At 51.6% G+C, this 54868-nt stretch overlaps 1 protein-coding gene across 8 annotated transcripts; it reads right to left on the minus strand.

Annotated features, from left to right (window-relative positions):
* Positions 1-11264: 11264 nt before the first annotated feature.
* ZC3H4 (zinc finger CCCH-type containing 4) lies at positions 11265-53831 on the minus strand. 8 transcript variants are annotated; one of them, XM_068527705.1, is made up of 16 exons: positions 53469-53831; positions 53179-53344; positions 36652-36871; positions 36254-36364; positions 33799-34021; positions 32301-32482; positions 31513-31609; positions 31263-31402; positions 30604-30711; positions 28908-29019; positions 28012-28121; positions 20039-20403; positions 19470-19813; positions 16350-16601; positions 13692-15137; positions 11265-13023 (listed from the first exon to the last, which is right to left on the minus strand). In XM_068527705.1, exons 2-16 carry the CDS (start codon positions 53337-53339, stop codon positions 13010-13012), a joined length of 3885 nt encoding a protein of 1294 aa, XP_068383806.1. In that variant the 5' UTR covers positions 53340-53344; positions 53469-53831; the 3' UTR covers positions 11265-13009. The 8 variants fall into 8 exon arrangements, with proteins under 8 accessions (XP_068383806.1, XP_068383805.1, XP_068383802.1 ...); XM_068527704.1 differs by having other exon boundaries at positions 11265-13161; XM_068527701.1 differs by having other exon boundaries at positions 11265-15137.
* Positions 53832-54868: the final 1037 nt, after the last annotated feature.

Raw genomic sequence — 54868 nt, forward strand, 5'->3', positions numbered from 1 at the left:
TCTTTTCAGTGTGTGTTGAGAACATTTAAGATCTGTTTTTCTGTGCTTTCACTGCCGAGGGCGCGTGTTCAGTCCCTGGTGGGGGAACTAAGGTCCTGCCAGCCGCGTGGCACGGTAAAGAAAAAAAATTAAAAGATCTACTGTCTTAGCAACTTTCAAGTATACAAGAGAGTACTGTTACCTGTACTCATTAGATCCCCACAATGCACTCATCTTCTAACCGGAAGTTTGTATCCTTTGCCCACCTTCACCTATTTCCCAAGAAACGTCATTCTGAAAGCAGAAATGTCAGGGCAGGCCAAGCCGCAGGGAGTGGCTGGGGCCCTTCCCATTGCCCCCTGAGCTGTTCTATTCCCTATGGCTTCCTAGATGTTTGCCTCGGCTTCAGGGTCCTATCCATCTCTGGACCTGGATATCCCTCTGGTGGACACAGACTTTCCGCCCACTTGTGGTAAGGAAGAGACATGAGGAGATGAAACGGAGGGGTTTGAAGGCTCTGGATGGGAGCCTTGTTCTCCCTGCCCCTCAGATCCCACCTAACCCTGAACTGCTCATCCATCTCTCTGCTAAAAGCAACTCCCCTTTCTGATCTCACGACTTCGCCCCCCAGGCTGCCAGACCTTCCCTCCCTCCACCTTTGTGTCTCCCTCTGGGATTCTTGGGGGTCCCCTCACACAGTCCCTTCCCTTCCCTCCCACTTCCTTGGCCCCCAGCCCATCCAAGGATCAAGACTCTCCTTTAGTGTCTCCACTTACCTGAAAATTATCCTACTACACTGGTTTGGTTAGAACAAGAGAATTTTCTGCAAAATGTTAGTAAATTGTCATCATCAGTCTACAAATCTATGATTTCCATGTGAATGATGTCCTTTCAGGTGCGATGTCCTTGCTCAGTGTTAAACCTGCACAACTGTACAAGGCGATCATATGTCCTATACACCTGGCAGATGCCCAGAGAGCTGGGTCTTTCCTGGACGCCCATGCATCCATCCACTCCCTCTCCAGGCTTTCCTGAGTTCCTCTCCCACAAGATGTGGTCTGTGTGTTTAGCTCTTAGATGACCACTGGCTTGGAGCACTGGCTATTTGTCTTAACTAAGTCCTTCATGAAGACACATCAGATCATCCATGAGGTGTAGCAGAAGCAACAGACAGAAGGCTGGATAAAGTGAGCTGTGTGGGGAAGAGAAAGGTGAAGTTGAGCCCTGTCAGGGAAGATGCAGAGCTTGCTCTTCCAATTTCTGGGACACACTGGGGAGAAAGGGAGGTGCCCAGGGTAAAGCAGGGCTTAGTGGGAAGGGGTCATCTCCCCCCTCCCCTCTTCCTCCACCAGCTTGTCCCATCTCCTCCTCACTGCAGACCCTCCTCTATAGTTGTGCTGTGACTCTGAGGACACCACAGGGTGACGGCTGGGTCCCCTACAAGAGTAACAGCTCACGCAGCAGAAGGTTTCACATGCCCCTCAAAGACAGCAGATGCCTGGGGCACGAAAAAGAGAGTCAGTATGTTAGATCCACACTCGCTGCCCTCCTATACCTTCCTCTCTACAACAGGGGCCAGAAGCCTGCAAACTACATTTCTCCATCTCCTTTGCCAGCTGGTTTCCTGTTAGTTTCTGGCGGTTGGAAGGCATAAAAAGCAAGAAGTTTTTTCTCCCCCTGGCTTCTGGTGACGCCCTGAGGGATGGTTGCCAAGCTCAAGCTCCAGGAGCCCTGCTCAGGCAGCCTGGTTCCTACTTCAGCAACATAACAGTCTCTGGGTGACACCATCATTTTCTTGTTACACTGACCCTGGGGATCCTAGCAGCTTCCTGCAGCTACTAATCGGTGGTAACCCGATTATGCCTCTTTTACTCCTCCAGCCCTTCCAGCCTCTTGGTGTCCAATTCCCTGTATTACATTCCCTTTGGTTTAAATGCCTGGAGTGGTTTCAGTTTTCCTGATCAGATACTGATCAAGAGGGAAGGAAGGGCATCGCTCTGGATTCCTCTGACAACCGCAAGCCCTGGGGCATGGCATCTCTTCCTTGGAGCTGCTCTCTCTACCCAAGAGTAAGATGACTCTGGAGCCAGACTGTCTGTATTTGGAGACTGACTTTGCCACTCAGTAGCTGTTGATCTAGGACAAGTTGCTTAGTCTCTCTGGGCCTCAATTTCTTCATTTGTGAAATGGGAACATAATAAGACCTACTTCATGGAGTTCTGAAAATTATTCAATACATGCAAACACCCAGACCAGGGCCAGCACCATCTCACGTACTGTGTGTGTATGTGTTAGCGGTTATTGTTTTAGTACATGTGATAGCATATGAGGCCTTAAAATGGTTCTGGCTGTCTGTTGTATACCGACTCAGGTGACCCCAGGTAAGTTAGTTCCCTGTCTGTTTTTTTCCATTCCCTGTAAAGTGAGGATTTAGCATGGAATGGTAGAACAGAGTTACGCAGTTTTCTGTGTATACAATCTAATCTTCTTAGGAGCTACGTTTTTCTTTTGTTTTGTTTTGTTTGTTTGTTTGTTGGCTGCCCAGCTTGCGGGATCTTAGTTCCCTGACCAGGGAGTAAACCTAGTGTTCCCTGCAGTGGAAGCACCAGGGAAGCCCTGGAATTTCTTATTTAACTTTTTATTAAAGCATCACACACATCCAGAAAAGTACAAAGATCACGGCACATAACTCGATGAATTTTTTTAAAATCACACCCCATATCACCAGCTCCCCGATTGAGAAATAAACATGATCAGTGCCCCCAGGGGACCCCTCGAGCCCCTTCTTAGTCACTGTAGCCACTGCCAAGGGTAAGCCCCTGAATGACTTTAATACCACAGGTTGGTTTAGTCTGTGTATTTGTTTCCCATGGCTGATGTTATAAATTACCACGAAGTTAGTGGCCGAAAGCAATGCAAATTAATTTCTTTGTTAACAATTCTAGAGATCAGACATCTAAAATCAAGGTGTTGGGACTTCCCTGGTGGCGCAGTGGTTAAGAATCCGCCTGCTAGGGCTTCCCTGGTGGCGCAGTGGTTGGGAATCTGCCTGCCGGTGCATGGGACACGGGTTCGGGCCCTGGTCCGGGAGGATCCCGCATGCTGCGGAGCGGCTGGGCCCGTGCGCCACGGCTGCTGAGCCTGCGGGTCTGGAGCCTGTGCTCCGCAACCAGAGGGGCCGCGAGAGTGGGAGGCCCGCGCACCGCGATGAGGAGTGGCCCCCGCTTGCCGCAACTGGGGAAGGCCCTCGCACAGAGGCGAAGACCCAACACAGCCAAAAATAAATAAATAAATAAATAAATAAATAAATAAATAAATAAATAAATAAATAAAGGAGCTCACAGCCCAGCGGAAAAGAGAGATAAAATGTAACAAATAAAATAAAGTATAAAAAAAAAAAAAAAAAAAAAGAATCCGCCTGCTAATGCAGGGGACACGGGTTCAAGCCCTGGTCCAGGAAGATCCCCCATGCCGCAGAGCAACTCAGCCCACGTGCCACAGCTACTGAGCCTGTGCTCTAGAACCCGCGAGCCACAACTACTGAGCCCGCGTGCTGCAACTACTAAACCCTGCGCGCCTAGAGCCCGTGCTCCGCAACAAGAGAAGCCACCGCAATGGGAAGCCTGTGCACCGCAACGAAGAGTAGCCCCCGTTCGCTGAAACTAGAGAAAGCCCGCGTGCAGCAACGAAGACCCAATGCAGCCAAAAATAAATAAATAAAATAAATAAACATTTAAAAAATAAATAAAATAAAATCAAGGTGTCAGCAGGGCTGCTCTCCTTCTAAAGGCTTCAGGGGAGAATCTGTTTCCTTGCCTTTTCCAGCTTCAGGAAGCTACTTTCACTCCTTGGCTCGTGGCCCCTTCCTGGAATCACTCCAACCTCTGCTTCCATTGCTACATCGACTACTCTGATCTCCTGCTTCTCTCTTATAAGGACCCTTGTGATTACACTGGGCCCGCCCAGATAATGCAGGCTCATCTCCCCATCTCAAGATCCTTAACTCAGTCACATCAGCAAAGCTTCTTTGCCATGGAATGTAGCATTCACAGGTTCCAGGAATTAGGACGCGGACGGAAGTGTTCTTATAAGAGGGAGGCAGGAGGATCAGTTAACAGAAGAAGACGTGACAACAGAAGCAAGAGTTCAATTCTCCCCTGCGCGCTCCAGAAAGAACACAGCCCTGCCAACACTTTTATTTTATTTTATTTTATTTTTTTGGTCACGCCGCGTGGCTTGTGGGATCTTAGTTCCCCGGCCAGCAATTGAACCTGGGCCCTGGCAGTGCAAGTGCGGAGTCCTAACCACTGGACCACCAGGGGATTCCCCCAACGCCTTGATTTTAGACTTCTGGTCTTCAGAACTATAAGAGAATAAATTTGCATTGTTTTTAAGCCACTGAGTTTGTCGTAATTTGTTACAGTTACAACAGTGAACAAATACAGTTATCAAGCTTGACAATGAATACAGTTGCCAGAAAGTGGGAGGTCTGGAGAGGAAAGTAAATGGAATGATTTGTAATTTTTAAAAAATATTTATTTATTTATTTATTTATTTATTTATTTTAGTTCCGCTGATTCTTAGTTGCGGGACACAGCATCTTCATCGCGGCACGTGAGCTTTTTATAGTTGTGGCATGCGGACTCTTAGTCGCAGCGGGCAGACTTAGTTGCAGCGTGCATGTGGGATCTAGTTCCTCGACCAGGGATCGAACCCAGGCCCCCAGCATTGGGAGAGCAGGAGACTTACCCACTGGACCACCAGGGAAGTCCCATGATTTGTAATTGTAATCATTCTAACAAGGAGCCCCAGCTAGGGTTTAGAGCTGTGCCGTCCAACGTGGCAGGCGCTGGGCACATGTGGCTCTTTAAATTTAAACTTAAAAACAAGAAGTCAGTGTCTCAGTTGCACTGGCCACACTTCAAGTGCTCAGTGGCCACACGTGCCCAGTGGCTGTCATATTGGACAGCACCGGAGAGAGAACATTTTCATCATTGTGGAACATTCTAGTGGGCACTGCTGGTTGAGAGAATCAGACACAGAGAATGAGCTGTCATAGTATTTAGAAGAGCAGCCTGAAAGTAAGGGGGGAGGGAAGGGAGCAGGAAGTTGGCAGGAAATACCTAAAGTTGACATATTTCGAGAGAAACAGAGTAACCACCAGAAGAAATAAGAAAGAATGTGAAAGCTTTTGCTTTTCAGGTGGGCTACTGGGGATATGGTGGAATGGACCGGGTGGGCGCTAAGGACTGAACTGTGTCTTCCCAAAATTCCTATGTTGAAGCTCTAACCCTCAATGTGACTGTATTTGGAGATGGGGCCTTTAAGGAGGTAATTAAGGTTACATGACGTCATAGGTTTGGGCCCTGATCCAATAGGATTAGGGTCCTTAGAGGAGACACCAGTTTTCTCCCTCTCCCGGCCCAACAAACCCTCATCCCTGGGTCCCACCCCAGCCCACCCCCAGCTCAATCATTGGCTAGAACAGGCTTAGGGGCGTGGCCTCCACACAAACCTGGTGGTGAATCTCTGGGTGCAGCAACCGAGGCCTTAAGGTAATGACGCTCCCTGCGGTGAGAGATCCAAGCCACCACACCTCCTCCGCTGGCAGTGTAGCCCGTGGCATGGCACCTGCAGACAATGAGGGATGCCTGGAGAGAAATGGGGAGGGCTGATGTGGAAAACATTAGTCCTGGTCTCCAAATATTTCCAGCTCTCTGCCTCCTGGCCACTTGGTAGAATTGCACCTCCCCATCCCCTTGAAGTTAGGCTGGCCCCCTTATTCGCTTTAGCTAATGAAACGTAGCCAAAGCAAAGTCCTTGGCTTTGGGGAGGAAGCATTTAAGAGCTGGTGGCCTCTTCTCCACCTCCCTCGCTGCTGCCAAGTTGTTCCAGGGGTAGTGCTTCAGCCAACCTGGGTGCCTCGGTGACTGCAATGAGCAGAGCCTCCTGCTGACCTGTGGATGAGCCACTGAGGTTTGGGAGTCTGTGTTTCTGCAGCATAAACTCGCCCGTCCTTACCAATACAACTGATACGCTCCAAATCTTAAAAAAAAAAAAAAAAAAAAAATTGTTGGGCTTCCCTGGTGGCACAGTGGTGGTTAAGAATCCGCCTGCCAAAGCAGGGGACACGGGTTTGAGCCCTGGTCCGGGGAGATCCCACATGCCACGGAGCTACTAAGCCCGTGCACCACAACTACTGAGCCTGCGCTCTGGAGCCCACGAGACATAACTACTGAGCACACGTGCCACAACTACTGAAGCCCGCACACCTAGAGCCTGTGCTCCGCGACAAGAGAAGCCACTGCAATGAGAAGCCTGCACACCGCAACGATAAGTAGCCCCCGCTCGCTGCAACTAGAGAAAGCCCGCGCGCAGCAACGAAGGCCCAACGCAGACAAAAATAAATAAATAAAATAAATAACTTTATTTAAAAAAAAAAAATTTGTTTCCGAGTATCGTTAAGAAATGCTCACCAGGGCTTCCCTGGTGGCGCAGTGGTTGAGAGTCTGCCTGCCAGTGCAGGCGACACGGGTTCGAGTCCTGGTCTGGGAAGATCCCACATGCTGCGGAGCAACTAGGCCCGTGAGCCACACCTACTGAGCCTGCGCGTCTGGAGCCTGTGCTCCACAACAAGAGAGGCCGCGATAGTGAGAGGCCCGCGCACCGCGATGAAGAGTGGCCCCCGCTTGCCGCAACTAGAGAAGGCCCTCGCACAGAAACGAAGACCCAATGCAGCCATAAATAAATAAATAAATAAATAAATTTTTTAAAAAAATTGGCACTTAAAAAAAAAAGAAATGCTCACCAGGCTCACACCATGGACAACGCTGTTGGGAGAAAAAGCAGCTAGCTCATTTTCCCCTAGGTGGGTCTTTTGCAAATACCCAGTAAAGTGTTCCTAGGGATCTTATTGAATGATCATATCTCATCCAAAAGGTTTTATTGCTAGGTGAGAAATACTCTAGTAGCAGCAAGCATGGCACACGCATCCCAGGACAGATGTCAGAGGGAGTTGGTAAGGTCCTGCAGGACCATCAGACCCTTCTCTGCCCGCATCCTTGGAACCAGCTGAAAGAGTAGTGTAGGGGGTTAAAGTGTGGCCCCCCCCAAATATATGTTCACATCCTAAGCCTCTGAAACTATGAATATGACCTTTTTTTGGAAAAAGGATCTTTTCAGATGTAATGCTTAATAATGAGTTTTCTTTTGGGGTGGTGAAAACATTTTGGAGCTAAAAAAATGGTGATGGCTGTACAACATTGTGAATGTACTAAGTGCTACTGAATTGTTCATTGTAAAATGGTTAATTTTATGTGAATTTCACCTCAATTAAAAATAGTAATATTAAATACATTACAAAATAAAGTGCTGGCAAAGATGTAGAGCAAGTGGAAGTCTCATTCACTGTGCTGGGAATTGTAACATGGTATGACCAGTTTGGAAGACAGTTTGGCAGTCTCATAAAACTCAGTGTTCACCTGCTCTATGACCCAGCAATCTCCGTCCTAGGTATTTACCCAAGAGAAATGAACAGCTATGGTCACACAGAGACCTGTACACAAATGTTTACAGCAGCTTTATTTATAACAGCCCCAAAGTAGAAATGGCCAAATATCCCTCAGCAGGTGAGGGAGTGATTGTGGTCCACCGTCCAAGGGGGCACTACACTGCTATGAAAGCAATGAGCTGCCGATATAGGCACCGACCATCCAAGATTACTTGGATGCAGAAGTAATCTAAGAAGGAAAGAAACCAGAAGAGTGGTTGTCCGTGGGAGGGTAAGAGCAGGGAATTACCAGGAAGGGGCATGAGGGAACTTTGTTCTCTAGATTCACAGGGGTTTGGGGTACCTAGATGGATGCATTTCTCAAAACTCCACGAGTGTATATGTAAGATTTGTGCATTTCACGATATGGAAATTCCACCTTAAAAAAAAAAGGGAACGTAAATAAATATTGAACTCTGGTTAATGATACACATGCTGCAGGATTTAGGGTGTTCTGATGTCTGGAACTTATTTTGAAATGCATCCAAAAATATGGGACTTGCCTGGAGGTCCGGTGATTAAGACCCCGCGCTTCCACTGCAGGGAGCACGGGTTCGATCCCTGGTCAGGGAACTAAGGTCCCACATGCAAAGCAAACAAAACAAAACAAAGAAAACAAAAAAATGATGTATGGGTGGATGGAGGGATGGACAGTTGGCTAAATGTATGATGAAGCAAGTACAGTAAATGTTCACATCTGTAGAATCTAGGTGGTGGGGCAGGGCAGGCACCCGAGGAACACCTGGCATTCTTTGCTGTTCCCAACGTCCCATCCATTGGAAGGCTCTCAGCCCCACTCACCAGCCGATGCTTGATGGCCACTCCTGTCCCGTTTCAGTTTCCATTTCCTCCTCCAACAGCGTTGCTGCTCAGAGAGCCACGTGCTTCCCGAGTGACGTCATCCGTTCCCGCAGCTTTGATGACCAGCTCTGTGGAGGGGCCTCTCACAGCCTGCAGCGCAGAGCTCCAGGTCCAAAGCTGCACTCAGCCCCTTCCGAGACCACCTCCTCCTCGCATGTGCCACCTCAGTAAGGAAACTGCCCTCCTCTGGGCTGCCTCAGACATCCTGTCCTGACCCCTCATCTCTGTCACCTGCCACATCTGACCCAGATACAACTCCTATGTGCGCTACTCTCTGAGTCTCAAATCCATCTGATGCCCAGCCCCTTGATCCTCCTGCTTTGTCATCCCACCAGGCTCCCCACTCGCCCTACCCCCACCCCATCTTGCCCTGGCCAACCCATGTCCTACACCTCCGCCAGATGGAACATTCTGACTCCAGTCGTTACTTGAATACAAGCTCTTCCCTGCCCATGTCTGTAACACAGCCTTCAAGGCTCTCCAGGACCTGCCAACTTCCCAAGCCCCAGGTGCCACCTTCCTTCTCCTTGCACACCTCACCCCAGATAGTGGGTCATTCCTGCTGGAGCCCGGTGCCAAGCACAGGCTCTGGTGCAGAGAAGGTCCATGCTCCAAACACTTGAATGATGCCTGTACCGCCGCTGCAGCTTCCAACTCCTGCACTGCCTTCTTCCTGCACGAGCCCCACGGGTGTTTGCATGTTCACCTTCCAAGCAGCCATGTGCTGGGCCCCAGGACGCTGGATCTTTGCTTAGTCTAAGAACCGGATGTCAGACCTCTATTTCCCCTCTTGCCATGGACCAACGTAGGGAGGGGCACACCATCTAATCCAGCCAATGAGACCTGAAAAGAAGACTGAGGGACTTCCAGGAAGCGTTTCCTTGTTCATAGACACATAGAAAGTTTCTTTTCTGCTTCTGCACTTGGCTGGGTGAGGAGGTGAAGGCTGGAAGATGCTCTAGCCATCTTGCCATCACGAGGGGTACTGCTGCCCCAGACCGGCAGTGTGGAAAGATGGGCTGAACCTGAGTGAATTTGGAGTTAACTCTGACTTTACCAACCCTGAAACCACCCTACCTTCTTACCTAAGATGATGGACTCCTGCCTGTTTAAGGCAGCTGAGTTGGAGTTTTTTGGGTTTTTAAAAAAATATTTACTTTTGGCTGCGTCGGGTCTTAGTTGCGGCACACGGGAACTTTCTTTGCGGCACGTGGGCTTCTCTCTAGTTGTGGCACGTGGGCTCCAGAGTGTGCCGGCTCAGTATTCGTGGCGCGCGGGGCTTAGTTGCCCCGCAGCATGTGGGATCTTTGTTCCCTAACCAGGGATCAAACCTGAGTCCCCTGCATTGGAAGGCGGATTCTTAACCACTGAACCACCAGGGAAGTCCCCAAATTGGAGTTTTGAGTTACCGGTGAAATCATCCTTACTCGATGTGGATGAATTAGAAGAAATTCAAAGGCTGAACCCTGAATTTTTGACCAAGACCTAGAGCTTACCTGCTTAGACCAGCAATCAGTGTAAGGGCTGTGAGAACCCTTCTCTTGAGAAATACCCAGGATCCCAATTAAAGGGCAGGACGGCTCCCTAAAGATGTCCATGTTTTTATCCCAGAACCCATGAATATGTAATTTACATGGCAAAAGTGACTCGGCATATGTGATGAAGGATCTTGAGATGGGGAGATGATCTGGATTACCCAATCTAATCACATGGGTCTTTAAAAGCAGAGAACCTTTCCCAGCTGTGGTCAGAGAAAGATGTGACAATGGAAGAAGGGCCAGAGACATGTGGTGTTGCTGGCTTTGCAGACAGAAGAGGGCCACGAGGCAAGGTGGGTGGGTGGCCTCCAGAAGCTGAAAAAAAGCACGTAAACAGAATCTCCCTGTTCTTCCAGAAAGGCAGGCAGCCCTGGCAACCGTTACATTTTAGCCGAGTGAGACGTGTCACGCTTCTGACTTCCAGGACTGTAATGTAACAAGTTCCTGTTTTTGTTTTTTGTTCCCCCACCTCCCCGAGTTCCTGTTCTAAACCACTTGGCTTCTATAATTTATATGGCAGCCATGGAAAATTAATAGAAGCCCATTGAAACACAGAAACCAAAGCAATTCCAAAGAAGACATGGCTACTCTCCAGGCCAAGTCCTGCCCCCTTCTCACCCTCGCCGAGTGCGGCTTCCCCCGAGAAGACCCCTGGTTAACAAGTGGGTAATGTCTGAGTCCGCTGGGGCTGCTATAACAAAATACCACAATTCTGGAGACTGGAAGTCCAAGATCAAGTGCCAGCAGATTGTGTCTGGTGAAGAGCCTCTTCCTGGTTCCCAGATGGCTGTCTTCTTGCCACATCTTCACACGGTGGAAGGGGCGAAGATACTCTGTGGGGTCTCTTTTATAAGGGCACTAACCCCATTCGTAAGGGTTTCATCCTCCTGACCTCATCACTTCCCAAAGGCCCCACCTCCAAACGCCACTGCATTGGGCAACTAGGTTTCAACATATAAATTTTGAGGCGACACAAACAGTCTACAGCAGTTAGAGAGCTCCCGTTTCTCATCCCTAGAAGCCAGCCCAGTTGTCCTGAGTTCATCACTGGCCTCTTCTGTGATCTGTGCGGGGGCAGGACCATGCCTGTGTGGGCCATCTGTGTCCTTAAAGGCCGAGACTGGCCCGGAGCCAGAGCTCAGGCACTGTGGAATGCAGTCGTCAGCCGCTAAGGGAAGCTGAGGCGGTTGGGAGGCACCATTCCCACAGTGTCATCATGAATGTCACCCTGGGACTGGCCACCGAGAAGAGACCCTGGTTTCAAGGTTTCACCCCCACCCCGTCATTTCTGGGGCAAGGGATGGTGGGGGCAGCACGGAGAAACAAGACCCACAGGCTTTTTAAAATAACTGCATCCTTTAATGGCAGTAATACAATTATTGGATTAAGAGACCACAGGAGAAAGGGCAGGTGACATTTCTGGAAGACAGATATGGAGTACAAAAAGGGGGTGGAATAGAGTCATGCGACGATCATTGTAAAAATACAGTACGTTATATACATATTTGCACCATCAACTTTCAACTCTGAAATAGTATTTACACTTTTGTTACAATCCTGGTTAGAGAACAATTTTTCTTTAAAAGCTCGGCCTGATGGCAAATGAAAATTTCGGGTGAATTCATAGTCCCATGAGGTTCTTAGGCTGAATATTCCAACAGGAGGGTTCCAGCTTCTATTTCATCCACAGATTTCAGTTTTAAAAAAGTATTTAATTTTGCTTTTATAAAAAAAATTCTCAAAGGAGGGGAAAAAAAACCCAACCACAGCCACACTGTGTATTCTTTCTTATTTTACAAACACTAAGGGCTGCAGCCCTCTGCTTCAAGGCCAACACTGGTGGCTGAAGAGAAATCTCACTGATGATTGTTTAAAACAAAACAAAAAGACACAAAGACAAACCAAACCAACCTGATCATGGCGCACTGCCTCTCCCGCCCTTGCTTCTGGCCCCAAACTCAATGGCTATTTCTCTTCTGGGGCAGGGCGTTTGGTATTGAACCCTCTTTAACCTCCTACCCCAAGGAGATGGGAGGGGGAACCCTTTGGCTGGGACACCATGTTTCCTCATTATTAGTAAGAGTCAGGGCCCTTAAGCGAGGTGGTTGAGATGGTGGGATGAGGAGGAAAAAGGCAGGAGACAGCCGGCAAGTACTGACACACAGGCGGGAAGGAGCCCTGGCCGCACAGGCCTTGCCCAGTTCCCCTCAGGCCACGTCCACGGGGTGGGCCTCCTCTGGGGTTCTGTGGACAGGATGGGACCTCAGCCAGGGTCTTGGGGGAGGTGGGGGGAGCCTGGGCAGGCATCTATGCTCCCTTCCCGGCTCAGCCGGATGAGGAGAGTAGGATACAGGCTTTGGGTCCCATGGCCCCTGCCCACAGTGGGGGTCCCAGTCCCTCTCTTGGAGAGGGCCCAGCAGCCCACACCCTGCCCTGGCTAGTCTCCCACCGTGTCCTCAGGCCCCCTCCTGGAAGTAGCCACAAATCCAACTCTGTACACGCCTTGAACCCATGCACCTGTTGGCTTGGAAGAAAACCAAACACACCAAAACCACGGGCCCTAAAAATATGGTGCAAGGAGGTGTGAAGAAAGCGGAGAAAGCAAAACACTTTGCCGAGAACCACCCAGGGATCCCTCCATCAGGAGCCTGGTGGCGTGGCCATGCCACGGATCCTTGAGCTGTCCCCAGAGGGCCGGGGCCGGCTCACTGGGAGCTTTGCCTTCTGAGCCCAGGACAGAGCCCAGCACAAGGGGGAAAGGCATGGCCGGGACAAGACAGGACGGGACGGGCTAAGCTGATGGAAAGCGCGCGCTCTGCCTCTCGCAGGCAGCTCCTGGCCACACCAGCCTTGCCGACTCCAGGTCCATTTCTCACCCGGAGTCTTCTGTCGCAGGCTGGAGGGCGCTGGTTTGCTCTGGGATGAACTCTGGACGGAGGATGGCAAGGAGGCCGGTGTGTGAATCCAGATGAGACAGCAGTGGAAAAGGACTTTGTTTCTCCCCGCCCAGGCAGCTTCCAAAGGCTCTCTTTTCCTTCTGTCTTGACACTTTCTCACTTCCGCTGGCCCCTGAAGCGGGTCATCATGGCCTGCACACTGCAGAGGAGACGCAGAAATGCCTAGACCTGCTTCCATGCGGGTCCTGCCCACCATCTCGGCTCCGTCTCTTCTTGCTCATGCACCACAGGGTGAGCAGCGCTCAGTGCCTTCTCGACGCCTGCTGTTCCCTTTGTCCTGGGGGCGGGGGGGGGGGGTAGGATAGGGGGGGAAGGGCCAAGCTTTGCCCAGAAAACCCACCAGACTCCCAGCCACCAAACTGGGGCCCCAGCCTTTAAGGAGTGCCTGAAAATCAGGCCTGGCCAGGCCAGGTGGAGTGCCAGCTGGGGCTGAGGCCCAGGGGACTCGCAACTGTACACATGCCCATGTAGGTTTTCTCGGCAGGAGCCTAGGAGCCCCGCAGCACTGACCAGAAGTTAAAGATGGTTATATACAATTTATATGTTTCAAAGAAAGTACTACTTTAAAAAAAAAAGGGGGGGGGGGAAGAAAAGAAAAAAGAATAGGAAAAAAGAAAAGAAAGAACACCCAGACCCCCTCCCCCCTCCCCCCAAGTCCCCAACTCTGGTTGCTGCCCTTAAATATTGCCCTGGGAAGGGTTGGGTGCAGGGAGCACTCGACTCCGGCTTAACACTACTGGCAAAAGGGGGAGGCAGTGGGGTCAAAGCCTTTAAAAACATCTTTCAGGGACCCAGCGTCCTGCTCACCCTCTTGGGCCGGGCTGTTGCCAGCAAATGGGCTTCCGGAGCCCGTCTTGGGTGCCTGTTTCACGGTCCCGAAGAGGGTGGGCACCGGGAGGTTGTGCACGCCGGGCTGGGGCGGAGCGCCCTCTGCTGGCGGGGCGCCAGTGGTGGCGGCGGGGGCCGCAGCGGCCTTGGGCCGGGGCCGGTTGTAACTGTTGTACCTGTCTGTGGCCGTGGCTGCGGCCCCATCTGCCCCGGACTTCCCCGATTCAGGCTGTTCCAGGGCGGACTTGCGGACAAATGGGGGCTCCTTGGCCTTGGTGGCGGAGCTCTTGCCGTTGCCCTCAGGGCCCTTGGGCTGGGTGCCTGCATCAGCGGCCGGCTCTGCAGCTTTGCCACCCGCATTGGGAGTCCTGGGGTCGTAGAGGCTGATGCCGCTCAGCACGCTGCTCTGCCCACTCCCGCTGCCCTGGCCCAGGCCTCCGGCTGCCAGCACGCGGGGGTCATAGGGGGCGGTGGCTGGCGGGGAGGACTCCCCACTGGGGCTGGCAGCTGGAGAGGGCGCTTCGGTGGGGCCAGGCTTGGCCGCCCGGGAGGAGGCAGCAGAGTCTGCTGGTTTCTGCAGCCGGGGGTCGGTGGGTGTCTTCCGCACTCGGGGGTCACTGGGCTTGTCACCGGGGCCAGGGGCTGCCGAGGGGCCAGTGGCATTGACAGTCTTGAGGATGCGAGAGAGGAGCTCAAAGTCAGGCAGGTTGGAGCCAGATGTGCTGGGATCTGTAGAGGTGCCTGGGCGCTGCCGGGGGTTGGGGGGGCCCGAGGTGGCGGTGCGGTGCAGCCTGGGATCCAGGGCAGGCATGGACTGCAGGGCCGCAGGGACGGGGGGCACTGCATCCTGCTTGGGGATGGGCAGGGGGATCAGGTCCTCAGGGTTCCAGAGCACAGTGCGGGCAAAGCTCGGCTTGCTCAGGGTCACGTCCTTCTTGATGTGGCTGAACTGCTGCAGCTGCGACCGCGGGTCCCGCAGTGGGTGCCCAGGGAGGGGATCCAGGGGAATGTTCACAGCCTTCTCCCGAAGGGCCCGTTCCCCTTCCTCCTCTTCTGCAGGGGGTGGCCCAGACCCCTTGGAGCCACTGGGGCCTGCGGGGCTGGAATGAAGGCCGCCTTCGGGCTTGGGGGTGGACAGGGAGCGAGCCAGTCGAGGGTCAGAGGGTCCTGTGTCACCTGGGCCTGAACTGCTGGAAGCCTCGGCGTGGCGGGTAAGTCTGGGGTCCCGGCTGAGGCGGGGGTCAGCCAGCCGCCCTCCTGTGGGGTGTCCCTTCTGGAGGCGGGGGTCCCCCAGCCCACTGCTGCTCAGCTCCCCGACGGAAGCCTGGGGTCGGCTAGACGTCTGCTGCCTCAGGGTCTTCAGGATGGAGGTGACGCTGCTTCCACCCTCATCCTCATCACTTGAGTACCAGTTTCCAGTGTCACCTGAGAAAAAGCAGAAAGGAGCAGGGAGAGGGTGAGCGGCCACCACATCCGCCACGAGCCCTCGTGGACCCCATGGCAGCCCACTCCCCTGCCTCTTACCTCTCAGAACCTGTTTCTCCTCTCTTAAAACACCCCACCCCCACCACAGGACGCCACGAAGAGCCAGTGAGCTCAGGCAGGCCAAGCACCGAGCTTGGCAGGTCTCTGGCTATCGTTTATGGACCTTTCCCCGCGTACTGGCACCATTCTAAGTGCTTTGTCTTATTTGTCACAAACACCCAGGATATAGCGTTATCATCATGCCCATTTGACAGATGAGAAAAACAGAGGCACAGACAGTGCCATAAGATAGGGGGCGGAGCCAGGGTTGAGCTCAGACTCCGAGCCCAGGGCTCTGCCGCCACCTCCTCACCTCCTGGGCAGGTTCAGGCCCCAACATGGCAGGCCTGGCTCTGAGTGCCTGTGAACAGCTACTGCTGCCTTGGCTCTCACTGCGCTTGGGGCTCACAGACACGTGCCTCCCAGGCCCCTCAAAACGTTCCCGCGACCCAGGGCAGGGCAGTCACCAGCTGACAAGAGGCGGGGCCAGGTGGGCAGACTCAGAAGCTAGCCCACGTCCAACTTTCTAGGCAGGTGCAACCAGAGCCCCTAGGGGAGGGGGCTGTCCCCTGTTCTCACTGTCCCACTTGCCCCTCGGCTCTGGTCAGGGCCACCCATGGCCTTTGGCTTCAGGTTCTAGATACCGTTTTTGTCCGCCCCCTTTCACCCCGGGGTGGATACCATCAGGTCACTGCACGGCACCATGAGACTTGGCAGCTGTGCCTGTGATTATTACTGGTTTATGTCGATGACTAGCTCTCATGGTCTGGGGAAAGGGGGACTGAGAATCTCCCTACAGCCTCCTCTGTAAGGGTGCAGGGGGTGAATCCTATTGCCTGCTGTCTCCTCCAGGGACCAGCCCACCTCCCTCCTCGATGCGATCAGGGTCTCTCCCGAACCCCACGACACAGAAGGGCAGCCCCGACGTCTAATTTTCTCAGGGACATGCAGCAGCCCCAGCAGCTCCACAGACCTGGGCAGGGGTCCTCCCCGGCCACAGGTCCCTTTCTGACACAAAACCCGAACTAGGTGCTCCCCACCTCTCCCCTGCACGGCGGCCCGGGGGGCCTGCGCCCGTCGGGGAAGGCCCCTGTCCCTTGGGGGGACACATGCCTTCCTCATTCTCCCGGTCCTGCTTGCTGCTCTCAGCCAGCCTCCTCGCTCTCTCCTCCTCCTCCTGCTGCTTCTGCTGGATCCTCAGGTACAGGGCCCTCTGGGCCGAGGGCAGGAAGTCGGGGACACCGGCGCCCGGCTTCGGCCGGCCTGGGGGCCCTCCCTCAGGGAAGCTGTCAGGCTCCAGAGGGTGCTCGGGGAAGAGGCGCTCCCCAGGCTCCCCCGGCAGCTCTTCGTAGTGCCCGTAGTCCTCTGTGGCAGGGGAGAACCGAGGGTTCATGTCGGGAAGGGCCTCACGGCACCGACTCCGACCCACCCGTGCCCTCAACTGGAAAACCACCCCCGGATGGCGATGGGTGAGAATGTGTAGCCCGTCCCTTCCTACCCTCCCCAGGAGGGGCCCCACGGAAAGCCCAGCAGCGGAGGACGGAGCAGCCAATGGGGGGCGGGGGGAGGGTCCCACCTAGGATGCAGCCACTGAGAATCGGGTTCACGGTGAGGTTTAGTGACATGGGCAAATGCTCATGAGGTGAAAACAGGACGGAACGTCGTACGGATGTTTGTAAAACACAAAGAAAAGGCTTTGAAAAGACAGACAGAAAACAGTCCCTCTGGGGATGAGAACAGGAGAGAGGGGCTGAGGGCTCTTTCACTTTTTACTCCACATATTTCTGATCTGTCTTCATTACTCTTGATGAGCATTAATTTTATGATTTCTTTAAATAAATAATCAATAAAGAAAAACACACCCTAATCTCTCAGTGAGCTCAGAATATGAGTTCAACCATGGTAAACAAAGACTAGTAAGGAAGAGAAGAAAATACACCACAATGTTGCTATGGCTACATGTCAACCCAGAGGCTGATGGCTGATTCCTCCTCCTCCTCCCTTTATGGGCTCCTAACTCCACAAACGTTTATGAGCGTGCTGCTGCATTTAAAGGGACGGGGCGGGGGGGGTGTTTCTCCCATACAGCATCTAGGAAGCACACGGCGGAAGGGCTTGCCTTCATTCTCGAAGGGCAGGCAGGCACCCGGCACTAGCCACCTCCCTTCACAAACGCTACCCTACCCAAGTCAGAGCCAAAGACGAGGGGAGCACCGTGGGCAGACCTTCAACGACACGCCTGGAGACCCGTGTGTGCGCGCGCGCGTGTGTGGGTCGGAGACAAAGTCCAGTTAGCACTGTCCCATAGAACGTTCTGCAACGATGAAATATCCCCTATCTGCACCGTGAGATGTGGCTCCCCTACTGAGCAGCCAAAATGTGGCCAGCACTACCAAGAAAGTGAATCTGTAACTTAAACTAAACTTTCAGGATTAAAGTAATCAAATCTGTAAACACGTCATACACGAAATGTATAAAGCATAAAGTGAAAGGTCACTTTCTTCTAGCCCCTGAACTTCATAACATGTGAACCTGATGGGCGAGTCTGCTCTGAGCCACACCCTGGCTCAGAGGTGAGGACACTCCTTAAACAACGGTCCCACCCAGTCCCCCCTGCACGGAATTCAAGAGTGAATTTCTTGATGGTTCTGCTCTTTTCAATATATTAAAAACAACTGAATAGTACTAAAAAGGCAGATTTCATGATATGGGCATTAGAGTGAATTACTCCAGAGATATCAACTGTTACCAGCTTGACAGACTTTCGGGTTTTCTTCCCCACCCAGACCTTTTCCATGCACATTTCATACACGTTGTTTAAAGGGGGAGGAAGCCCCCTCAGGTCACCTGCTTTTCTCACTTGAGAACATGTCACTCACCTGGCTCCCTGCCCCAAACACCTGCTCTCATGCCTCTGAACACAACTGAGATGCCAAAGCCTCCCACACTGACCTCCAGCCTGGTCAGCTCCCTGACGTCTGCATGGCTGTCAAACGGGCACCTTATGCTTAACGTGGCCAAAGCAGAAGTGCTGCCCTGCCCCAACCTGGCTCGGCCTGGACACCCAGAGCGGCTTGCCGGCATCCGCCCCTGCCGCCTGGCCACGCTGGCCCGATGGCTCCACCTCCACACGTAGCCCTGCGGCTCCCTGTCCTCTCCCGGCTGCCACCCACCTCACCTCTACCCAGGGCGACTCAAGAGCAGCCCACAAGCTCCCAAGATTCCCCTCCGGCCCCTACTCGCATCCATCGCCCTTGGGCTCCTCCACTATCCCCGTCACTCTTCCGCCGAGTCCACCTCGCCATGGCCCGCAGGGTCCTGTGTGCTGGGACTTCTCTCCCCCGTCCTCCCTTTCCAAGCCACATGGACACCTTTGTTTTCCACAAACAAGGTGACTGGCTGAGGCCTCCGCACCTGCTGCAGCTGCCACGTAAGCCAAGCCCACGACTCCCTCCCCGCCTTCACCTCTCAGACAGGCCTCCGCTGGCTGTGACGCACCCCGCCGGTCCGGCCCCCACCCGTCACCCTCACACGGTGCCCCATTTCACCGCCAGCAATGACCAATGCCGAAATGAGCTGACGCCCTTGTTTACACATTTCCTGTCGGTCTCCCTCCACTCAGATGAAGTTAAGGCAAGGACTACGTGCTTTGCTCGCTCTGACCCCACGCCTAGAAGCACGCCTGGCCCCTGGCGACAATGACACATCTCGTCCTTCTGAGGGCTGCACACCACCTCCTACTGTCTTCCAAGCACCCGAGTGTCGGACGTTTAGTTTGTTACCAACACGTGTTCTCGTTTTGTAAGAAAGGAAGGAAAGGAGGAAGGAAGATGGTCAGTTGTGGGGACAGAACAAGCAGAGTCGCAAGGCAGCTCCAAGCCAAGAACCACCCCAGAAGGAGGCCGCTTTGGTTGGGGGCACCTCAGCCTGGAAGTTCAACACCATTCCACACCCGTCCCTCTAACTTCCCAAGCTCCCACTCCACACACACCAAGCAAAACTTACAGAAATTAAATAAGTTATAGTGATGGCAATCATAACACTCCTCCTAGACTCAACAGGGTAGTGAATCCCACGTCACTGAAAACGTTCAACCACTCACGGGACAGAGATGGAGTTGGATTCATGTTTTCAAAGACTCAGACCGAGGAAGAAAAACCAGATCTTCCTGACTACATTCCACTGTGCAGACCCCAGCAGCCCCAGCTGGCCCCCACCCTGAGCCCTGCATACCTGCGTCCCCAATGAGTCCTGGTTCCATCTCCATGCCCTCTTGCTGCTGGTAAAAGTTTTCATAGAAGTTCTGGGCTGGTGGGATGGGGGGCATCATTCCAGAATGTGGGGAGTCTCCAGGACCATAGGGCATCATTGGAGGGCCACCAGGTCCCATGGGCGGGCCAGGATTCATGCCAGGGCCCATTGGCATGTCGGGGTGCATGTCCGGATGCATATCAGGGTGCATGTCCGGGTGCATGTCGGGATGCATGTCAGGATGCATCGGGGCCCCCATTGGCCCCGGGGGTCCCATATTGGGCCCGGGGCCCATCGGCCCTGGGGGTCCTCCGGGTCCAGGGAACCTGGAAGGAGAAAATGGTGCCCGTGAGAGGGGCTGCAGAGGAAGGGTGGCAGCCACATCCCTGAGGAGACACAGAGGCCTGCTCATGGTTGAGCAGCAGAGGGCTACAGACCAGGCCTCTGAGGGCTTTGGAGAGAGGCAGGATGCTGCCTGGTTTAGGTTCCAGGCCACAGGGCCCTGGCACAGAGGAGCCTGGCTGAGGCCAGAAAAGCCCCCAGGCACTCACCTCACACCCAGTTTCTCAGCCAGCTGTCCTGTGGGCCGCACCACAATCTCAAACAAGGAGGGGATCTTCTTGTTGTACATGTCCTGCTGCTGCTGCAGCTGCTGTGGGGACAGCGGCTCGTGCACGGGCATGGGCAGCTGAGGGGGGCCGGGGGGCGGAGGCGGGGGTGGGGGCGGGGGCGGGGGGCCACCCTGCATGGGCCGGCCATTCGGAGAGGTCGGGGCCGGGGGGCCAGGTGGGCGGGGCGGGGTGGGCAGGAGGCCCACGCCAGGGGGTGGTTTGGGCAGGGGGTTGATGCCCTGCTTCTTCAGCTCCTCAACTTCCTTCTCATCCTCGGCGCCTGCCTCTGCGTCATCAGCCAACATCTGCGGGCCAGAAGGACAAAACAGTGAGAGTCAGGACAGGGGAGGAGGCGGGTTGGAATGCACTCCTCCAGGGCTGAGAGCCAAATTTGCAGAGGATAACTCTTCAATACCCTGAGGCCCTTACAGCAGGGGTCCCCAACCCCCGGGCCACGGACTGGTGCTGGTCTGTGGCCTGTTAGGAACCGGGCCGCACGGCAGGAAGTGAGCGGCAGACAAGGAAGCAAAGCTTCGTCCTGTTGCTCGCATTCCTGCCAGAGCTCAGCCTCCTGTCAGATCAGCGGGGGCGTTAGATTCTCATAGGAGCTCGAACCCTACTGTGAACTGCGCATGCGAGGGGCCTAGGCTGCACGCTCCTTATGAGACTCTAACGCCTGATGATCTGAGGTGGACGTGAGGCGGTGATGCTGGGCTGGGGAGCGGTTGCAGATACAGATTATCATTAGCAGAGAGGTCTGACTGCACAGAGACCATAATAAATCGGTTGTTTACAGGCTCATATCAAAACCCTATCAGTGAGTGGCAAGTGACAATTCAGCTGCATCTCACGGAGTAGACTGGACATAAGCAACACACTTCGGGTGTCACTGTCTCCCATCACCCCCAGATGGGACCATCTAGTTGCAGGAAAACAAGCTCAGGGCTCCCACTGATTCTGCATTATGGTGAGTTGTATAATTATTTCATTATATATTACAATGTAATAATAACAGAACAAAAGTGCACAATAAATGCAACGCGCTTGAATCACCCTGAAACCATCCCCCATCCCCAACCGGGTCCGTGGAAAAATTGTCTTCCACAACACCGGTCCCTGGTGCCAAAAAGGTTGGGGACTGCTGCCTTACAGCATCAGGCCAACGACCACAAAGCCTCTCTGGCACAAAAGTCATCACCCCATACCACTGCCACATCCCTTCTCGGTGAACAGCTGACAGGGGAGCCATTCTTATTTGGCAGCAAAATACATGCAACATACTATGTACTATTTCACCATTTTCAGGTGGACAATTCAAGGACATTAAGTACATTCGCGATGTTGTATAACCACCATCTCTATCTAGTTCTAACACCACCGAAGAAGACTCCATACCCATTAAGCAGTCACTCCCCATGCCCTGCTCCCTCCCAGCCCCTGGCAACCACCAATCTACTTTCTGTCTCTATGGATTTGTCTATTCTGGACATTTCATAGAAACGAAATCCTATAAATATTGTGGCCTTTTGTGACTGGCTTCTTTCACTTAGCATGACATTTTCAAGGTTCATCCATGTTGTAGCTGTATCATCTATTTTATCTATTTCATGGCTGATTAATAGTTCATTGTTCTGGGCTTTCCTGATGGTGCAGTGGTTGAGAATCTGCCTGCCAATGCAGGGGACACGGGTTCAAGCCCTGGTCTGGGAATATCCCACACGCCGTGGAACAACTAATAAGCCCATACGCCAGAACTACTGAGCCTGTGCTCTAGAGCCCGCGCACCACAACTACTGAGCCCACGCACCACAACTACTGAAGCCCTCACGCCTAGAGCCTGTGCTCCACAACAAGAGAAGCCACCGCAATGAGAAGCCCGCGCACTACGACAAAGAGTAGCCCCCGCTCACCACAACTAGAGAAAGCCCACGTGCAGCAACAAAGAACCAACGCAGCCAAAAATAAATAAAAATAAAATAAATTTATATAAAAAAAAGAAAGTTCATTGTTCTGTTTGAATTTTAAGGGCCCCTCACCGCACTTGCAATCAAAACCCAATCACTTACGAGGACCCACAGGGCCTGACAGCAGGGCTGGGTGTCTGGGGAGGACTTCACAGCACCCTGGAAGCTTCATTTCCTTCTATGGTGTGCGGACTCCTCCACCCTAAGCACCCAGCTCTGTTTCAGTTCTGCGGACAGCTAAGCTCTTTCCCCAGCAGGGTCCTGGCCTGGACCAGGCCTCTCCCCAGGCATTTGTTTTCCCCTCCATTCTTAATGTATGGCTCCATATCCCCCAATTGCTGGGGTCTCTTATTAAAGGTCAACTCAGAGTGACTGGCCAGGTCTCCTGTATTTACTACTGGAACAGCATTAGCTCCCTTGAAAGCACTGCTAAGCTTTGTAAGATTTTACATTTAGTTGTATCTTTGTTTATTCCTGGCCCAACGACTACCAACTCCACAAGGGCAAGACCCGCAGGGCCCACCATAAGGGCTGTTACAGGGTAGGTGGACAATTCCAAAGTCTGGATTCAAGCAGAACGTCTCACCAATTAGGATCCTGGGCAGAAGTTAACACTGCAGGCCTGCCTGCTTCTCTTGGAAGGCCAGCTTGCAATGTTGGCCTTTGGCTGGTGCCTGAGAACCTGGATTTCGAGAGGGTTCCCAGGATTCCCTGACTGCTAAGAGGGGCTCACTGTGTCTAAACCGTTCGTACAAACAGCATGCTTTCTGCGGAACATCCCTTTTCCTTCTGGGAGTCTGGGATTTTGGTACGTGCCAGGCAGAGGCTGCCCTCAATAAAAACCCTGGGCACTGACTGAGTCTCTACTGCACGCCCATGGTGGACAGCGTTCTACACGTTCTGTCACAACCTGAGGAGTTATACACGTCCCATGTGACTCCAGGGGGCGAGGACTCTTGGAAGCTGGTACCTGGTTTCAGCCTTTACCGCCTGCCTTTTCTCTTTGTGCATTCTGCTTTGTGTGCTTTCGCTGGAGTTAAATCTCAGGCAGCTCGGCCCTGGGAGTGTCCCCAGCAAATTGTCCAACCTGGGCCCAGGTGGCCTTGGGGACCTCGGCACACACGCCTGAGTGGATCCTAACGCGGGGCTCTGAGATGCCCCGGCACCTCAGCCTCAGCACTGCTCAAGGCAACTCCTCCTCCTGCTCCTCCGCCCAGGGACGGTGGTGGCGGCGTGGGTGGCGGAGGCAGGACTTCCTGGCGGGTGTCAGGCAGTTCCCAGCTTTTCTCTCTCCTAACCATCAGCAACGGTATGTGGACCCAGGGACGCAGGGTCCAAGAAGAATTTGGCTTCAAGGGGGATGGAAAACTTGGAAGTCTGATCAGTGGAAAACATCTGTCCCTTAGAGCCCTGCTACTCAAGGTGTGGTCAGAGCAGCCTCCGGTCACAGAGCCAAAGCCCTGCACTGCTAGATCCTCTCAATGGCAACGAAATGCCCTCAGGTGTAGGCAAAACCTAAGGAGGAGGTTATACCTCATTAAACAGGAACAAACTTGACCACAACTTCCTCCCCGCCCAGGGAGGGGATGCCAGTGGTCCAGCCACCAAATGCGCCACACTCCCCTCGCCCCCGAGATAGGGTCACACATCTCTGTACCGCTCCGCACTCGGGAACACCCAGCCAATGGCCCCTGCGCGGGGGACAGAGGCTGAGGTGATCCTTCCACTGCCACCCCCGGCCTGGCACGGTGCTCAGCACATGGGGCCACGCAATGAACTCAATGACCAAACGAACTGAAGCACTGGCCCACAGGACAGCCCCTACGAGTGTATCGCCGGTCCCCAGGCAAGGCGGGCCCCCTCTCTCTCACACTCACCTCCCTGGGTCCCGTCACTTCCGCTTCCCCACTGTGCCCTGCAATCGGGGCTTCCACACCCATTCCACGCTGGGGAGAAGTCTCACCTCACGGCGGGCTCCCGCTCCAGGACTTCACCCCCCTCACCCCTCGCGCAGACCCCACGACACCCCGACGAGGACTCCAGCACGGGACACAGCCAGCTCCCTGCACTTATCTCTTTACCCGCCACCGCCACTGGGCCGCAAGTGCTGCCTCAAAAGCAGGGGCTGAATCGCATCAGAGCCCAGAACACTGATGCATAAGATACATAGGAGATGTCAACACCCCACCCCCACCCTGAAAAGCTGAACCCAAACCATCCAGGCAGTCCTTCAGCACATCTATCCCTAGAGAGTCCCTCCCGCCCCTTCCTGGGCCTCTCTGCAGCAAGGAGCTCCCTCACACCACACAACCAGGGCCTTGCTGGGTCCCACAACCTCCCCCGCCAGGACTGATTCTGAATGATTCCCGGGTTTCCAAAAGTCAAAGGCATCCTCTCAATGGAAAAGGACGGCCACACCTGCGGATGCACATAGACATGTGGGCCAAGGTTCATTGGGCCAAGGAAATAAGCTCATGTCCATTTGTTAAACATTCTAAGCTTTGGGAATTCCCTGGTGGTCCTGTGGTTAAGACTCTGGGCGTCCACTGCAGGGGGCGTGGGTTCGATCCCTGGTCGGGGAACTAAGATCCTACAGGCGAACTAAGATCCTGTACGGCACGGACAAAAAAAAAAAAAAAAAACTAAGCTTTTGCCCCAAACTGCTAACAAATCAAATGTTCTTCAACTGGTGACTAGATAAACAATCTCAGATCATCCACACGGTGGAGTACTACTCAAGAACAAACAGTGATGAACTACCAATACTTGCAACAATGTGGATGAATTTCAAACACCTCATGCAGAATGAAAGACGGCGGATTCAAAGGCTATTACAGGGCTTTCCTGGTGGCGCAGCAGTTAAGAATCCGCCTGCCAATGCAGGGGACACAGGTTCGAGACCTGGTCCGGGAAGATCCCACATGCCGTGGAGCAACTAAACCCGTGCGCCACAACTACTGAGCCTGCGCTCTAGAGCCCGCGAGCCACAACTACTGAAGCTCACATGCCACAACTACTGAAGCCCGCGTTCACAACAAGAGAAGTCACCGCAATGAGAAGCCCACGCACCGCAACGAAGACCCAACACAGTGAACAAATAAATTAAAAAAATATATAAATTTATAAAAAAACAAAAAACAAAAGGCTATATAAACCGCACACATGTTTAGAAGCTACATACCATATATCTATTTATACGACTTTCCTGAAAAGGCAAACTACAGGGACAGAAAACAGATCAGTGGTTTCCAGGGGCTGGAGATGGGAGAGGCACTGATTACAAAAGGGGAGGGGTTTTGGGGGTGAAAGAATGAATTTCCTCTACCTAAACTGTGAGGTGGTCACATGATTCTCTGCGTTTGTCAAAATTCACAGAACTAGGGAATTCCCTGGCGGTCCAGTGGTTAGAGCTCTGCACTTCCACTGCAGGGAGCATGGTTTCGATCCCTGGTTGGGGAACTAAGATCCTGCATGATGCCCAGAGCAGCCAAAAAAAAAAAAAAAAAAAATTCACAGAACTAAACAGGGACACTTTTTTTTTTTTTTAGACTGGATACAAACTATACCTTGACAAACCTGACTATAAAACAGTGTAGGTATAAAACAGTAACTGAAGGATTTAATGGTAAAGAACCATAATGTATGCAACTTATTTTCAAATGGCTCAAGGAAAAAAAATAAATGAGAGCAAAGTGATAAAGCAAAGGGGGCAAAATAATGCTGACAGAGGAATCTAGGTGGACAGAATTCTTTGCATTATTCTTGCCACTCGCTCTCACGTTACAGTCACTGACAGCCCCAAAGGCAAGCACGTCTCAAACCTAGAGTGGATGATTGGAAGCTGATGTATCTGGACAGACAGAAACGTCACCAAGAAGCAGGAAAATAAAGCTGAAGAAAAGGGTGGAAGAGAGAGCACAGACATTTCAGGAGAGGATGACGAAGGCCCTGTCCTCACAGCTTGGACCCAAGGGCTGCCCAGGAGCCTCAGACCCCAGCCCTAGTTGATCAAGCTGCAACTCTGTCCAGGAGAGAAGGAAATGGCTGACCCCACATGTTTATCAGGGTTACTCTGGGCCCATCGTAAAGGTTTAAGTTTTACTTTCTGACCACCCAAATTCGATTCTGGAATGGTTTTTCCAGGTTCAACGCTCATTTTTAACCTACTGAGGCTTGACTTTAGATAGGGGATGTTACTGATACTCTCAAAATGTTTGTGGCCAGAAATGGAAATGTGCCACCTTGATTTGCTTTGAGTTATTAGGGTGTCTAGAGCTGTGCTGTCCGATATAGTGGTCACTGGCCACGTGTGGCTATTGGGTGCTTGAAATGGCGCTATAAGTAGAAAATAAACACTAGATTCCTCAGACTTAGTACAAAAAAAACCAAAAAAACCCCAAAATATCGTAATTATTTCATTATTTATTACCTGCTGAAATGGTACTTTGGACATGGATATACTGGGCTAAATAAGATACACTAATTTCATCTCTTTTTACTTTTTTAATGTGGCTACTAAAAATTTAAATTTGTGGCTCTGTGGTGTTCCTACTGGACAGCACTGGTCTAGAGAGCAAACTCTGAACCACCAGCAGGGGGCAGTCCTCAGTCAGAGATTCTTTAGTTCTTCAAATGAGAAATGAAGCCGCCATGACTTTTCCCACTCCTTACCCTGAGAATAACTCACAGATTCTAGACAGCTACCAGTTACAAAACCCTGTTCCTAGGATAATAGGTCAAAGGGCCTGGCAAAGATGAGAACTTTCTCCATGAATGCTCTCCCAATGAGGAGTGGACGTTCTCTTGCTTTGCTTGTGCAGGGCTTCCCCTCAACCCCTCAGGCAGCCCCGGCCCGCATGGGTGGATTCCTGAACCTGGCTGAGGTACCTACCGATTCTTTCCATTCCCAAAAAAACAGCCAATCTCCTTAAACTTTCTGGGAACCAGAGAGAAGGCAAGAAAGCCGTCATGTGAAAGGACACGTGTTCTCGCACCCATTCACCCTGTGATGGATGTCAGAAAATCAAGGACAGGAACCGGGGGCCCCAAAGTCCTCAGCCTGACTCCTCAGGGAGAACAGACATGAGGATGAGTTTCAAATGTCATCTGGCTGGTAAGGAAGCCCTGATACCTCATTGGAGGAAGTCTCCCCATCGTGAGAGCCTCCAATTGCCCCATGCTTTTTCTACTACATAAAAGAATCCTTAAGACTTGGAAAGAAACATATGACCCTTCCATCAAAACAGAACCCATCCAGGGACTTCCCTGAAGGCACAGTGGTTAACAATCTGCCTGCCAATGCAGGGGACACGGGTTCAAGCCCTGGTCCGGGAAGATCCCACATGCCGTGGAGCAACTAAGCCCGTGCACCACAACTACTGAGCCTGCGCGCTAGAGCCCAGGCACCACAACTACTGAAGCCCGCACGCCTAGAGCCCGTGCTCTGCAAAAAGAGAAGCCACTGCAATGAGAAGCCCGCGCACTGCAACTAAGAGTAGCCCCTGCTCACCGCGACTAGAGAAAGCCCACGTGCAGCAATGAAGACCCAGCACAGCCAAAAATAAAAAAAATAAATAACTTAAAAAATTATTAAAAAACAGAACCCATCCGAAGTCTCACCTCCTCTTTGTATACCACGGGCTCTCTCTAAAGGGCAGTTAAGAAATCACAAGGTATGTTTGGAGACACACCACGCAACATTCCTTTTAGGGAGCTGCCCCTCCAGGGAAAACCGTCCCGGCGGGAGAGAAGACACACGTCTGATCACCTCAATTCTCCCTGCAGAGAATACAGTCCCCATTTCCTCCTGAACATGGCCCAGCTCCAATCAACGCAACTGGGGATTCTGGTCCTGCACAGAGGCCAGACAGGCGGGCTGCAGTGCCAGGCCCGTGGCAGGCGCACCTCCTGGTCCCCATTAGCTACGGCTGCTGTCAGCCTGGACGTTACCTTGTCCAAGAGCTCTCTGGTCTCTTCGGTCAGGGGGTCGTGAGAGAACATGCAGTCATCGCCGTTGATGCAGTTCCCGGTCGTGTGGTACAACTTACACGGAAAATCACGTTCACAGCAAGTTAAGGCAAATGCCTCACCTCATGAAACCCACCCAAGGACAGAATCCAAGCCCCTCTGTTTTAGAGACAAGGAAACTGAGGCCCAGAGAGGCGAAGTGACTGGCTCAGAGCTGCACAGCAGGTTGGCAGCTGACCCAAGATGAGACCCCGGTTCTCGACACCCCCACTCTGGAGTGCTTCCCGCCCCACCGTGCTGGCCTTGAGGCTGTGTCCTCAGATCCTCACTCAACAGGAAGAGGGGAAAAGTTCAACGATTTGCCCATGGTTACACAGCCATTTGAAAAATCTCAGAAAGATAACAGGCAATGGTGTAAGCCAGTCTCGAGAGTACACTTGACCCTTGAACAACATGGGGGTTAGGGGCGCCAACTCAGTCAAAAATCTGAGTATAATTTATAATCCGTCCTCCATACCCTCAGTTCTGCATCTGTGGATCCAACCAACCACAGATCGTGTAAGTACTGCAGTATTTACTACTGAAAACAATCCAATCTCTGAGTGGACCTGCAGAGTTCAAACCCATGTTGTTCAAGGGTCAACTGTATATGTAAAGGGAACATATAACATGTGTGCCTCCGTTTAGTCATCTGCAGACTAGGAAGAGCAGACCCATCACAGGGCAGATGTGAGGGTTAAGAAATGGATGCGCAGAAAGCTCTTGGCACAGTACTGGCACACAGAGCGAAAGTGTGGGGAAGATCAGCTGTTATTACCAATAAGGAGAAAAGGAGCTCTGCACCCTCAATCAGATCAAATGTGGGCACCAAAGGATATCATGCATATAGGGGCAGTTCTCGGCTCTGGCACAAAATCCGGTGATGTAAAACTTGCACAGTTCTCGCTTCTTTGGTAGCTCGATGTCGTGGCTAAAATTACAGTGGTCTCCCTGGAAGAGAAGCAGTGAAAAGGTAAGCTGTTTGCAAAAGGAAGTACTGCTCTGTCACTGCTGAAGCACAGAGGGACCAACGACAGAAACAAACCCCCACCCCGACCCCAGAAAGGGCAGGAAGCCCAGGAAAGGCAGACACATAAATGCAGTTTCCCACCAACCTGAAACTTCTGCCAAAGTGTGTCGCCCTTTGTCTTGCCCCTGCCTCCCTCCCCCATGTCCTCAGTCCTCCCGGCTCCATTCTGCTGCCTTTCACTGCTTCTATCTAACTCTTCCTCTTCTTGCCTTCGCCTCTCTTACCCACTTACTGTTTGCTGCATAACAGCCAGTATCCAGTTTCATGCTTCTTCCTTTCTAACAGAACCCCAATTTCTAACAGAACCCCAAACTCCCCAGGGAAGACAATACTGCCCTGATTTTTTAAAAAATCCCTTCACACAGTTTTCTTCTTCCTAGCCCTTGGATGTGATGCCTGGAGGCACAGCAGCCATTAAGCCAACCATGAGGACGAAAGCCACACACTTAAAGATGCCAGAATAAAAAGTAGGAAGGAACTTGGGTCCCCCATGGTGCCACTGACAACTGTACCAGCCCTGTAATGCCCCCGCGTCCCTGCCCCAGACTTTTTTTTTTTTTTGGCCACACCACGCGGCATGCAGGATCTTAGTTCACCAACCAGGGATCAAACCCATGCCAGCCGCAGTGGAAGTGCAGAGTCCTAATCACTGGACCACCAGGGAATTCCCAGACTATTCTGAGAGACAAACGTCTATGTGTTTAAGCCAGTGGAGTTGAGTTTTCTGCTATCTGTAGTCAAACTGTACAATCCAAACAAAACAACATCCAGGTAAACTGAAAAGAGAAACTGTTCGATACTCGTTCCCCCTTTCTCTTAGGAATAGCTACTCTTTTTTGTTTATATATATTTCAAGTTTCTAAAAATAGTATGAATTGCAACTATAATAAGGACTATTTTACTACACAAACACACCTTTGTCTGAAACACAATAATATTTTTTCCTAAGACAGGTACACAGGTGCAGTACTCCCTGGGTACTTGCTTGCCAATATCTGCCTGCTGCCTGTATACCTGAATAAAAAGCTGCCTGGTTGAACTAACACTGGATTATACTTGTTTCCTTCAGAACTTTCAGGTCATTGGCCCATCTTCTGGCATTATACTCTGCTGTGAAGATCAAGGCTGACCTTGACCACCTTTTCCATCTGGATGCCTTAATGATTCCCTCTCCCACACTGAAGTTCAGTAACTCAACCACGATATATTACACCTTTGCATGAGCATCAGTTCTAACAAAACGTTTGAGGCCATATGGACTGGGTGAAAATTTTGGCCAAAAAAATCCTCCCAAACCAAAAAAACCCAGATGCGTCACCAATCTTGTCCTGGCTCTTCAGTCACTCTGAGGAGTGAACTAAGTCTTCCAGGCCTTCCAGGCATCTCTCAGACAATCACTCCAAGCCCACCAGAATACTGCCCCCAGTGAGTGTGGCCTCCAGAACATTCCCAGAGGCCCATGTGTCCCTGCTCTGGGCACCCTGGTACTGGAACTGGCCCCTTACCCATGTGCACCGCCCTTCCACGAAGTATTTGCAGATGACTTTGCCTTTCTTGTCGGACTGTTGGTGGGGCTTGTCATGGTCACCCCTCCGGTAGCTTCCGCCGCCATCCTGTTAGGAACACAGAGCGTGACTATAAAGGGGAATGGAGAGGCAGGGTAGGGAGGGGCCTGTGCAGGCCAGGTGGAGACGGGCTCTGAGGGAGGGAAAGTGAGACAGGCTGGCTGGCAGGGATGAGCGCGCCCCCGTGTAACAGGAGTGCTGACCAGCAGCTTCCATCCAGCACCCAACTCTGTGGGGTCTGAGCCCCGGAGCGTGGAGTGTGGGCAGCGGAGGACTCGCGCGCCACACACCTGCGCGGGAACACATTCATTCCAAGAAGAGGCGGCACGAGCCTTCCTGGAAAACTCTCCAGGGTTAACTCAGGGACTCAGAGAACAGGTGACTGCAGGTGCTACAAAGATATGGTTTTAAAAACAGAGGGTCTCACCAGCAGCGCAACCCCCATGAAAGATAATTAGTGCTGACAGGCCCTACGGGGAACGGCTGATGGGAACAGGGGGACAGGACCAGCCTCGGAGAATAACTCATTAAAGAAAAAAAAAAATTTCAAGAAGGAGCCTTGAGTAAAAACATCAGATCAGAATGAAGAGCCGACTTACGCCCATGTCCTCGTCGTAGAAGTCTTCGTCATCATTCATTCCACCCTTGTTCATCCCTCCTCGGCTGCCACCTCGACCACGGCCCCGGCCCATCCCTTTCCCTCGACCTCGGGAACCCCGGCCACGGCCTCGACTTAGCCCTGCAGAAGAGAGAAACGGCGTTCACCTGAGGCCTCTCTCCAGCACCCGAGGCCAGCAGCTGCCAGAAGGAGCCCCACTGACTCGCCCGCCCCTTGCGGCCCCCACCCACCTCGTCCTCGGCCGTCCTTGGACCGGCGGTACTGGTTCAGCTCCTTGGAGTAGTCGTCATAGTCGTCGTCTCCCATCGGCTCCTCACTTTCTCCGTACTGGAATTCCGGAGGGAAGGGAAGCAGGAAAGTGTCATTTGGCGAACAATGAACAATGTCCTGAACTATATACTCCACCCCTTTCTGCCTTTTTGTACACTCGGGACAACGTCAAACTCAGAAGAGCAAGCGAGCAACCCAGTGACTCCCACCTGTGCCCCCTCTTCACACGCCACAGCCTACGCGGTGGCTGGTCCTAGTCCTGCCCCGCGCAGCCTTCACTCGTAGGGCTCCCAGCCCACTGGGCAGTTCCCAAGGGGCAGCTGTGCAGCTAGAACAAGGGGCAGCGGGGCAAGGTCTCCGGCAGTGACAGAACAGTGAGTGTGGTAGCTCTCCTCGCGCGCACACGCGTTTGTGCGTGTGCAGGAGGGAACTGAACAGGCACCTGACTGCGAAGGCATTAAATGCTTCGAGTACCCTGGGGAACCCTGTCTTCAGGGATGGGAACTAAGGCGCTCGCTGAGAGAGCGGTGAGATGAAGATGTTTCTGACAGCTCACCCTTTGGTATTTTTTCAATTTTGAACCATAGGAAGGTTTTCTCTATTCCAAATAATAAATGAACATTTTTAAACACATAAACCTGCCACCTGATGCTTCCTTTCCACCTTAGTCTTACAGACTTAGTCTTGCAGCCCACCAGCCACCCGACCCCACTCCCACCACCACCCCCCAAGCTGGAGAAAGCCTTACTTCCATGTCCTCTTCATAGAAGTCCTCTTCGTCCTCCGGGTGGTCTCCTCCCATGGAGCCTCTGCCTCTGCCTCGGCTGCCCCTGCCCATGCCTCGGCCTCGAGACCCTCCACGGCTTCCACGGCCTCGGTAGCCCCTGCCACGGCCTCGGTTGCCTGCATGGTGATTCAGACGGTGAGAGTCTGAACAAGGAGGACCCACCAGCAGAAGAGAAGTTAACCTACTGTCTGCCCAAGGTCAATCATTTCCTCCTCCTCCTCCTGTTCTAAGAAGCCTTCCCGGCTGCTCTAGGCTGATTCATGGTCCCTGGGCCCCTGGACAGGGGTAGCTGAGCACTGTGGACACACGCCTGCTGTAGCACTCACTACACTACCCTGACTGAGGCGCTGTCCAACACAGAGGCACCAGTCACGTGTGGCTACTTGAGTACCTGAAATGTGGCTGGCCAAACTAAGAAATACTGTGAGAATAAAGTGTAAACTGAATTTCAAAGACTTAGTTAAAAAAGAGAGAGAGAGAGAATATAAAATATCACATCTATCTATTTTGATTACATGTCAAAATGAGATTTGGAACGTATTTATAAAATGTGTTGTTAAAATTAATTTCATCTGTTTCCTTTTACTTTTCTAATGTGACCACTAGAAAATTTATAATTGCATGGTGGCTTGCATTATATTTCTATTGGACAGGCTAGTCCAGAATCTCCCCAAAGAGCAGGGCCTATCTAGGGAGGAGTCTAAGAAAGACCATCGAAAGAAAGAATGAATGACCAGCCACTCAAACAACAAGCTGGGCCTCAAGCAGGGCTAAGAACTGTTGGGCTGGAAAATTCTGGAAGCACTCTGGGGTTGGGAAATATCATTGGCAGGAGATGGTTCTAAGAGGCCGGGCTGGGTCGCTGGTGCTCTGCCCTCCCCCACCATCCTCCTAACTGCCACAGGTTCAAGGTTCAGAGGTGTGGCAGTCCCGTGGCTGCAGTCACACTTTGTCAGGTGATGGGAGACGGGAGGCTGGGGGAGGAGGCGCCAGCTGTCAGTTACCGTCCCCAGGGGTGAGAGCTGTCCCTTCTATTATCTCTTCACAGCTGACCAGGAAGTGAATTTAAAAAACAACCCTTCAGGGACTTCCCTGGTGGTCCAGTGGTTAGGACTCGGTGCGGGGTGTGGCCAAAAACAACCACCACCACCACCACCACCACCTTGAGCCACAGCAGTCTTCTCCTTGCCTCACGCCAGTCTGGCTCCATCCCAACCACGGCTTCAGCACTGGACCCTCTTCTCATGTGGCAGAACTCCGGTCCCCTGTGCTTGGGATGGAGCTCCCTGCCTGTCTCCTTCTACGCTTATCTCAGCCCTGCATGACTGCCCATCTCTTCTCCCGGACTTGACGCTCCATGAGCACGTGGCCCATGAGGTCTGTCTGGCTCTGCACTGAGCGCCCAACCCCCAGCCCCGGGTCCGCTCCGACAACCTGGAGGAGAAACTGCGGCTCTCACCTCGGCCCCGGCTGCTGCCCTCCTTGGCCCGCCGGTACTGGTTCAGCTCCTTGGCGAAGTCGTCGTAGTCGTCCTTGCCCATGTCCTCCTCCTCCTCGCCCTCGTACTCCCCGTACTGCTCGTTCTCGTAGTCTTCGTACAGGCCGTAGCCCTTGCTGTCCATCTTGGAGTAGGCCTTCTTGGGCAGGGGCGCGGTGTGCGACGGGGGGTACTGCTGGTGGGACTGATGGGGAGAGGACAGTGAGCTGGCCCTGGGGCCTTGGATTCAGACCAAGATCCCCACTATTCCCTGAACTGGCACAGCTGTCTGGGTGTCTCTGCTGTCCCTGGGGTGAGATGCTAGCCCCCAGCCACCTGAATGAGATCTGGGCTGTGGGCCCAGATGTTTCTGTTCTTCAGAAAGAGCCACAGCTTTAAAGACAATTGAGAAACACAGGCCCCATGACCCCTGAATTACTGGAGAGGGAAAAGAAGGGTGTATTTCCCAGGGATACAGAACAATCTCATTTGGGGAGGAGGCCTGATAGGCAAGAGGGGTGCTCCTCAGTCAAAATTTTCCTGGGGCCTTAGAATTCAATTAATGACTATTGGGCAACCAAACTAGAAAACCATTTAAAATGATGCTTTCCAAAGTGTGCTAGTTCCAAGAGATACTGGATGAAGTTTAAAAATACACATACATGCACAAATGGAAGACACCAAGATATCCTTCAATAGGTAAATGTATAAACAAACTGGTACATTCAGACAATGGAGTATTCAACAATTAAAAGAAATAAGAAAGACATGGAGGGACTATAAACAAATATTGTTAAGTGAAAGAAGTCAATCCGGAAAAGCTACATATGAGTCCAATTAAATGACATTCTGGAACAGGCAAAACTACAGAGACAGTAAAAAGACTGGTGGTTGCGAGGGGCTTGGGGGGGAGGGACTGATGAGTAGGTAAAGAAAAGAGGACTTTTAGGGAATTGAAACTATTTTATATGATAGTGTATGGTGCATATATAACAAGACGCATTTGTCAAAACCCAAAGGACTGTAAAACACAAAGGGGAACCCTAATGTAAACCATGGACTCTCATCAAATACATACCAACGCTGGCTAAACAATTGCAACAAACGTGCCACACTAATGCAAGACATTAAAAACTGGGGAACTGGGTGGGGTGGGGTGGGTAGGGAACTGGACTACCTGCTCCATTTTCTCCCAACCTAAAACTGCTCTAAAAACAACAAGGTCCTACTGCATAGCACAGGGAACTATATTCAATATCCTGTGACAAACCACAATGGAAAAGAATATGAACAAAGAATATGTGTACGTATAACTGAGTCACCTTGCTGTACAGAAGAAATTAACACAACACTGTAAATCAACTATATTCAATAAAATTAAAAAAAATAAAACTGCCCTAAAGATAAAGTTTATTCATTTAAAAAATCCACACTCATTATAATATATATCATACATATTATAAGAAAATATAAAACATGGAGATGTACACAACTACTTTAGCAGATCCTTTTTTCTTTTCTTTTTTTTGGCTGCGTTGGGTTTTCGTTGCGGTGCGCAGGCTTAGTTGCCCCACGGCACGTGGGATCTTAGTTCCCCGACCAGGGCTCGAACCCGTGTCCCCTGCATTGGAAGGTGGATTCTTAACCACTGCACCACAAGGGAAGTCCCACTTTAGCAGATCTTAAAATGCCTCAACCCCTAGTTCCCAATCAAAGCTGGTGGTATTCTCTCCATTCCCTGCTGCCCTCAGGTTTAAAGTCTGAATCTACGTTAGTAGATCAATGTCAACTTATTCCTTACAATAAATTATCTGTTATGATGGATGACGCTGAGTCACAGGATACCTTTAAGAACTAACTGGAAAAATACTTTTTATCAAAACTTGAAAATCTATGTTGATTTACTTCTTACTGGTTTTGCCTGAGGAAAATAAAACAATATACAAACCAGACAAATAATTTAAATTTATGCTTAAGCTCAGTGGTATATAACTTCTGACCCCACAACATCCGAGATGATTTACTCCCGTAACCGTTTCATTCTCTTGCCAATTTTCCACAAAAAGACACTGCTGAACAGTGGAAAAGTCAGCTCTCACAGGGACAAATCCTCATCTTTCTTGGGGACAGGGGTTATGACGAGCCCTGCCAAGGCCATGGGAAAAGGTGGCAGAGAGAAGTACGGCAATCAGCCACTGACTGGGCTCACCCCCAGCTCCTGTACTTCAGAGCCGTGCAACCCGGCTGAAGTTCTCCAAGTCTCAGTGTCCTCACCTATAAAGCGGGGATAAAAACAATACCTAATCTTACAGAATTAAAATCCGTGTAAAGTGCCACGTAAGAATGCCCAGCACACAGCCAGTGCTCAGGAAACACGGGCGATTTCATCACCCCCGGCTCCGAGCCCCATGGGGGCCCCTGACCGGCAGTCACTCACCGGCGCGTAGGGGGGGCTGTATTCTCTGTACTTGCGGTGCCCCTTCTCGCTGGGGCTGAAATCCGAGTCATCTGAGAAGTCAGAGAAGTCATCGCTGGAAGAAGCGTGGCGCTGCAAGGACAGGGGCAGAGGATTAGAGCTTCTGCGGAGGGCTGGCCACCTGCACAGCCACTGCTGGAATGTGCCGGAAGAGCTCCGTGAGAAACGCCTCACCTAGGGGCATCTAACAGCAATGGAGCATGAGCTACCAACTCTTTTAGAAAAGGTCTTTATCCAATTTGGGGAAAGGAAAAACAGCCCGATTAAGAGTGCCCTCTAGCTGGACAAGATGAGCTCGGCCCCTGGGGCGCTCGGCTGGGCCCAGCGCCAGGAGGCCCAGCACATCCGCCAGGACCTACTTTGTGCTTGGATTTCCTCCTCTTCTTGGATCTCCTCTTCTCCTTCTCCCGCTCTTTCTTGCGTTTCCGCTTCAGCCTCCGGTGAGACTTCTCCTCATCTGAGTCGCTGTGGTGCTTCTCCCCCTTCTCCTTCCGGCTCCTCTCGGGGCCTCCGGAGGCGTCCTGGGTCTCCTCGGCCCCGTCATCCTCCAGTTCGCCTTCTTCCAACTCACCATCTTCCCTAAGAACCAACCCCAAAGCCGACGTGAGCACGGGGTTTGAGGGGAGAGCCGCGGGGGCTGTGGTCTGGCCCAGGGCGACGGGAACGGGGGGCCCAGCGCTGAGGGCGAGAGGCCTGGGGAGACGGGGAGGGGGCCGCTCCCCGTCCCATCCCGTATCTCCCCCAAAGGGCTGCATCGGCTCTATCTGTCCTGGCGTGGGGCGGGGTGGGGCCGTGGATGCCAGAGGTGCTGCCACGAGCCAACAGGCTCCGGTCCCCGGGTTTCGAGGCCTGACCCGCTCCGCCAGCTCCACGGCTCTGGGCCACAGGCGGGGAGCTGAGCAGGTGGAGAGAGGGGAAGGGTCCCAGGCCCCTCCTGACGCGCCCACACGAGGGCTCACCCCCCACCTGCTGCTGACCCCCTTGTTTCCCACCTGACTTGCCTCACTTCCCGGTATCCCTTCTGGCTCCCTGTCCTACGACTTCCTGACTCTGCAAAATCCCCCACATGTCACCCCAATCTCCCTTACTTTACAAAATAAAAGCACTCTCCACATGTGACAGATGCTGCTGACAGGACGTTCTGAACATCAAAATACGTACAGGGTGGGGGGGTGTGGGGGGGATAAATAGGGTTAAGAAAGGAGCAGCTGGAAAAAGAATCCAGTTTTTGAGCCAACCCACAGACACAGTTCTCACAAGTGCAGGAGTTGCTTTAAAAAAATAAACAAATGTAAAAAAATGTCAAAAGCTCCTCAAGTTCCTCACGCATGACGATGGCAAAGTATGTGTGAGAGCATAAAAAACTCCTTCCTTCTCCATTAACTAAGACCCACAAAGAGAATGAGGAGAAGATAAAGAGTCACATAACGAACCCAGGACCTAGTAGGCGAACCACAGAGAGAACTAATCTAGGCCGAAGAGGCCTCGGCCGCTCAGAGGGGAGCCGGTCGGCGTGGGAACAAGCTCGTCAGGCGAGCCCAGCCCCTGGAGCCCTGAAGGCTCTAACAGGCTTTGTGGAGAAACAACGGGCGACCTCTCTGCAGATCCTCCACGGCCCTTTCTCTCGCACTGCTCCCCACCAACAAGGGGACCCTTCCATTAACTCTGACTCCCAATTCAAAGGGGTCGGGGCAGCTTCAAACCCAAATGGTACAGCCCCACGGTTACCCTGGCAGAGGTCAAGGGCAGCTCTCAAACAGAATGCAGGACCAAAAACTCCTCCCGACGTTTCAAAGGAAACAATACAGAGAGGTGACCGATGGGTGCCTCGTGCTGTTCCCCTGGAACCGCCAGGCTGTCGTGGGCCAGCCCCGAGGCAAGACGCCGAGTCAACTGTGGAGGAGGCAGGAGGCGGCATTCCTGACAAGTGAGGCACCTTCTGGCTTGGGTGCGGCCCACACCAGGAGCCGCTCTCGTGGGATGAGGCAACTCTGCCAGAATGGCCTTGTCTGCAGTAAAAGCGCCACCTAACTGGGGAAACTGGTTTTGGCAAGCTCGCCAAGCTGAGGGGGAAGCTGTTACTAACGGGCAGGGCAAACTTGCTGCCGCCGCCGCCTGGAGTTCTACAGGACACTGGGAGAGTGGTTCCTGGAGCTACGTGTCCCTGCTGGGAACACTGCTGGGCAGGCCAGGTCGCCACACCTCAGGAGAAATACAGGGACAGACAGACTAGACAGACGCTATGGAACTAGGGAAGGCCCAGCGACAGACTGGAGAGGAAGGGGTTGGTATTCTATGAAGAAAAGCTAAACAAAAGCATCACGCTCCACACTTTAGTCTGGAAAGGAAAAAGCTGAAAGTACCCAGAATCCCAGGGCAGGGATGGAGGGAACCCAGGAAGACAGAAACTGCCTGGGGGCCCAGAAGCCCGGATGAGAAGAAAGCCCAAGATCGCAAAGGGCAAAAGACCCTCCTGGAACCAGAAGAGGCGTGTCAGAGTGGAAGGGACAGCAGGGCACCATCAACCCCCTCATTTTCAAACAGGAGGAACTTAAAGGGACAGCAGGTGAAAGGATCTGTCGAGGTCAGATAGACGGGGTGACACGAAAAAGCCAGAAACTGGCTCTAGGCTCGCCGTTCTTCCTCAGTTGGTGAGGACAGAAAGGGAAGGGGGAGCCCACTCATCGACCGCCTACTGGATGCCACAAACATTTCTGAGCATCTTCTCTGCGCCGGGTCCTTGACCACCTCCTGTTCTGCATTGTCCTTGCAGGAAAGGATACAGATTACAAGAAACCCAGGCCACAGGGCAGTGTCTGTGATACAGGGCCGGGGCAGCTGAGCCAGAGAGGCTGGCACCCGCAGACACTCCTCCACCTCTACGTTCACGGGCGAGGATGCCGTGGCACGGCCAGTGAAGGGCTTGCCCAGGGTCAGCTGAGGCCTCCATCCCTGTCCTGCTGCTACACATCACTGCTAACACTCGCGAGAGGGGGGAACAAAAGACCATCCAAGCAACTCCAAGAGCTTCAACCATCCTCAAGAATGGCTCCAGAAGAATGCCTTTTCATTCCAAAGGCAGGGAGGTACAGCATTCAAATCCACCCTTCAAAGACTTTTAGCCAAAGAGGAATTCTCTGCATTATCTATATTAACAGCCCCAGGCAGATGTGGGCTCAGTGAGAATCTATGACTTTTTACTTTTTACAAACCGGGTAGTGAATACTTGAAACTTTGTTCCCCTGGAGTTGGGAGCAGCTGCAAAATAAATAGCATCAAAAAATCCCTGGTGATTTCTGAAGGGGAATGGGATATTGGAGGGGACGCGGGGATGGTGACACTTCACTGCCCACTGCGCATTCTCACTACCATCTGGCCCACCATGCTCTCCAACTCTTCCAAGCCCTGGGCCCACCTCTGGTCACCTGAGGGGGTTTCCCTTGATAACGCTGGAGATTCCAAGCTAAACGTCCTGCATGAATACAGGGCCTATTTTCTTCAGACTCTGTTTACCAGAAGAAAAAAAAGAAAGAAAGAAAAACAAGCCAACTGGGATAGAGGCAGGAATCCTGTGGGCCACTGACACAACCACACAAAGGCTGCCTCCATAAAACAGCAACCGGGGTTAAGTGGTGCCACTGAACAGAACGCCAGCAAAATCCATGTCAGAGTGGGATTAAATACCGAGGGAGCACGCTGAATAGACCGTGACATGATCCCCCAAGAAAAGTGGGGGAAGCCCCACTGCACTAATCATTTCAATCTAGACGTGCCAAACCTTCTTGAGACAAGCATGTAGGAGAAACCCTGAAGCATCGGCCTGGGCAGAGACCACTTAATTCCCAGAGCCTGGACCGGCAACGCGCTGGGATGGCTGCACCAGGGCTGGCCCGCCAGAGCCATCAGGAACTAGAAACCAACCACGCTGGGCGACCAACTTGGAATGGATGCCAGGGAGGAAACGGGAAAAGGCCAAGGCCTTGCTGAGGCCCAGTTCTGCCTTGTGCCTCCTGGACTAAGCATCCGGGGCATTTAAGTTTCCACTTGCAGAGCTGGTGATGGCCAACTCCTCCTTTTGGGTCAAAGAAGAGATCAGGGTGCCCAGTCTAAGGAATGCCTACTGGGCCAACTCCACAGGGCACAGAAGTGTTTCAGGTTCATCACATACCATGGGCTTGGCAAAAACAGTACCGGAAAGAAACCTCATGCTTCAAAGGAGGCTGGGCCCACCCACCAGTCTACAGATTTGGGCATCCTGCTTCCTTTTGTAGACCAAGTAACTCAACCAGCTCTGCGTCTTCCCTAGCGTGTGCTCTTGGTACGGAACCTGAGCCTCTGTTTTCTCATCTGCAGAACGGGATAAGTGTAGTACCTACCTCAAGGGGTTGTGAGGGTTAAACAAGATAACATGGATAAAACCCTTGACATGGGGGGCAGGCACAAAGTAAGTACCAGACAAATTATAGTTATTTGTATTAAGAACCAGCTAGCATGAGCACACCTCCACGTGGATAATCCTAAACCAGCTGCAGTGCTTACTGGGAAGCATTTTTTTCTATGGAGAAGCTACAGCCAACTCCCCTCGGGGACCACTGCTAACTGCTGGCCAACAAGTTCTCACTTTTCTTGGCCCGTCTGTGCCACCGTCCTCTGCCAATAAATCCTGCTGACGAAACTGACAAATCGACATCTCCCCTTCCTCAGCTCTCACCTAGGTGGTATGAGAAAGTAACCAAGTGGCTGACCAGGAGGAAAAGGCACAAAGAGAGCTGAGCCCCGGGAAAAAGAGAGAAAGGTCCCTTACAAAAATTAAGTTTGGGGCTTCCCTGGTGGCGCAGTGGTTGAGAATCTGCCTGCCAATGCAGGGGACACGGGTTCGAGCCCTGGTCTGGGAAGATCCCACATGCTGCGGAGCAACTGGGCCCGTGAGCCACAATTACTGAGCCTGCGCATCTGGAGCCTGTGCTCCGCAACAAGAGAGGCCGCGATAGTGAGAGGCCCGCGCACCGCGATGAAGAGTGGCCCCCGCTTGCCACAACTGGAGAGAGCCCTCGCACAGAAACAAAGACCCAACACAGCCAAAAATTAAATAAATAAATAAATAAATAAAATTCTTTTTAAAAAAAAAAAATTAAGTTTGGCAACACGGAAATCCTCTAGACGAGAGTTGGATGGAAGCTGAAAGGGGCCTGGGTTTATGGATCTACCTGATTTACAAAAGAAAAAAGAGAGAGAAAGAGGAGAGACAGGCAAGAAACAAAAAAGATGAAAACCCATGGGAGCAGTGGCTGTTACCTGAAGATCATCATGAGAGCCCTTGACAAGAGGCGGCTAGGTTAATGTGAAGGTCAGGGTTATGATCATTAACTGCCCAAACTCTCAACAAATTGCCTGGGTAGGCTCTGAATGACCCATTAACTAGGGACAAGATTACAAAAATTACAAGGAGGCTCCGCCTCTTCAAATGTTAAACAACAGGCCTAAATGCAGAAGTCCAGGATCCCCAAATCCAACCCTGCAGGACAGTCATTTACTAGGAGTGAAGGCAGGAGCCTTTCCTTTACAAAACTGGCTCCGGGCTCATGGCTGAGGAAGGCCCCCGAGACCTTCCCTCGATTTAGGCCGTGGTGAAGCAGCCACGGGGGGAACCTCACTGAGGGATTTTCAGAGGCAGAAAATTCTTGAAATAAACCTCTGGGTCTTGCACATGTTTTTCAGCATCCTTACTACCTAGGTTCACCAACCACAGATCAAGAGCAAAGAAGCACTGTGTCTCCCTCCCCCTCAACATTCTCAGGTGTGGTCATAACTGGCTCAGTGACATCACAGCATTTCCATGGCAACATGCCCACATCACAGACACCACCTGAGCAGCAAGCACAAACCAACCACAGGAGAAGCCCAAGCCACAGCCCGAACCCCTCACTTCAACAGAAGCAAGACAGCCTGTCCAGTGCCAGGACCCTGACACGAACACACCTACTGCCAGAAGTCAACGTGGGGGAAATTGGAGAAATCTGAACCCGGACTGGGTATTTGAGATACTAAGTAATTATTGTTAATTTTGTTAGGCATGATTATGGTTCTGTGGTTATGTTAAAAAAAATTAAGTTAAAGATTCATACTGAAGGGGCTTCCCTGGTGGCGCGGTGGCTGAGAGTCTGCCTGCCAATGCAGGGGACACGGGTTCGGGCCCTGGTCTGGGAGGATCCCACGTGCCGCGGAGCGGCTGGGCCCGTGAGCCACAATTGCTCAGCCTGCGCGTCTGGAGCCTGTGCTCCGCAACGAGAGGCCGCGACAGTGAGGGGCCCGCGCACTGCGATGAAGAGTGGCCCCCACTTGCCGCAACTGGAGAAAGCCCTCACGCAGAAACGAGGACCCAACACAGCCCTAAATAAATAAACAAACAAATACTTTAAAAAAAAAAAAAAAAAGATTCATACTGAAGAATGTATGGGTGAAGTAAGATGAGGTCTGGGATGTGCTTTAAAATACTCAAGGGGGATGGGGGGAGGTAGTGAGATGAACCAAAATTGGCAAAATGTGTATAACTGTTGAAACTGGTGATGGGTATAAGGCAATCTATGATACTATTTTCTCTTCTCTTAAATATGTTAGAAAATTTCCCTAGGAAAAAGTTAAAAAATAAAAAAGATGCCCTGGGTGGGGACAACCTCTCAGTAAAGGGAAGAGAGCTCATCAAGGTCCTCAAGAAGTTAATTTCCCTAGCAAAGAGCTGGAGTTCAAGGTGGGGGCCTCCACCAGCCCTCACCTCTCTGCTGTGGTTTCCTCAACTACAAAACCTTCCTGGGCACCCCAGGGTCTTATAAAATCCAAGAGCCATACGAAATATTCACTACTAACATCCTGTAGCAGCAATTTCCATGTCAGGCACCACACTGCTGTGCTCTCCACTTCTGCACATCTGTCACTGAAACGCATTAACAAACGTATGCAGTAGCAATTCATTAGTATTCCCATTTTACAGACAAATAAACTGAGGCTCAAAGATGGGAAGAAATATGCCCACAGGGTCACAGTAGGAAGAAGCAGAACTGGAACCAGAGTCCAGGACTTTCTGACTCCAGATCCAGCTCTTAACCGCAACCCTTGAGACAATTAGAAATCATCCAAAAAAGAATAATTTACTAAACAGGCCAACAAACAAAACAACTCTCACCCTGAACTTTATACTTGAGTTGGAAAAAAGTTAAGACATAGGTACAGAAAACAGATTAAATGAAACAGTACTGCAAAAAATGCCAAAGTAAGATACTAAGACACTGGGCAAGCTCCTTAAACACTCTGTGACCTGTTTCAATTGTGAAGTGAAGGCAGTAAAGGAACCTCCAGGATGGATATATATCCTCATAGGAAGAATTCCCTGAGACCATGTAAATCAAGTGTTTAGCACCAACCTGGCCCAGAATAACTGCTTAGGAGTAAAAACTATCAACATGCAAAGACACAAAGCCAATCCAGGCCATCCAACATCAAATGAATGGAATTGGGACATTCAAAAATATGACCAAAAGACAGCTGGATAGTTTAGGGAACAAGAGGTGCCCAGAAGGGACTTCCCTGGTGGTGCAGGGGTTAAGAGTCTGCCTGCCAACGCAGGGGACACAGGTTTGAGCCCTGGTCCGGGAAGATCCCACATGCCATGGAGCAACTAAGCCCATGCGTCACAACTACTGAGCCTGCACTCTAGAGCCCGTGAGCCACAACTACTGAGCCTGCGTGCCACAACTACTGAAGCCCGTGCACCTAGAGCCCATGCTCTGCAACAAGAGAAGCCACCACAATGAGAAGCCTGCGCACCGCAACGAAGAGTAACCCCGCTCCCCGCAACTAGAGAAAGCCCACGCCCAGCAATGAAAACCCAACGCAGCCAAAATAAGTAAGTAAATAAATAAATAGTGTCTTAAAAAAAAAAAAAAAAAGACGTGCCCACAAAGGTCCAAGGAATCCTAGCAAAAAAACAAATAGGACTTATCCCAAGAGGGACAGAAAGCAACATGAATCCAAGGGAAGAAAATTCCAAAGTCCTCTAATGCTAGAAGGATCGCTACACTCCCAAGTGTGTGGCATCCACACTGGGGTTCGTCCAAGCACACAAACCTCTTAGGGAGAACATTTCTGTAGAGTTTAAAACAAGCTGACCAAGAAAAACCCAGCTTGCTAGATGAATCTCTAAGTCAAAAGTGTCCTTTTCTTTGCTCAAATAGCTATCCTCCTACTCCCACTCACTCTGAAAACAGCTCGTGTTCTTGACAGAGGCATCTCTCTGATCCAAGTTTTTCCTGTCAGATGAACCTCTGAAATCTGCTTCGCAGCAACAAAGAATTTCCTAACCACCTTCTCAGGCCAACCACGCTTTGGATTGCTTAAAGCTGGAAAGATGCTGGTTCTCGTCCAAAGAGAGACGATTTTTATTATTCCAGAAAGGAAAATCGAACCATGAAACTTGTGAGCTAAGACTTCTTGTTTATAATTTTTTCAGGGGAATCAATTTGGTTCCATTCAGCCAAGACAAAGTATTAACATTTTCCTCTTAAAAGAGACCTGGCCTAGGATGCAAAGATTTCTTGTTCATATACGCAATTATCTGTATACAATTATTTGTTAACTTCCAGTCAACGGTGGGCTCCTGGAGGGCGGAGAAGAAAGAGGCTGGCAGTCATCCCTGAGTTTCCAAGGGCCCAGCACAGGGCCAGGTATAGACTGGGTGGGTGCTTGGGATATGGTCTACACAAACAGGCATCAATCTCAGCCATCCACACCCTCTTTGTCAATTTCATCAACATAGACATTGGACCATTTCCCAGGCAGCAACCTGGATCACTTAAAACTCTAAATAGGTCACTGAGGGGTTGCCTTTGGTCACAAACTCATTCCCCAAGGTGTTTATCGAGGGCTTCCTGATAGACCAGAGGACAAATGACAAGAGCCCCTATGTGACTGGTGCATCAACCGAGCAGATGAACGTGGCTGCCGGTCAGCCGCCTCAGGGCTGCAGCCAGGGGCTGCCTCTGTCGCTGAAAGGCTGTGCTTCCGGGGACTGCTCTGGTGCCCCGTGCAAGGGCAGGGGCTGGAATCCCAAGGAAACCTAAGCCCTGGTGTCTGTTAGGAAAATGAGGAGGGCAATAATCCAAGCCACCTGCAGTGGAGGTTTAGCCAAGTGACACTCACGTCTGGGCCCAGCTCCCTTGGGTCGGGCCATAGAAGGGATGTGTTAGCTGCCATCCATTTCCTCACTGGGCTTCAAGAGGTCTCCGGTTCCTTCTAATGAACGAACATCCCTTCAATTTAAAGGTTCCAAAGCCTGGGTGTGGGCCTCTACACCCACTGGAAGGAGTGGAACACAGGGATGACGGAACCCTCAACAAGCCAGGGAGGGGCAGTAGCACAGCCCCCCTCTCTCTGGGGACAACTTTAAAGTCCCCTCCCATTGCCCCCAACACCTCCACCACCACAACAAAGATAAACGACGGTGGCTGCTGTGTACGCCCTCCAGGCACTAGGCCCACAAGGCCAGTGCAGAGGGCAGCAAAAAAACACTTTAGGCCGTACGGGCCGCACAGTCTCTGTCCCACCTAGTCAACTCTGCTGTTCAGCGCAAAAGCAGCCGCAGACAAGATAAACGAATGTTCCAATAAAACTCAGCTTATAAACTTTCACAAAGCCACATTTAACCTCTGCGGTACTCTGCTTTTTCTACCCTCTTCCATCTGTTTTCCACATACAGGAGGCAAATCAATAAATGGACCTTATATCCCACTAATGCCTGCATGCTGCAGTTTGAGAGATATTGTGCCAGATCCAGGACGGCCTCTGGGTATAGACCTCAGGGCTGGGTACAGGTTGGCTGGGTTCTAACTGCCTCCACACCCAACAGCTCTGTGACCTTCAACAAGTGACTTCACCTCTGTTTCAGTTTCTCAGCAGTAGGGCTAAGGTGAGCTAATGCATGAAAAGCACTCAGACGCCCCGGGCAGATAATTGTTGACCTTCACATGACAATGTTCAAGAGGTACTGTCACACCTTTGGGAAGGCCAGGAGACTGACCTAGGAGATGAGTAACTCTTGCGGCACATCCCGTCTGCCTGACACCCACGTCCACAGCCAGCCACCACTCCCCACCATCTCTCTACCAGAACTGGGCCTGCCTGGTGGGGAGGGAGCAGGCGGCATGCAGGCTCTGTTAAGCTTTATGGCTCTGAAGTGTAGGGTTTTCTGGGATCACTCAACAGGGACAAGGGATCCAGCCTGGAATTCAGCTAAGCTGCTGAGCCAAGGTTTCTCTACCGGCTCTTCCTGGGATCTAGCCACTTAGCCGGCCCTTACAATTCATTTTCAAGGCATCTACCCTGCAGCTGGGTATCAGGAGCTGCAGTAGCAGCAGCCATGCCTCACCGTGGCCAGAAGCGGCAGAAGGCAGGGCAGATACGGGAAGGTAACATGAGGCCTGGTAAAGGCAGTACCAACTTCTGCTCAACTCTAAATAAAGTCCCGAGGAGAGAAGGGCTCCTTGAAAACTGTTCGGCTCCAAGAAAAGCACGAGACAAGCCTGGCTGCTGAATGAACAAAACCTTAACTGACTCAGCCAAATCACCAAGGGGTGGGAGAATCTTGGAGCTGGGACAGACCTTGCTCATTTCTCTTGGACTCTGGTGAGGGTAAAGGACTTACTTCAGGGGACGTGACTGGTTAGCAGTGGGTGAGGTGCTAGAGCGCTGGCTTCCCTGGTCTCAGGAGGCCTACCGAGGCTGTAGCCCTGACTCAGACTCTTAATTGCAAAAGATGCGCAGGGGAAGGTAGCCAACACGAGCTCAAGAAAGCATGACTGTTGCAGCATCGTATAATAAGGACACTGAGCCAGCAAGAAATGCCTTAAGATGGCTTCCACTTAGTTGAAACCCCAATCAGCTCCTTGCAATTAAATTGCTGACCAGAAACCTAAGAAGTGAAAGATAAATTGACTTCCTTCAAAAACACAGACGTTATTCTTACTTCTGTTTATACACCAGACTGTAAATTCTATTTAGAGTTTTTTCTCTAGTAGGGACAGCAGGAAGATAAAGAAACCAAGATTCTCTGAATGCCAGGCATTGTGTGGGTGTTCTGCGTATGCCCATTTGACCGCAATGCCCCTGAGAGGAGGGCATTATCCTCGGTGGCCACTGCACACTGAACACAATCTTATCTGCCTCCAAACCCACGCTGTTCCTTCGTATCCTGTTGCCACCTCCAACGTTCAAAAGATGTCACCACTTGCCTTACAAATAGCGAGCTGAGTCACCAGCTCACACAGATGAAAAATAACAAAAAAAAAAACAAGAGAAAGATCCTCTACCCAGAGCAATTTGGCCAACAGAAGCAAACTATGCTCTGAGCAAATAACCTATGTACTACTAAAAAAATTATTCCAGAAGCAGGATGCAACTATGTCTACACCAACTGACAGGCCATGTCTTCATCTTGGTCATCAACTGACTAAGGGTCAGAAATGTACTTTAAGAACTGCCCTCATGGGCTTCCCTGGTCGCTCAGTGGTTAAGAATCTGCCTGCCAACGCACGGGACATGGGTTCAAGCCCTAGTTCGGTAAGATCCCACATGCCGCGGAGCAACTAAGCCCGTGCACCACAACCACTGAGCCTGCGCGCTGGAGCCCGTGAGCCACAACTACTGAAGCCCGCAGGCCAAGAGCCCATGCTCCGCAACAAGAAGCCCATGTACCGCAACGAAGAGTAGCCCCCGCTCACCGCAACTAAAGAAAGCCCACGCGCAGCAACGAAAACCCAAGGCAGCCAAAAATAAATAAACTAAAAAAAAAAAAAAAATTTGAAGAACTGCTCTCATAACCTCATACTGTTACTAAATCCAGGCAAAAAACTTTGCACAATGTCTTCAAGACTGCATCTTCATGAACTATCAAAAGCAAAAGAGGCCTGCAGCAAAGACTCAGCCGATAAATTTGGAAAGCCAAATCCATGATACCAAACAATCTCAGTTCTTGTTTTTGTTTTTTAAATTTATTTATTTTATTTATTTATTATTTTTGGCTGCGTTGGGTCTTCGTTGCTGCACGCGGGCTTTCTCTAGTTGCGGCGAGTGGGGGCTACTCTTTGTTGCGGTGCGAGGGCTTCTCACTGCGGTGGCTTCTCTTGTTGTGGAGCACGGGCTCTAGGCACACGGGTTTCAGTAGTTGTGGCTCGTGGGGTCTAGAGCACAGGCTCAGTAGTTGCGGCGCATGGGCTTAGTTGCTCCGCGGCATGTGGGATCTTCCTGGACCAGGGCTCGAACCCGTGTCCCCTGCATTGGCAGGCGGATTCTTAACCACTGCACCACCAGGGAAGCCCCAACAATCTCAGTTTTACCTTAACTTACTCAAATGAACTTTATATGCCACCCAAACAGGCAGCTTTTCCACTCTTTCCACTGGGTTCTAACTCTGAAACCGACCTCAAACCATTTAACAGTATTCCCTCCACCAATGAGCAGACTGCTCCTCCGGATCTTGGAATCAGCTTATTAAATACCAACTGCCAGAAATCTCAGAAACAATCCTTTTTTTCCTCCTGTTATGTCAGTAGTTATGTTACCAAGGTACAGGTGAGCACCTTGCTCATTTAGAAACTCAGCCACTTCACTTCCTATTTGCTCTGAATTATTTTCTTCTAACCTCCTAATCTGGGTCAGAACCAGTCACTGGTACTAGAAAATATCGTCTGCAGGGACCAACATTAGGTTCTCTGGAATATGGTTTGACCTGAAGCTACCCACAGAGGCTTGGAAATAGTTTCATTAGCGATTTTCACCATAGAGGTTATTTACTGTAACTGGATCTGGCCTACACAACAAGATGGTTCTAGGAACCTGATAACCACAAAAATGTAACAAGCAAACAACAAGTAAGGCAACCCTGAGACATCCATTTTTCGCACATCAGGGAAGGGAAAAGATCTAAGAGAAAGGAGCGGAGGTAGAGGCATTATTCAACAACAAATTACTGAACCAGCCCGATATGAAATTGTCTACATTCAACTGGAGGGAAATCACAAACTCAGAATCAACCATTCATCTCTAACTTGCCAGTCAACAGCTGGGAAAGCCTTCATTTCTACAGGTGCAAAACAATTTTCCCTTGGGATCAGCCTTCCTGGCTGAGGCAAAGCCATACTAGTGGTTTTCTAAAATAGCTAGCTCTACTTTAAGAAAACTCCGGCTTAATAATCAAAAATTTAAACCTTCAGAGCAAATCGAAACCCTATCTGGGAGACAGTACAGATGATGAATTAGAAAGCCCTTTTGCGGAATCACATTTTTTTCTTTTGAAGAGCAAATTTGAGGGGAATAAAAAATATAAAGGGGTTTATGACCAGAATAACTATGGTTTCATGGTCACAAGTGATTCTGTTTCTACTGGGAGATTTTTATTTGCTTTCAGATTAAAGCTCTCCCCAGAGAACATAAAAATTTTAAAGATTACAAGTGTACAAGAGCTGCTGTTGAATCAGGGATTCTGAGTGACACCCTTTTTTTTTTTTTTTTTTGCAACATCCATTAATTTGAAATTTAACTAATACTGGTACATCAGTTTGAGGGGGAAAAGGTAGTACTGTGACATTTCAAAAACAAAGACTACTGAAATAGTTTGACATAATTACTGGGGCTTCTTGGATTTTATGGATGAGATTCCCTTGAGAAGGAAAAAACAATAAACCCATGTGTTGATATGCCTGAGCGTTTTTAAGTGCTTGAGGAAATATTTTAACATTAACGACAGCTAAAATTTTCACTTATAAAAGAAATGCAATTTCCTTAACATTTCATTTTAAAAGTAAAGTTAAAAAAGCATCCTTCTACACTTAGTAGTCCTTGTCACTTGGAAGGTTCATCTGTTAGCATCCAGTTTCTGCACTTGGCTCCTGGAGGAGAAATTTTACAAAGAATGGGAAACTTCAAATAAATGCAATTCACTTTCGGCTGACCCTGCGCACTGGATAGTGTGTTCAGTTTGTGCTTCAGACATTGTTTTGCAGGAATACTGGACTGTGTGGACACGTCTTCCTCCCACAAATGATTTTACATACCTAAGATCATCACGGCAGTTAAGTTGTGAACATACCGAGAGGAAGAACAAAACAAGTGACCCACTGAATTGCAGTTTACATGTTTCCTCATCTAAATGTCGGTGAATTTTTTTTCTCCTAAGAATGGAAAAAAGGAAATAGGATCTTGGGAGGGGAAGAGGACTGTGTGTTAAAAAGTTTTCTCTAACAAAGTATGTCAGGGACCAAAAGTGGGCAAGAGGGAAAATGGAACTTCAACGTGTTTTGTCTTTTAACGGAAGAACTTATGCTTGTAAAACACATCAGAAGTAGTGTTTGGTTCTGCAAGTCATTTCTGTTGCTGTTTTTTTCCTTGTACATGTAGGAGAGGGGGGACTGGGGGCCGGAGGAAGTGTTCTCTCCACCATGGCTGGGCGTGTAACACGTTTGCATCGACTTTTCACGGTCAGGCATGTGCTTTCGAACAAAGGAACAGTGGAGACGGGGAGAGGAGACTGAGGCTTGACACACTTTACAGATTTGGTGCTTAAACAGTACTTTACAAATGACTTGCTTAATTTAAACGTCCATCACCATAAGAGACATCGGAGTCAAATGAGAAAATTGGATCTACTTGAACCACAATCTTTTTGGGGCGGTTGGGGCAGAGGGGAGGGAGAACATTAACTTGCACGCAAGCATCATAAACCAAATTCAGTAACCTCGTCTCCTACAAATGGACTTGAAGTATCCACTTTCTTCAAAGATGAAGGCTGGAGACAAAGCAATGGACTGAAATGTCAAGAGGGGTACCAAGGGCTTGAAAACATATGGGCCTTTTACAGAGATTTTTGTCATGTTACAGTAATACACTTTCTTTTTTGAAAAAACTGTGTACATCAAATTTTAAAAATTAAACATTGAAAAGGATGTGCAAGTCTAAAAGGGCTCAACAGGGTTACAATCCTGATTTGAACATATAAATTCACGCTCTCAAGCATCACTTTGGTCTAAAGGCGAGGAGGAAGGCAGGCAGGAAAGGGACAAAAAGAGGGAGATAATTGAATTACTCAATAAAAGAGGCTACTTACCATCCCAACCCATTGTAAGACATACACTTCTGACATAAGAGAACTCCTTAGAGGTCGAATAAAGCGTGTAAGCACCTTTGAGTAATGCACCTGCCCCCAAGAGGGGGCCCGGAAGCCCAACGTGGGCTTAGCGAACAGACCTTTGCTAATCTGTTTATTTCCTTGAACTGGAGTCAGGCTGCGATGGGCTGCGATTCCCAGGACGATACATTTAATTAGAACAAAACAGAACAAAACAAAAAAAAAATTTGTAAAAGCTCACCAAACTGCTGCACTTGTGTCTCTGAATGTGGGTGGCATTTCTTTTAAAAGGCAAAGTATGGTCTGTGAAGGAGAAAGGGAAAAGGGGAGGTGGGAGTGGGGAGAAGGGGCCGTGGTGCCTGGCATGGGAAGCCCTAGCTAAGACCCCTGTCTAAGGGAGGGTCCTCTGCGACTCCCCAGCCCCGGGCTGCGACGGGCCAGCCATCTGTCCAGCACCTTCTCTTCCCCTCCCCACCCCCACTCCCTCCAAGACTCACTTTCCTGCCGGCTGAAACCCTTCTACGATTTCCAAATCCACTCTCTAGCCACCTCTTCCCCTGCCCCACCAAAAAAGAGTGGGCGAACCCTGCACCCCAACCTTCTGCTAGCGCAGGGTAAATGGGGCCCCAACCTCTCGCTGAAACGCGCCGGGCTGGCCCCTTTATCACCCTCCAGAGAAGGACATGGGGCGAGCCCATTTCGTACTTAATAAAGGGGAGGGGGGCCCTGCCTTTCACCCCTTGCCAAAGCACAAGGAAACCTCGTTTTTTTTTCTCCCGGAAGGGATGGCGCCCCATTTTAGCCCGAAAAAGGAGGGAACCCCACGAGAAAGAGGGGACCAACTTCCTCTCCTCTCCAAGGCAGGGAAACCAAACCTCACCAGCTTCCCCCCCAACCCTCACCAATAAACGCATCACCTACCTACGAAAATCAGGAGGACCCCTCCCTTTAAGGAAAGCATGGGGAAGGGTCCTCTCCCCAAAAGGAGGCAGGGGCTTCCAAAGGGGCAAAAGATCCTCCCAATTTTGCCCCCTAGAGAATAGCTAGGAAACACCTCCCGCCAAAAAAAAGTGCAAGAGGCCCCCACCGAAAGGACCCACCGTAAGGATGGAGAAATTAACGAACCCCCACTTCCTGCCTCCTACAAAAGCTAGGGTACCTCTCCAAGTAGGGCAGGGCACACCTCCCCCAGGAGAAAGGATACTGCCGGGGTCTGGGAGCCCCCCCCCCGACTCCAAACCCCTAAGAGCGGGGCTGTTGCTCGAGATCCCCCCCAAAAGGGTCCGGGAGCCCCTCCCCCATTCCCTTCCCCGAAGCCAGGCGACGGGCAGGCGGGCCCGTGGCTGCCAGCTCCGGGAGCAGGGGCAGCCAGGACCCCGGTGGGCCTCCGAAGCCCCCCCGCCCCCGGCGCCCCCTCCCCAGGGCGGGCGCGGGGGGTCCGGGGGGCGCCTCCTCACCTTCCCCTCAGCATGGCGCCCAAAAAGACAGAGCGAGAGCGAGGGAGAGCGGGCGAGCGCCGCGAGGGGGGGGAAACGCATGAGGCCGGGAGAGAAAGCAAGTGAGAAAGAGCGAGCGAGCGAGAGACACCCACCGACCCCGCCCTTCCTCCTCCTCCTCCTCCTCCTCCGCGGCCCGGCCCAACATGGCGGCCGCCCCCTTCCTCCTCCTCCTCAACCTCCCCCCGGGGACGCCGCCCCGGCCGGGCCGGGGGCCTGACCTGTCGTCAGGGAGCGGGAGGCGGTGGTGGAGGAGGTGCGGGGTGGCCAGGCAGGCGTCGGGGGAACACGGAGGAGGCGAAGGCGTTGATGGCGGTGGCGGCGATGGCGGCGGCAGCGACTCTGATGGCGGTGGCGGGGGGGTCCCGGGCGCGGCCTCCATCGTTCCTTTGGGGGGGGAGGGGATGTTAATGCACGAAAAAGGACTGCTTGGGCGTGGCGGGAGGGGCACACTTCAGCTCTGAGGGCTCCTGATAGGAATGGGTATATATTTTTTCAGTTTCGGAATCACCTCTGCGCCGACCTCCGCGTAGGCCGCACGGCCTAGGCCTCAGCGGGCCGCTCGCCGCCTTTCTCTGCAGCCCGCCCCTGGGGTCACTCGCTCACAGGCGCGGGGCCCTCATCGGGGCGAGAGAACCCACCACACACACACCGCTGCGGGCCCGGGGATGGGAGACCCGGGGGACACGGACACTGGTGGGTGGTTCGGTGTAATTAGCGCGGGCCGCGCGCAATGGAGCAAGCGAGGGGGAAAGGGAAAAGAGGAGAGCGAGCGAGGGCGATTAAAAAAAAAAAAAAAAGGAATTTAGGAAAAGGAAACGGGCCGCGGAGACAGGCCGACGGTCTGTCAGTCTGCCCGCCTTTGGTGCCCCGGCTTGCCGGCCCCCGCCGCAGTCAGAAATTCACACAAAATGGCGGCTCGGGCCCGGACGTGCCAAGAGACTGAGGCGGGAGGAAGGGCGAGGTGGGAGGGGGAACTGGGAGGTGGAGGCGGCGTCACGTGGAGGAGAGAGGCACAGACTGCTCTCCCGAAGGGCCGCGGAAAGAGCCGAAGGGAGAGAGAGAGGCCGAGGCAAGGCGGAAAAAGCCGGAAGGAGCTGAGCTGAAGATCGCGAGGGGCGGAAAGAGCCGAAGTTGTCAACGGGGGTGGGGCTAGAGAAAGAATGGGAGGCCCCGGGGAGCCGGAAATAGCCGAAGTGAATCGGGACTGGGAAAAAACAAGGAACTGAGGTGATCCGGAAAGAAGCGAAGGCGGTGTCTAGGGTGGGTGACAGGAGGCGGAAACAGCCGACTGACAACCGGCGGCGGTAATAGGATTTAGACGGAAAAAGCTGAAGTGTGGGGCTAGTGAAGCGATTAATTAAGAGGGTAAAATACTTTGAGGAATTCGCTCGAGAGCAAGCGGGGAGAACCGAAAATTGCTACCTTGAGGGAAGGCGGGAAGAGTCGAAAGTTTTAAGTGGAAGAATGGGAAAGAAGAAATTCGGGCTATGGAGAGAAAAAAATAACCGAAGGCTGGAGACCGGTTGCCTGGAGTTGTAGGTTTCCGGAGGATGAAGCTGAACAGGCCCGGAGATGACATCATAAGAGACCTGGGTCGATGATGTTATCCTTGGGCGGTGCGGGTGGGCTGGGAGGGCGGTCCTTGGTAGTGCTTTGGAGGAGTTAAGAACCTAGAGCTCGCTTAGTAGGTGGAAGATCTTAAATGCTGGACATGGGAGCACTGACTGGGTTCGAGTATAAAAACGTAAAATCTTTTGATCCTCACAACTGTACTAAGGGAAGCTACTATTGGCTGCCCATTTTTTTTTTTTAAGTGAGAATTATTTTATTTATTTATTGGCTGCTTTGGGTCTTCGTTGCTGCACGCGGGCTTTCTCTAGTTGCGGCGAGCGGGGCTACTCTTCGTTG

The sequence above is a fragment of the Eschrichtius robustus genome, chromosome 19, assembly GCF_028021215.1.
Source record: "Eschrichtius robustus isolate mEscRob2 chromosome 19, mEscRob2.pri, whole genome shotgun sequence".
Taxonomy (NCBI): Eukaryota; Metazoa; Chordata; class Mammalia; order Artiodactyla; family Eschrichtiidae; genus Eschrichtius; species Eschrichtius robustus.

Excerpts from the sequence above, each read along its gene's own strand:
- ZC3H4 (XM_068527701.1), bottom strand. The coding sequence starts at position 53,339 with ATGGAGGCCGCGCCCGGGACCCCCCCGCCACCGCCATCAGAGTCGCTG. Across the intron at positions 19,814-20,038 it reads GCTGAGAAACTGGGTGTGAG|GTTCCCTGGACCCGGAGGAC; the intron begins GTGAGTGCCTGG and ends TTCTCCTTCCAG. Across the intron at positions 15,138-16,349 it reads GGACCGGGAGAATGAGGAAG|GTGACACTGGAAACTGGTAC; the intron begins GCATGTGTCCCC and ends GCTTTTTCTCAG.